Source organism: Chenopodium album, chromosome 23 (assembly GCF_948465745.1).
Source record: "Chenopodium album chromosome 23, dcCheAlbu1.1, whole genome shotgun sequence".
Taxonomy (NCBI): Eukaryota; Viridiplantae; Streptophyta; class Magnoliopsida; order Caryophyllales; family Amaranthaceae; genus Chenopodium; species Chenopodium album.
In genome coordinates this window covers 15621037-15693125 of record NC_137856.1, presented here as the reverse complement: position 1 = coordinate 15693125, position 72089 = coordinate 15621037, and the positions used below count along the sequence as shown (strand labels likewise).

General features: G+C 38.6%; 1 pseudogene; it reads right to left on the bottom strand.

Annotated features, from left to right (window-relative positions):
* Positions 1 to 22049: 22049 nt before the first annotated feature.
* On the bottom strand, positions 22050 to 63602 carry LOC145607085 (uncharacterized; annotated as a pseudogene).
* Positions 63603 to 72089: the final 8487 nt, after the last annotated feature.

Below are 72089 nucleotides of genomic sequence, written 5' to 3'. Positions count from 1 at the left end.
CAACGTCGAAAGCTCAAGCACGAGGCAAAGAGATATATTTGGGATGAACCAATTTTGTTGAAGAGAGGGGTTGATGGGTTGTTGAGGAGATGCGTTCCCGACGATGAGTTTCAAAGTGTTCTCCACATGTGCCACTCCTCTCCTTGTGGTGGGCATATGAGTGCTCAGAAAACCGCCTCAAAAGTTCTCCAATCAATGCTCTTTTGGCCTTCCTTATTCAAGGACTCTAGGATATTTGTCAAGACCTGCGATAGATGTCAAAGGGTGGGGAATATTTCGAGAAGGGATGAAATGCCACAAAACCCCATCCTTGAGCTTGAATTTTTCGATGTGTGGGCGATAGATTTCATGGGGCCTTTTATCTCCTCAAATGGGAACAAATATATTTTGGTTGCCGTTGACTACGTGTCCAAATGGACGGAGGCCGTAGCTTCTCCGACAAATGACTCAAAAGTGGTGGTCAACCTCTTCAAGAAAGTGATTTTCCCATGATTCGGTGTTCCGAGGGCGATTATTAGTGATGGGGGGTCACATTTCAAACACCACACCTTCGTGCGACTACTTGAGAAATATGGGGTATCTCACAAGCGGGGGCTTGCTTATCACCCCCAAACAAGTGGTCAAGCGGAGGTCACAAATAGAGAGCTCAAAGTGATCTTGGAGAAAACAGTTGCCAGAACGAGGAAGGATTGGTCCTCTAAGCTCATTGATTCTCTATGGGCTTATAGGACCGCTTTCAAGACACCAATTGGGACCACCCTTTACAAGCTTGTATATGGGAAGAATTGTCATTTGCCCGTGGAGATGGAGCATCGTGCTCTTTGGGCGATCAAGCAAATCAACTTTGATCTCCATAGTGCGGGGGAGCAAAGGCTTTTAGAGTTGCATGAGCTAGAGGAATTGAGGTTGAGTGCCTATGAGAATGCAAGTATGTATAAGGCAAGATCAAAAGCATGGCACGACGCTCAAATCATCAAGAAAGATTTTGTCAAAGGGCAAAAGGTGCTCCCTTCAATTCAAGGTTGAAACTCTTCTCGGGCAAGCTCCGATCAAGATGGAGTGGGCCATACATTGTTACGGACGTGTTTCCATATGGTGCTTATGAAATTTTCCAAGATGGCCACTCCCCCTTCAAAGTCAACGGCCACCGCCTCAAGCCTTATTTTGAAGGATTCCCAAGTGATGAACCAATTTCAGTTACTCTAATTGATGTGCATCGTCAATTCCACCCTCCTTAATCATCTCGAAGAACGTCGAGCTAACGACGCTAACCAAAAGCGCTTCCGGGAGGCAACCCGAGTTTCTAACCCTCTTCTGATTTCTTCTTTTCATGTTACTTTCATTTTTCAATTTACAACTTTGGATTATTGTGATTTGTGAGTTTTGATTATAATTGCGTCTTTGATAAACGGTGCATCTAGCATGATAAAGGACTATTTTTGCAGGCCGTTTGGTGTTATATTTGGAGCTAAGTTGAGGTTTGGAGACTTGGAAGTGAGTGAGGAGCAATGCACAAGAGGATTTGATGAAGACCCTGTGCGCGGGCGCGCAGGCCTGGGAGAACCCGCGCACAGGGAAGCTCAAATTTCCAGATTCTGGCAGAAACTTTTGCGCGACATCTGCGCGGGCGCGCAGATAAAGGCTGTGCGGGCGCGCAGGCTTAGGAGAACCCGCACAGATCGAAGACAAATTTCCAGATTCTGGCAGTAAGTTTTGCGCGACGTGTGTGCGCCATCTGTGCGGGCGCGCAGTTCACTTGCGCGGGCGCGCAGTATACCTACGCGGGCGCGCAGATCTGGGTTTATCGGGGCTTAAGCTCTCACTTTCCCCGTTTCTTTCATCATTTTCTCAACTCCCACTCACGATTCTCACTCACGATTCTCACTCTCTCTCCTCAAGAACTCAAACCCTAACTTCCCAAATCTCCTCTAATCTCACTTATTTCCTCGAAATCTCAACAAATCCCTTACATTCCCTCAATATCCTCACAAATTCATCACTTTCCCCTCTCAAAATCACCCATTTTTCACCAAATTCGTGGTTGCTCTTTGGTGGTCAAGGTGGTGGTGCGTGAGGGCTCTTGAAGATCTTCAAGCTCTTCAATTGTGGTACAATCCTAATCCTTGAGTACTTTGTGGTTTTGATTCATTAGATAAGATCATGTTTTAGGATTGTTAAGCAAAAATTGAGCTTGTATGGATATTGTGTGATTTTTGGGTAGTTTTGCTTATAATTGTGGAATTTGTCATGAATTTCTTGGTGATTTGTGAGTATTGTCGATGAAATTGTTGTTTTTATGCAATTTGCCTAGCAAATTACTTGATTTGGATATTGAGAATTGTGTGAGTGATCACTAGCTTGATATTGAGCATTGAAAATTGTTAATGCATGTGGAATTGAAAATGTATGTTGTTGAGGGTTTTTGATGCTTGATATTGAATTTTGCTTAGTGACTGCTTCTTTAGTGATTTAGTATTGCAAATTTTGGCACTGAATATTGTTGGTGATAGTTGTTTTCCTCTTATGTTATTTGTATCCTGGAAAGTTGTTGCTCCTAACCCCTTTTCAGATAACAAAATCAAAGGCTTCAATTGTTGTTGTTGTTGTGGGAAAGATTTGTTATTCTTGATTGTGGATCTCTCCTTGGTATTCTCGGTATTTTTGGGTTGTTGAGTAAAGTGGTGAAGATGAGCGGTAGGAGAAGGAGTAGAAAGGAGCCTAGAATGTCAGTTGATGAGCCCCAACCCTCCTCCCAAAATCAAAACCAAACACAATCCTCTCTTCCCACTTTAAAGTTTGTGAACCGACACCATGCACCCTTCCATCAAACACTCCTCAAACGCAAGCTTAACCCCACCCGACACTACTATCAACGCTCAATGCGTGATTTGGGGATAGATGAGGACCTGCGGTCCCTTCTTGACAACCTTGGGATGAGTGAGTTCATCAACCACCAATACCCCATGTAGGGAATATTTCAAGCATTATGATAACCCCAAACTTGAACCCCACTGTGATCATACACTAAAGTACGGTGGCGTTCCAAAGGGAAAGACAAAGAGCAAAAAGAGTCGCCAACAAGTTTTAGGAACTTGTAAACCCAAAAGACAATCCGAAAGGACCATCAACTACTCCATAAGGTCTTGAACCAAACAGGGTCCGGGGATGAGGGTACGAATCCAATCTACAAAAGAAAGGACCCGCCCTATAAAATAGGCCTCTACTTTGTTCTACTCGTATTCATGTGCGCTTTTCGAATAACATACAAACATTATATTAAACCTAACCTGTTTATCTATGTTGGTTGAAATTAATGCACAAATAAAACTATTATTGGCGATCACTTGAATTAAAATCACATTAGCCTAAACCAAATTATTAATTATCTTATTAAGCGTGATTCCAAGTATAAATTCCCTTTAACAATCATAAAAGGTGTGATCAAGCAATAACAATAAAAATATCAAGGAACATAATAATAAACAATAAATAATAACGATAATATCATGATAAGGCATAATACTAACAAGATTAATAACAAATCCTAGCATGTCACTAAGCAATAAAGATCAAAACTTTAAACCTAACATGGTACTAACATGATATTAGAAATAATAAAGGCATAAAAGGCACCCTCAACATGAAACTAGGAAGCACAAATAACATCCTAACATGATACTAGGAATTAAACATCCTAACATGATACTAGGAAGCATAAACAACATCCTAACATGATATTAGGAATTATAAAACAATAATAAACATGCAATCTACATTATGAAAGAAATAGGGAGTAAGCTAATCTACTTACTTTGAAGCCTCGTACCTCTTTCTAATAACAAAATACACAAGTTAGTAAACTTCAATGAAAATAATAAAGAATAATTAAAGAATTAAATTGAAATCAAATTAAATAAAGTTTAGACTAGTTTTGGACCAAACCCTCAGAAATATCGAACCTTTCACGTCTAGGGCGAAGGCAACTTCGAACTTGGCTAGATGACTCTAAGTCGAATGTATGTGGAATATTGTTTGTGAAAACTAGCTTAGAAAAAGAGAGAGAAAGAAAGCATATATTGCTCAAGAGAGAAAAGAGAGAATTAAGCGAGAATTGATGATGATTGATGATTCTGAAAACAGGAGTTCGGACGCTATTTATAATGAAAATAATCCGGAAAATCACAGAATTTGATAAGGAATAAAACTCCACGGTGTCGCCAGGAATTAACTCTGTCGCGACGCGACAATGTCTGTCGCGAGGCGACAGACTTGTCGTTTGGCGACAGCCTGTATTAGCGCATTTTTCTTCACGCGGAATCCGATCTTTAACCAACTTGATCTACGAAATCCGTACAGAAGATAAAATACGTATTTTTAAGATAACAAAACAATATTTTATTCCAAATAAAAATCTTTAAAAGATAATTAATTATTAAACTTATCAATATTAGAATTAAGAGGAACTTTCTAGAAACTTCTAGAAAACTATAATTAATCCTAATAATTTTAGGAATAATAATTAATATCGGGCCCTCCTCTAGATCATTGAGCCGTATTAAAATAAATAACTGGACCCAGTTTAGTATTTTGGCCATAACTTCCTCAATATTAATCGGAATCGGGCTTATAATATATCGTTGGAAAGGTCTCTTCGAGCCCCATCCATCTACACCATTATTGGACCCTTATCATGGACCAAAATGAACTGAAATGGACATTTTCGAATAAATAAAGTCATTTTCAAAACAGAGAGAAAAGAATTTAATTAAAACTAAACCGCAACATTTGACTTTCGAATCACTTTCACCTAATTCGATAATAACACAACGCGCAAGGCATTCATCACTGGGTTTGGTTTTGGGGAGACACAAATGGGTGTCTACAGAAGCCACCACTATGACTGAGTTTGAAGAAACTTATGTTTCGAAAAACGAGAGTCAAAGTATCGATAGGAACGGAGAATGATTCAAAATGTTCTGCAATTCCAAATCATTCTTATAATGCCGATACCTGCAAAACTAATCATTAGTTAAACAGATAAACGAGTTAAGAAACGCGTATCTTGCACCGTCGAGCACACGTCTCTGGAGTAACCGTTTTGTGTTGCTTCAAATGTTGTTTGTGACAACCTCCACTGTGCCTCGTGAACGCCATCGTTGAAGATAACCATATGTCGTCGCCTTCAATATTCTTGGTGACAATCCTCCACAGTATTTCGGGAACATCGTCGAAAATAACTTTATGTCGTCATCTTCTAGGTTGTGGCCATATGTCGCCACCGCAGTATGTCGCTGCTATAGACAATCTCTTCTTTACCTTGAGGGACCGCCGAAGGTGGCCTTGCTTCGCCATCTCCACCATTTGTGACACTACCTCGTCACGACCGTACTTCGCCACTAAACAATTTCCCTTTATGTTGAGACATTCCCAAAGAATCACTTTACCTATTGACCCTTAATACTATTATTCATCATTGCTTTTACATTTGTGCCAGTACTTTGGTGCTTTTGCCTTTGTGAACCATTACTTTGGTGCGTTTATTGAACCAATATTTTGGTGGCTTGAACCATTATTTCGGTGCCTTATTATGAGCCAATACTTAGGCGCTTTAAGGCTCTTCACCTATGATTTACTGATCCATATAATTTTTGCTCAAACTCCTCTCATCTTGGAAGAATCTCATATATCTATATTCGCGGTTTTTCGAAAAAATCCGGGAATATTCTTGCTCGCTGGAATGTACCTGCATCTATATTTCAGACTATAGGACTTTGCTAATCTTTTATTATCTTAGGGTTGACCTAAGGCTTAGTGTTGCTTGACTCATTGATTTGACATGACTTAACTCAAATCGTTTGACACATGTGTTAGCCTCCACTCGATGTGATATGACACAACATGACTCAACGTACATGACTCGAAAATGCAAAAAAAGCAAAAATTTTCCGTCATTTTTGTGAAGGGTACCGACTTTCTCCCGAAAAGGAAAGACGCGAAAAAGAATCAAAGTGCTTGATGGTGCATGTTGAATGAGCTTAATCAAGTATATGCATTTGATACTATCCCTCAAGGTGTAAGGATTAATTCATCCTAAACTATCTTAGTTGACTCGATTATGAAAGTATTTAAGTAACTTAGGCACGGAGGCTAAGTACTTCATACTTTGATACAATGATGATTATAAGTGATGAGTGATGAGTGATATGACAAACCATGCTTCAACGTTATGTTAAGATTTCATGACAAAAGGTTCCTTGTTGGAAGTCTATTTGGTCATGTATCTGTGATGTGTGTGAAAGTGACACTAAAGTTAAGCTGCAAAGGCTAAGTGTATGGAAAAATATTATTTGATAAGAGTCAAATAATGATGACTCTTAGGCTAGGTAGGCTAATGATGTAAGGATCAAGCCCCCAAGTCTAGCTCTAAGTGAATAGGGATGAGCATTGGAAATCTCTTTATATGATCATGGTGTAAGTGTGTGAATGTGAAAATGAATGCATTTTTATTATGGCCGCACCTCAATATGAGGTTGCCTACGTATCCGTTAGGAATAAGGCCAAACGTAGCTCTAGCCGAACCTCGCACAAGTGTATGTATACCTCAAAAAGGTCTTTTAAGGGTTGTAACGTGGTTAGGCTAAAGGTTGAAGAAGAAGGGGATAAAGGCTCAAGACCCTAGATAAGCCCCCAAGGTGTGTAACCTTGCTTTTGAATTTTTTTATTTTTATGCTTGAGGTTTTCTCTCTTTTGAGCTATCTTTTATTTTTTTATTTTTTGCTCTTTTCTTTTTTTTTTTTTTGCTTTTGCATTTTTTTCATATTCGCATTTTTTATAAGTGTGGGCAATCCCGATCATGCGGTCTATCACTCACTTGGCATTCATGTTTCTCAGGCACGGTACCGAGCACTCGATAAGAGACGCAATCTGAGACATGTTCTTATCATAGATATTTTTATATCCAAGACATTGGAACACTTTCCCTTTTATACACTTTTATTTATTTATTTTTTGTATTACTTTTTTTTATCTTGAGATCACTCAAGCTTTTGTGTTTAGAATTTGCATAAGTTACACACTATCCCATCCCAAGGTTAGTAAATGTGGGTTGAAAAATGAAAGGTCTATCGTTAGACGAGGCTCAATGTGGTTTATCAAGAAAAGGATTATATATTTGAAGGGTGAAAGATATGATATGGCTACAAGAGGTGCCTCAAATCATTGATATACCTTGTGCTTAATTCGACCTTGATTTTATCTATTTATTTATTTTTTTTTGACAATGCAATGCAATGATCATATTCAAGGAAATAAAATGCTCATTTTATTAAAAGGGAAAAAAGAAAAAACTTACAAAGTAAATCTAAGGAAAATGCAAGGTGCCTATGCTAGACTTTATTGGGGAAAGTAAAGAAGGAAAAAAAAAGAAATAGAAGAAAGAGGTCACAAAATCTTGTCGTTGAAGCTCGCCTCTTGTCTTGTGCTTTATCATCACCCGGTCTTCTTACCGACTGGAGGTATAGGAAGTTTGTTATTGTCGATCAAATCTTGAATGGCTTCCTTTAGCTTCCAACAGCTCTCAGTAGTATGACCCCTACCTTGATGGTACTTACAATGTGCATCTGGATTCCAACTAGGCAATCTCTTTTCAAGTGCGAGATCTTGAATAGGTCCAATGGGAGTAATGAGCCCTTTAGTATGGAGTCGATCGAAGGCAATATCATAGCTCATCCCAATAGGAGTGAATTCATTCCATAATTCTTTCTTAGATTCTTGGTTATTCGTGGCTAAGACTTCATTGAGGTCTAAGGTACTAACATTGTTACTAGAGTAGGTGTTTTCAGAAGAAGAAGGATTGTCGTTCTTCTTTCCCTTCCAGCCACTGTGGTTACTATTGTTAGTAGCTTTTTGTTTTGCAAGGTCATCTTCAATCTCTATGCCTATGTCGTAGACTGCCTTGAAAGTGTTAAAGTTGTGTTGGTATCTCAAATGTTTCGAATACTTCTCTTGTAGATTCTTGATAAACAACCTCACAGCCTCCTTCTCAGTAGGGACTTCAATCATATTAGCGGAAGTTTCCCTCCACTTGTTGAAAACGGAAGTGAAGCTTTCATTTTCTTTTTGTCTTAGCATCTCAAGCTGTCTATGGTCAGTTTCAACTTGAATGTTACATTTATATCTATTGATGAAAGCATTTTTTATTTCTTCCCAATTGGAGATCTTCTCTTTGTCCAGAGAAAAGTACCATTGTTGACATATAGCTTCTAAAGACAAAGAAAATACATAGTGAAATGCTTTTCTATCTATACCTTTAATGTTCATTATAGTTTCAAAAGCTCTTAAATGAAAATAACACTACTACATAAACGAGCAAATGCAACCCCTAAAAACCGTTACAATAGGGCAAAAAACCGTTGTTATACACCTATTGCAACGGTTAAAGGACCGTAGCATTTGCGGCCATTGCATTAGGTTTAATGCAACGGTTCATTTTACCTAACGCAACGGTCTTATACCATCTACCATGGACCGTTGCATCAGGGCCTAAAGCAACGGTTGATTAAACCTAATGCAACGGTTGTTTAGAAATCCTACAGACCGTTGCAGCAGACCTAATGCAATGGTCTTTTAGTTCTAGTGCAACATCCATTACTTTCTATAGAACCGTTGCATTATTATTATTATTATTATTATTATTATTATTATTAAATTATTATTAAATTATTATTATTATTATTATTATTATTTAATGCTCGTAGTAAATAAAAAAAAATTAATAAAACTACAAAGAACAAATAATGTAACCAAAATTATATAACAACCACTTTATTTTTCCTCTACAAATAATAATAAAATTGTCACAATAATCCCATCACCATTCTTCCTCCTCGATATACATCATGTTATTCATCATCATATCACCATGTACCTATATATATAAAACAAACAACTAAATTACATTAGAGAATAATATCATTTAATCACATCACTCTACATTAAAAAAAAAGTTAGTTTAAATTCTTATTAGATAAATTTGTTAGAAAAGGTAATTATACATATTTGTCATAATACAATGATATGGTAATAATACATATTAAATAGAACCACAAACCCAAAAATAATATTTAAATTTAGAAACACACATAAATAATAATCTAAAAACTAGATGAGCAAATTAAATAAAATCCCCAAGAGAAAATTAATCTAGAAACACAATTAATAGAAGTAGAAGAATTTAATGAAATAATAAGGACTTAAAAAGAACTATATATCATGACCAACATAAATTAACTATAAAATTATTCAATACAACAAGGCATTAGCTAAATAATCATTGATTTGTAATAGCTAATTATAAACAAAAATTAAGTAAAATTGTACTACACACATTAATTAATACTTCATATATGAAAAAATTTAAAGAAATAAAATTCACATAACAAACTTACAAAGAAGATGATAATGAAAAGTATTGAAGCTTGATGTTGGAAGTTTGGAACTTGAAGAGAGAGAGAGAGTGAGAGACAAGATAGATATATAGAGAGAAAGAGAGTAGAGGATAAACATTAAGAGTATGTACATGGTAAGAATTTATTTCAAAAATAATGATGTCCCACCGATTTACAATTTCAAATTTTCGAAAAATTATGGGAGCGGGAAACAAGGCGCGTTTTTGAATTTTCACATTTTAACACCTAGTGCAACGGTCATTTTTGGACCGTTGCAGTAGCCTAAAATTCCGTTGCATTTGATAGGCTGATGCAACGGTTATGTTAGGACCGTTGTAATAGCCTACAAATACGTTGCATTAGTTTTATCCGTTGCTTTGACCCGTTGTATTAATAATCACCATTGCATCAGACCGTTGTACTAGTTTTAACCGTTGCATTTGACCATTGCTTTTGTTCGTTTATGTTGTAGTGTAAGGATTATCCATAGCCTTGAACTTAGGGATGTCATTGGGATTGAACTTTTGTGGAAGAAGGTCCTTATCCACCGAGACCCCTTGGGAGCTAATCTCTTGGAATCTAAAGTCGTTGGACAGCTTGCCCAAGCTTTCCTGGATTAGGTCCATTTGTTTTTGTTTTTCAGAATTACTTATTTGCAGCGATAAGTTTTGCAACATCTCGGCCAAGTTGGCTACCTGTCCCATGACTTCATTAAGTTCTTTTTGACTAGCCATTGCCTTCTTAGGTTTCCTTTTCCTACCGATTGGTTTGTCGAAAAGTAAAACTTGAACAAAAGTGTTGTCCTTGATTAAACGCCCTTCTCTCCTTGACCAAGTACTGTAGAAAGGGAATTTAGGGATAAGTTTTATACCAATTATTTAGACTCAAGTTTTATTCAACATGCAATAGATGGAAAAAGATTATGAAAGAATGAAGGGAATGATGTGTATGGAGAAAGTATGTGGAGTGTAGGAAGAAGATGTGGATAAAGAAATATGGAAGAATTGGAAAAAGAATGGACCCCCAACTCAAATGACGGAAAAAACGACTCATGCATGAACCTAATACATGGTCATGGCGACATGTACAAAGTGTGCGCTAAGACTAATGAGTGTAGGTGACATGTTAGGACTTGTGTCATGACCATGTGGCTAGACTATGTGACTAGACTCAAGTAAAGACTAAGTTAAGACTTCACGTATGTGCATTAAACTGGACAGACTGTGGTATTTTAGTCATAAATTTTAATCTGTGACTCTGATTGGGATGAAACCAACGCCAAATTAAAGATAAAACTCGGGGCTACAGATCCATAGGTTATACGACTCATGGTTCTTCCTAGAACTCCGGATATGACCAAAACAAGTTGACGCATATGCAATATACGGGAATAAAAATCCGGGTTGACTAAAAGGAATTATGACTCGATTTAAGGGAATTTTATTAGTTCAAATTAATTAATTGACTAAACAAAGTCTTTGACTCTTAGTGTATGACCATGGGACTTTTAAACGCCTAAACTCAATTAAAGACTTGAACATGGTTTGAAATATTAACAAACTGATTAATCCGATTAGTAGACTGTTAATTAGACTCGTCGTGGTGACTCAAGCAAGAAAACTGGATTGTCGCTAAAACAACAGGACTGTCGCCACCGTTTAAAGCCTGTCGCCAGACGACAAAATTGTCGCCAGGCGACAGACACACTACAACATAAACGAACAAAAGCAATGGTCAAATGCAACGGTTAAAACTAGTACAACGGTCTGATGCAATGGTGATTATTAATACAACGGGTCAAAGCAACGGATAAAACTAATGCAACGTATTTGTAGGCTATTACAACGGTCCTAACATAACCGTTGCATCAGCCTATCAAATGCAACGGAATTTTAGGCTACTGCAACGGTCCAAAAATGACTGTTGCACTAGGTGTTAAAATGTGAAAATTCAAAAACGCGCCTTGTTTCCCGCTCCCATAATTTTTCGAAAATTTGAAATTGTAAATCGGCGGGACATCATTATTTTTGAAATAAATTCTTACCATGTACATACTCTTAATGTTTATCCTCTACTCTCTTTCTCTCTATATATCTATCTTGTCTCTCACTCTCTCTCTCTTCAAGTTCCAAACTTCCAACATCAAGCTTCAATACTTTTCATTATCATCTTCTTTGTAAGTTTGTTATGTGAATTTTATTTCTTTATATTTTTTCATATATGAAGTATTAATTAATGTGTGTAGTACAATTTTACTTAATTTTTGTTTATAATTAGCTATTACAAATCAATGATTATTTAGCTAATGCCTTGTTGTATTGAATAATTTTATAGTTAATTTATGTTGGTCATGATATATAGTTCTTTTTAAGTCCTTATTATTTCATTAAATTCTTCTACTTCTATTAATTATGTTTCTAGATTATTTTTCTCTTGGGGATTTTATTTAATTTGCTCATCTAGTTTTTAGATTATTATTTATGTGTGTTTCTAAATTTAAATATTATTTTTGGGTTTGTGGTTCTTTTTAATATGTATTATTACCATATCATTGTATTATGACAAATATGTATAATTACCTTTTCTAACAAATTTATCTAATAAGAATTTAAACTAACTTTTTTTTTAATGTAGAGTGATGTGATTAAATGATATTATTCTCTAATGTAATTTAGTTGTTTGTTTTATATATATAGGTACATGGTGATATGATGATGAATAACATGATGTATATCGAGGAGGAAGAATGGTGATGGGATTATTGTGACAATTTTATTATTATTTGTAGAGGAAAAATAAAGTGGTTGTTATATAATTTTGCTTACATTATTTGTTCTTTGTAGTTTTATTAATTTTTTTTTATTTACTACGAGCATTAAATAATAATAATAATAATAATAATTTAATAATAATAATAATAATAATAATAATAATAATAATAATAATAATAATAATAATAATGCAACGATTCTATAGAAAGTAATGGCTGTTGCACTAGAACTAAAAGACCATTGCATTAGGTCTGCTGCAACGGTCTGTAGGATTTCTAAACAACCGTTGCATTAGGTTTAATCAACCGTTTCTTTAGGCCCTGATGCAACGGTCCATGGTTGATGGTATAAGACCGTTGCGTTAGGTAAAATGAATCGTTGCATTAAACCTAATGCAATGGCCGCAAATGCTACGGTCCTTTAACCGTTGCAATAGGTGTATAACAACGGTTTTCTGCCCTATTGTAATGGTTTTTAGGGGTTGCATTTGCTCGTTTATGTAGTAGTGACTCTAGACTGCAGCGCCACAGTCCAAATTCCTGCGCCATTGCTGGAACATTAATCTGGACCGTTTCTAGTAATTTTACTCTAAATGGACATGCCTAAAGTCGTACTAAGTCGAATTGATTAAATTATTAGCCTTTAATTAATTCGAAATTAATTAATTAATCGATTGGACAAAGTCCTTTTAGTCATTGGTCAATTTATTTAGTCTTTAACACAAGTCAAACAAACGGTTAACACACATATAATATATACAAGCAAAGGCACAAGTAGTTCACATAATCACAACATGATGAGTTTGCAACCTAACCATGGCTCTAGTTCTCTAAAGTTCGAGGATATGGGTTAAGTCAAAAAGGTCCATGGTTAAGAATCCATATGCATTGCACACAAGCCTACCGGGAGGGTTGGAGCGAATGGACAAGATTCCGCGAGTTCGTGATGAAATCGAACTCGACGCCACGGTTTGGTGGATTCACAAACATTACACGTATCCAAATCTGAACTTTGCACATGATAGTGGAATATTCCATTGGGCAGGTGAAGCGGGAACCCCCAGAGGGTTTTATCCATATGTAGAACACATATGGGTTCAGAAAAGTGAGAAAATGACTCAATCAATAAGCAAAAGCAAGCCAACAATGCTAGAAATGGTCAAAGCAAGAAGACAGACCCCTGGCTCGGTATTGGAAGAACTTGGCGCCAGACTACAGGGACTGTCGCCGCAAAAAAGCTCCTGTCGCCAGGCGACAGAAACTCTTTACGGGCGACAAGCCCTGTTTTCTAGACGCTAGTTCCTACATGCCTTGGCAAGTTTCTATTTTCTTCGAATTTTCCAGATTTCGCATCATCTTTTCGATTCCAGTCATGAAAGATATTTCTCAAATTTCCTACGTGTAAAATTCCTATGGATTGACTCATGGGGTACTCCCATGAGGACCTTTTAATGCATATGACAATAATGTTAATCAAATCACGCACATGAAATACTTAGAATTTTTCGAGTCTCATCCGCTCATTCTAAATAATTGCCAAAATTAAATAAATTTCAGGAATATAAATAGAAATCCTCCCCAGCGGAGTCGCCAAAAACTGTAGGGAATATTTCAAGCATTATGATAATCCCAAACTTGAACCCCACTGTGATCATACACTAAAGTAGGGTGGCGTTCCAAAGGGAAAGACGAAGAGCAAAAAGAGTCGCCAACAAGTTTTAGGAACTTGTAAACCCAAAAGACAATCCGAAAGGACCATCAACTACTCCATAAGGTCTTGAACCAAACAGGGTCCGGGGATGAGGGTACGAATCCAATCTACAAAAGAAAGGACCCGCCCTATAAAATAGGCCTCTACTTTGTTCTACTCGTATTCATGTGCGCTTTTCGAATAACATACAAACATTATATTAAACCTAACCTGTTTATCTATGTTGGTTGAAATTAATGCACAAATAAAACTATTATTGGCGATCACTTGAATTAAAATCACATTAGCCTAAACCAAATTATTAATTATCTTATTAAGCGTGATTCCAAGTATAAATTCCCTTTAACAATCATAAAAGGTGTGATCAAGCAATAACAATAAAAATATCAAGGAACATAATAATAAACAATAAATAATAACGATAATAGCATGATAAGGCATAATACTAACAAGATTAATAACAAATCCTAGCATGTCACTAAGCAATAAAGATCAAAACTTTAAACCTAACATGGTACTAACATGATATTAGAAATAATAAAGGCATAAAAGGCACCCTCAACATGAAACTAGGAAGCACAAATAACATCCTAACATGATACTAGGAATTAAACATCCTAACATGATACTAGGAAGCATAAACAACATCCTAACATGATATTAGGAATTATAAAACAATAATAAACATGCAATCTACATTATGAAAGAAATAGGGAGTAAGCTAATCTACTTACTTTGAAGCCTCGTACCTCTTTCTAATAACAAAATACACAAGTTAGTAAACTTCAATGAAAATAATAAAGAATAATTAAAGAATTAAATTGAAATCAAATTAAATAAAGTTTAGACTAGTTTTGGACCAAACCCTCAGAAATATCGAACCTTTCACGTCTAGGGCGAAGGCAACTTCGAACTTGGCTAGATGACTCTAAGTCGAATGTATGTGGAATATTGTTTGTGAAAACTAGCTTAGAAAAAGAGAGAGAAAGAAAGCATATATTGCTCAAGAGAGAAAAGAGAGAATTAAGCGAGAATTGATGATGATTGATGATTCTGAAAACAGGAGTTCGGACGCTATTTATAATGAAAATAATCCGGAAAATCACAGAATTTGATAAGGAATAAAACTCCACGGTGTCGCCAGGAATTAACTCTGTCGCGACGCGACAATGTCTGTCGCGAGGCGACAGACTTGTCGTTTGGCGACAGCCTGTATTAGCGCATTTTTCTTCACGCGGAATCCGATCTTTAACCAACTTGATCTACGAAATCCGTACAGAAGATAAAATACGTATTTTTAAGATAACAAAACAATATTTTATTCCAAATAAAAATCTTTAAAAGATAATTAATTATTAAACTTATCAATATTAGAATTAAGAGGAACTTTCTAGAAACTTCTAGAAAACTATAATTAATCCTAATAATTTTAGGAATAATAATTAATATCGGGCCCTCCTCTAGATCATTGAGCCGTATTAAAATAAATAACTGGACCCAGTTTAGTATTTTGGCCATAACTTCCTCAATATTAATCGGAATCGGGCTTATAATATATCGTTGGAAAGGTCTCTTCGAGCCCCATCCATCTACACCATTATTGGACCCTTATCATGGACCAAAATGAACTGAAATGGACATTTTCGAATAAATAAAGTCATTTTCAAAACAGAGAGAAAAGAATTTAATTAAAACTAAAACGCAACATTTGACTTTCGAATCACTTTCACCTAATTCGATAATAACACAACGCGCAAGGCATTCATCACTGGGTTTGGTTTTGGGGAGACACAAATGGGTGTCTACAGAAGCCCCCACTTTGACTGAGTTTGAAGAAACTTATGTTTCGAAAAACGAGAGTCAAAGTATCGATAGGGACGGAGAATGATTCAAAATGTTCTGCAATTCCAAATCATTCTTATAACGCCGATACCTGCAAAACTAATCATTAGTTAAACAGATAAACGAGTTAAGAAACACGTATGATATCAAGGCGTTTGAATAACCAACGTGCACATCCGGTGTGCCTTATGCCCTTTAGAGGAGTGATGGCACCTCGCTTTGGCGTAGCCTACCATCACCATCGTCCGGTTAGTAAGTGTTGTTTTGGAAAGACTAGTTTTACTCAATATTATTAGGGACCTAGGATTTCTATGTTGGTTGATTTAAGTGAACTTAACTAATCATCGCAACATCAAGAAAACCTAAACATGCATCTAACGAATATTTCACACACATATATATAAGCATAGAATATAAAGCGAATTAATAGATGCATATTGGCAACTAGCATGACCCCTTGAAATCTTCATTTCTTCAATAGGTCTTCATTTGCAATTCAAGGCTTTGTCTTGCAAGATACGCCGTCTTTAAGACTTAACCAAACTATGAAAAACTAGTGTCTACAACTTGAAATAATCTAAATATTAAAGTACAAAAATACTTAACGGTGCGTAGACCGTATTTAGATTTACAAAAATACATAACGGCACGTACTCCGTATTTTCTATCCTAGTCGGGTCCCACTAGTTGCCATTTAATAAAACTTGTGAGAGAGAGAATATATATATTCCATTCATCCATTCACTATTTGTGAATGGCCCATGCAATTTACAAAATTAAAACAAGTAAAATGCATTCAAACAACGCGCGCACTATTAACTAATCTAGGTGGTTAATCAGATTAACACGCCTAATTTAAACTAGTCAAAGTTGTTTAACCGATTATATAAATTACGTCATTAATAATTGAAGCTCCCACTAAATTCCGCATTTTCTTAAGTAATCCAATTAATTAAGTTGGTAGCACCCAAACTTGTCAAAATGAAATTTTGACAATATCGCTCAAAAACCAAGGCCTAGCCCCCCAAAATTTTAATTAAAATAAACAAAATTAATTAAAATAAATGAACGGCAAAATAATTAACATCAAGCCAACTACGGCTAGTCACCTCACCGCACCAAGCATATGCACATGCCAAGACCACGAACACACGACCCACGACACACGGCCGCGAGCCGCGAGCCGCTGCCACAGCACAGCCGCGCGTGGCTGCTGCTGCTGCGCGTGAGCTGCTACTGTGCGTGGCTGCTTCCGCGCGTGCGGCCCACAGTCGAGGCGGCACAACCACCATGGCAGCCACATGCGGGCTGCTGTGCAGCCCGGCTCGCTATGGTGGTGCATTGCCTCGTTTTGCGTGCCACTATCTTTGGATTTGATCCCTTCTCCGCGAGACAAAAATAATTAATTCTAAATTAATTTTAGAACTAATTTAGTGAGCAAAATAAAATTTTAAACAAGTCTAACTTAATAAAATTTTCAAAGTCCAATAACTAAAATAATTCCAAGAACCATCTTTAATTAAATTGGTTTAGCTTGGTGCAAAATAAAATTGAGGCAATTTCTCACTTTCAGTTTAATCAATTTCAATTAAACTTGAGAATTTGACAAAGTAAAGGGAAGTTGGAAAAATGTGAACTTTAATGTTCAAATGAAAATTCCAACATCTAAAATTTGTTAATCCTTGAAAATTATATCTTCCAACATGAATATTACCAAATTTCTATCACAAAAATCGAAGCTTTATGTTTCTAATCAACTCAAAATGATTAAAACAACAAAGTTCAATTCAAAATAACATGTAATTTACTGGTTTTCAAAGTTTTAATCACTTATCATAAATAAAGATTGAATCTTTAACACTTAGGAAGCCTCAAAAAATAAAATTTTCACACTAAAAAGCAATTAGTTTGCAATTATGTGAAAATAAAACAACCTTTAAGAATAAAATACTACCAAGTAAGTGTGCTTTAAGGGGACATAAAAGTGCAGAAAATAATGCAAATAATCAACCATATAATCAACAATTTATGCCATTAATTTCAAGGTTAGAAAAGACTTAAAATTTTTCGTCAAAAACGAAAAACCCCTCGAAAAAGGCATTTCTGGTCAGAATTTGGCTAAAATCACAGTCCCAACGGGGTAAAATCCTTTACAGAACACGTTTTCCACCCAAAATTCACTAGTTTTAGGCGAAAATCTGGGTTTTGAGCTAAATTCGACATTAAAAACGGGATTAAATAAACAAAATCGAGCTACTAATCTAATTAGCAACATAAACTAGAAAATAAGCCAAAAATAAACCTTGAAAAACATTATTATAAAAATAAACGAGCTGGGCTCCGATACCGCTGTTGGGGTTTGATGAGTCCCACTCACAGCGGAAACAACCCCCACCCAAGGAACCACTCGAAATAATTAATATCACAAAGCATAAATAAATATTCACAAAGAAAAGATAACGAATCTTACCCTCGAAGCGAGCTTTGCCCAAAACCTGGGGCTCTTACTTGAAAGCTACTAGCACGTTGTAACTGTTGTTGTTGTTGCGAGTGGAAGCAGGGGAGCTGGCTGGTGGATTTGTGGTGTTGGTTGTGCTGCTAGGTGGCTGGTGGTTGGTGGTCAATTGCGTTGCTGTTGTTGGTGCTGCGAGGTGGTGGTAAGGTGGGCTGGTAGTAGGGGAATTGTGGTGGTGATTGCTAGTTGGGTGTAGGAGCAGTTGGTGTTGTTGAGGGGAGCAGGGGAGTGAGTGGTGTAGGATATGGTGTGGTGGGGTGAAGGATATGGGGCTAGCCAATTGAGCAACTCGCTTTGACACATTTGACTCAAACCCGGAATTTCGAACTTGATTTGAACATGAAAATCGAGCATCACCCCGAACACACCTACAACCAAAAACCAACACGAGGGTGAAACAAAATATAAAATAAAATAAAATAAGACAAATATAGTAAAATAAAATACTAAAACTAAAGAAATAATAAGATAAAATGAAATAAAATAAAATAAAATAAAACAAACTAGAAACTAAAATCAAATAAATAAAAAGAGAGGAGACGTAAATTACTAACTAAAACTACAAAAATAAACTAAAAACTAATAAAAAGGGCAAAAATACACAAAATAGTGATTAAAGACGAGAATAATAATATAATAGAAATAAAGGATAAAATGGTGAAATTATTGAAAAATAAGCCGGAATACGACTCAATAAACACCCTAAAAGTGACATAAAAGTCACTTATCGGGGAGAATGCAACCTCCCATTACAACACAACCTATGCCTACTGTTCAACAAGTTCCCATACCAATCATAGAAGACAACAGTGTTGTCAAACAACTAAAAAAGACTAAGGTCGAAATGGATGTATGGAAATTACTAGCCACATCCCGAGAACATAGAGTTGCAGTAATGGATGCCTTGGCTAAGGTAGGCATAGATTCGGATACCACTCCTGAGGGGTTAGCCAATTTCTTAACGAGTGATCTCCCAAGTCCTATTAACTTGATCTCTTATTTCAGACAAGGATTTGCCACCAGAAGGTGACAAGCACAACAAGGCTCTCAACCTCACGGTGAGTGATACGACTGTCGCGTGTCTACCAAATATTAACCTAACTAAAACCTCCTAAAATGTAGTAGGGTAAGTTAGGGTCGATCCCACAGAGAATTGGATTATCAAATTATTACTTGTGTAAGTTAGAAACCCCTGTTTTGAAGAAACAATGATATTATCTAATAAATAAACTACTGACTAAATAACAAACAAAGCACGGAGAAGTAAACTAATAAAAATTAAAATACGATAAGATCAAAAATAATGAAATAGGGAATCGGGAGATGTATTATAGAATTGGAGTATCAATTATTGGTCATCGAATTATACGAATTACATTTATATCTTAATGTTAACCAAGGAACACAAACAAGCATTCATAACTTCCCTTAATTGCAAATATACCAAACAAGCTCTCGGAATATTGTCTAACTAACTAATAATCTAGAACAAGATCTCTAGACTCGATTAATTAGCCGCATTAATAACAAAGAAGTAGTTAACTTAAGCCACGAGTCTCACAAGCTCGGACTTGTGCAACTCAAAGGGTTGATAATCTTAGGTGTGAGACAAGTTTTAGTCACCAATCAAACACCTAATCACTACTAATGGTATTAGCTAGGACAATTACGGATCACAAGCTAAAATTCTAGTCGTCAAACTAACAAATTATACTAAAGATGGCCGGTCTCAAACATAATCAACTAGTTCGTAATTCAAGCGGATTATCAAACCAATTAAGAATATAAACATAATACCCAAGGACTACAACATATCAATTCTCACAATCCAATAATCCAATGCATAATTGATCTCCCTACCCCCCTAATAATTTAGCCTAACATAACAAATATTGAGGTTATCATACTAGAACATATAGAATTCATAGTCAAACTAGTTAACAAAGCAAAATAGAAATAGATACTAGAAATTATATTAAGCAATCAAAGTATAATTCCTAGGAGTAACTGACGCATTCAAGAACAAATTAAGGAAGCACTAACTTTATTATTTCCGTTTTCTAAACAAAACTTCTACTGCTAATCCAAAGTAAAAACAAGTAGCTGACAATTGAATGTAAAAAAAATATAAAATACCAAAAGCTTCCAGTAGATGATCAGAGTAACCATGCACAGAACCAAGCCACCTCTATTCACTCGTCTACCACCTCTGTTCACCGTTGGATGTCGCAACTCTCGGCCGAAATTCAGATTATATTCCCTCAATTTTGCTCCCCAAAATTACGGATCTGATAACACTCAAGAACTTCCCTCCGAAAGATAAGATACTAGTCTTCAATTCTTCTCAGCAGCTCCGGGTATCTTGCTCCAATAATTATCCAATTCCATCTCTATCTTCTCTATTGTTATGATTGATACTCGCACAAATCGCTCCATGGTTTACGAGTGAATGAAACTCTTAGTTTCCCACTCAATTTTCTTTTGCTTTGCTGAGTGAAACCTTGGAGTACCTCAAGGCCCATGTGTCTAGTTGCACTCAAATATTGTTGGGCTTAAATTATGTGACTTAATTTAGTCTTATGAGCTCCGCTTTCTTTTGCTCCAAGTAGTGGCTAAATGCTTTTTGCTACCATACTCTTCTTTCCTACAAACAAATAAATAAAAATAGTAGTATCTCGTATCCGGGAAAGAAAATATTTATAATACTCTTAAATCATCAAATGTCGATATAAAATCAAGAGTTTAATCTATAAAAATAATACACTTTTACGACTCTATCAAACTCCCCCAAGCTTATAATTTTGCTTGCCCTCGAGCAAAAATATGAAATTACAAAGGAGCTAGACTCTTGATGATATAACAATTGGCAACCTGACATGTTCCAATCAATCCACTTTGCTCAATAACAACTTCAAGTCAAGTATATATGCAGGTAGAAAATTAATTTCAAGAATTCATGAACCAACATACGAACTCTTAAAACAATCACAGCCTAGTTTCCATCAACAAGGTAGCTGAATAACTCAAAAGATCATTAGGACTTGATTCACGGAAATGGGGAAAAGGTAAAGTGCGGTTTGCAGAGTAAGAATAGTAGAGCAATAATAATCATCATGTATACAGAATAAATGAGCTTTTTTTTTTTTTTTGCGTTTCATGACTCTTAATGCCATGTATCTGTCAAGCAACCCATGTAATGAGCTTTCAACTAGTGACTCCCGGTCCAGTTGGCCCAAGGCACCAGGTTTTAAGATACCCCTACGGATTTACTAACTCGAGTTACTCAATCATGATACATAAACATCACACGTACATATATGGGCTTTATTTATTTATTTATTCATTTATTTTTTTTTTTAATTTTTTTTTATTATTATTATTATTTTTTTTAAGCCCGTACATTGGTACGCAGAGCCTTCAATATGAAACTTTTTGAATAAATGAACACCACCTGATCAAATCATCATTATAATAGCAACAGTCCACTGCAATCCTTCAATGTGCTCTACTGAACGCAGGGAAAAGATTCATTTTATTTTTCAGAACATGACTCATATAGGTAATCAATAGAGTAGGCTAATACAGTTCAAATCGGTTTTACTAATGGCTCATGTCATTTGTAAGCTTTTCCGGCTAGCTTATGTGGTGCAAAGAGCTTAATGCCTAAATCATTTCTTTCTTATTATAACACCACAATATTGACTTCCATCAGGCTGGTGACTGCTCAAAGAAATCATTTTTTTTTCAAATTTTTTTTTTTTCCTGCATACATACAAGTCTATAAGCCAAAGTTAAGCATTGTAGAGTGGATATGGAATCATATATGCAAAGCATTGTCCAAATACAAACTGCCAGACTCAATACCATACCAAGAAACAAAGCTGAATGCACTCCCCCCAAGCTTAATTCACACATTGCCCTCAATGGGTGACTTAAAGAATATAAGAACAGGATGAATAAAGGGGAGAAATAGATAGAGAGAAGGAAACGAGCTCACCGGATGCAGTTGGCAAACTATGAACATTGATTGTGTAGCTAGCCTGGCCTGATGGTATCCCCCAAGCTTGGTCTGCCCACAGTATCATGCTGCAAACACTTTCGGATATGGACAGGTGTTGTTTCAGCTCAACTTGACTCCACCAGCAGTTGGTTGTGTTCCAGTCAATTTCACTATCATGCAAAAACAAAATCAGAGTAGAATTAGTTTCTAGAATATAAAGGGCTTTAAAAAAAATTAGAAGTTGATGGAAGAAAACAGAAATATAAACTTGAAAATAAAATGACAAAAACAAACAAAATAAATTTGGGCTGCCTCCCAATAGCGCTTTATTTATCGTCGTTAGCTCGACGCCTTTTCTGCATGCTAGTTGTCATAATTTGGAACTTCTAGCTCCATCACTTCAACGTTTTGGACCTGATAACCCTCATAGTACGGCTTGAGTCGATGACCGTTCACCTTGAATTCCTTCCCCGTGTCCTCACTACGAATCTCCACCGCACCATGGTCATACACCTTGGTAACAACAAACGGCCCCACCCATCGAGAACGGAGTTTACCAGGAAAAAGTTTGAGCCGAGAATGGTACAAGAGAACTTTCTGCCCCACTGTAAATGTTTTTCTTGTGATGTGCTCATCATGGAATGCCTTAGTTTTCTCCTTATAAATTCTCGTGTTCTCAAAAGCATCATTTCGGATTTCCTCTAGCTCTTGCAACTGAAGTTTCCTTTGCTCACCAGCTGCATCCATCTCCATATTGCATTGCTTCACAGCCCAACAGGCTTTGTGTTCCAATTCTACTGGAAGATGACAAGGTTTGCCGAACACTAACCTGTAAGGGGACATCCCAATTGGTGTCTTATAAGCTGTTCTATACGCCCACAAAGCATCGTTAAGGCGGAGGCTCCAATCTTTCCTGTTTGGATTCACAGTTTTCTCGAGAATGGACTTGATTTCCCGATTGGAAACCTCTGCCTGTCCATTTGTTTGTGGGTGATACGCAGTGGACACTCGATGAAACACATTATACTTCTTTAACAGAGCTCCTACTGTTTTGTTGCAGAAGTGTGTACCCTTGTCATTGATGATGGCCCTTGGAAATCCGTATCTAGCAAAGATATTTGATTTCAAAAATTCTGCAACAACTTTAGAATCATCAGTACGGGTGGCTATAGCTTCCACCCATTTTGAGACATAGTTTACAGCTAGCAAAATATATTGAAAACCAAAAGAAGAGGGGAAGGGTCCCATGAAATCCATACCCCAAACGTCGAAAATTTCACATATTAAAATGGGGGTTTGGGGCATTTCATTCCTAGGACCTAGTGTACCTGTTCTTTGACAATTATCACAAGTCTTACAAATTTCATATGCATCTTTGAATATAGATGGCCAGTAGAATCCACTCTCTAAAACCTTGCGTGCAGTTCTCTTAGGCCCGAAATGTCCACCACATGCATAAGAATGATAGAAAGTTAGTATCGAAAGAAACTCAGAGTCAGGTACGCACCTTCTGATCAATTGGTCAGCACAATACTTCCAGAGATACGGGTCATCCCATATGTAGTATTTTGCTATGCTTCGCATCCGGTCCTTTTGTGCTTTAATGTAGCTGACGGGAAATTTCCCGGATACAAGAAAATTCACTAAATCAGCATACCACGGAGTTCCTGAGATCAAAGCATGAAGTTGCTCGTCGGGGAACTCTTCATTAATTGGAGCTTTACCTTCATCTTCTACAACAATTAACCTGCTCAAATGATCAGCAACACTATTGTCAGAACCTTTTTTATCTTTTATTTCAACATTAAATTGCTGAAGCAATAAAATCCAACGTATTAGCCTAGGTTTTGATACATCCTTTGACCATAAATATTTTAGCGCTGCATGATCTGTAAACACAACAATTTTAGTACCCAATAAATAAGACCTGAATTTGTCTAAAGCAAAAACTACAGCTAAAAGTTCTTTCTCAGTTGTAGTATAATTAACTTGAGCCGCATCCAAAGTCTTCGAAGCATATTAGATAGCATGGGGAACTTTTCCAACTCGCTGACCTAGCACTGCCCCTACAGCATAGTTAGAAGCATCGCACATCAGCTCGAACGGAAGCTCCCAATTAGGAGGTTGTAGAATAGGAGCAGTGACCAACTTGTCTTTCAGCGTGTCAAATGCTTGCTTACAGGCCTCATCAAAATGGAACTCCACATCCTTTTGGAGTAGTCTGCATAGTGGCTGCGCAATCTTAGAGAATCCTTCAATAAACCTGCGATAGAAACCTGCATGGCCAAGAAAAGAACGAACTTCCCGCACAGAGGCGGGGTAAGGCAGAGAAGAAATAAGGTCTATTTTAGCTTTATCAACTTTTATTCCTTCAGAAGACACAATATGGCCTAAAACTATACCTTGTTGGACCATGAAATGACATTTTTCAGAATTAAGCACAAGGTTTGTTTCAAGACAACGTTTAAGAACTAAAGTGAGATGCTCTAAGCAACTATCAAAAGAATCGCCATGTACAGTGAAATCATCCATGAAAACTTCTATAAAGTTTTCAAGGTAATCTGAAAAAATGCTTACCATACATCTCTGGAAAGTCGCTGGAGCATTACACAATCCAAATGGCATACGACGATACGCAAATGTGCCATACGGGCATGTGAACGTCGTTTTTTCTTGATCCTCCGGAGCTATAGAAACCTGCACATAACCTGAATATCCGTCAAGAAAACAGTAATAAGCATGACCAGCAAGACGTTCTACCATTTGATCAATAAAGGGTAAGGGAAAATGATCTTTTCGAGTCATAGAATTAAGTTTCCTGTAATCTACACAAACTCTCCACCCATTTTGCACTCGAGTAGGAACCATTTCTCCCTTATCATTCTCCACCACCGTAACTCCTGACTTTTTCGGGACCACTTGCAAGGGACTGACCCAAGGGCTATCTGATATAGGATATATCACCCCTACTTCAAGAAGCTTCAATACTTCTTTCTTTACTACTTCCATCATAGGTGGATTAAGTCGTCGCTGCACTTGTCTCACAGGTTTAGCTCCCTCTTCTAATAAAATTCTATGTTGGCACATAGAAGGGCTAATCCCTTTAATATCCGCAACTGTCCACCCTAAAGCTGTTTTGTGCTCCTTGAGAACTTGCACCAGCTTTTGCTCTTGAGTCGGAGTTAGGTTACTCGCGATTATGACTGGAAGAGTGTCATTCTCTCCCAAAAATGCATACTTCAAGTGGTCAGGCAGAGGTTTTAACTCCACTTCAGGTGGCTGTACAACAGAAGGTAAAAGTCTGTTAGATGTGACAGGCAATTTCATAAATTTATCTGCATACCTTCCTTGCTTATTTGGAAGCACTTCCAAGGAGGATAAAGCTTCCTTGACATCATTTTCAAGCTCAAAATGTTCCTGCAGGTTAGTGTATTGCACTTTTTCCACAGGTTCAGTCAAAACAACATCTAATGCATCATGACCAGAGAGAAAAAATACTTGCTCAGTTAGTGTATCAATAACATCTATACTAGAAACAGATTCACAATCAGAGGGGTATCTCATGGCATCAAATAAATTAAATCGGATAACCTCCCTATCAAATTCCATGGTCAAAATCCCACTATGAACATCAATCTTGGTTCTAGATGTTTTTAGAAAAGGTCTCCCTAATAAGATTGGCGTTGCATTAGAGGATTCATCATTTGGCATATTTAACACATTAAAATCAGCAGGAAACACAAGTTCATTTACTTGTACTAAGACATCCTCAATCACTCCTAAGGGATAAGTATTAGAACGGTCAGCAAGTTGAATAATCACACGAGTATCTTTTAAAGGTCCTAAGTTCAGAGCTTTATAAATAGATAAAGGCATCACATTAATAGAAGCTCCTAAGTCTAACATGCATCTCTCATATCTCGTGTTACCTATTCTACAAGGTATAGTAAAAATACTTGGATCCTTGCACTTGGGAGGAATTTTCCTCTGTAAAACTGCAGATACATTCTCACTTACACTGACCTTCTCATCTCCATTCAGTTTTCGCTTGTTAGTGCACAAATCCTTCAGAAACTTTGCATAACGCGGCACTTGTCTAATGGCTTCCAGTAAAGGTATGTTCACCTCTACCTTGCGAAATACATCTAGCACCTCCTTTTCCATCTCTTTCTTCTTATCCTTAGAAGTTAACCTGCTAGGGAAAGGAACAGAAGAAGAAAAATGGTCAGTTTTGGATGAAACAACATCACTTACCTTAGAGGGCTGCTCATTTTTTTCTGGAACAACAGTCTCCTGTTCCTCTTGGTGTTCTGCTAGCGTTTCACTCCTGCTTTTTTCTGGAACCTCCAGCTGCTTGCCACTTCTAAGTGATATGGTGCTTGCATTCTCCTTCGGATTTCTCTCTGGTTGGCTAGGCAACTTGTTAGAATTCTGAGCTTGGAGTTTTCCCACTGTGTTAGCTAACTGAGAAACTTGGTTCTCTAAGTTCTTTAGTCCACTTCTTGTTTCTTGCTAAAAATTCAAAGTGTTGTCAGCCATTGCCTTCACGATTTCTTCTAGAGACATGCTACCAGATTGTGGCTGGGAAACTAGCTGATTTTGAGGTCGCGGCTGATATTGCGGTTGTTGGTGAAAACCAGGTGGAGGATTAGATGCTTGTTGTTGCTGGAAAGCTGGTTGTCTGAGGTTGGAGTTGCTTGCCTGCTGCTGAACATTGCCATATCTCAGGTTTTGATGATCTCTCCACCCTGGATTATAAGTCTGGGAGAACGGATCATAACGTCTTTGTTGCCCCTGAACACCACCAACAGAATTCACTTGTTCTTCTTGCATAGTAGGGCACATATCAGTTGGGTGCCCTACTGTCGAACATATGCCACAAACTTTTTCTTGCCCTTTCTCAATCATCACTCGCTCCACTAAGGAAGTGAGTTTAGCTAATTGTTGCTCGAGGGTAGAATTCACCACTTCATTAACTTGACGGACAGAACTGGACTTGATATTTCGACCTCCATGATACTGAGAGTTTGCTGCCATGTTTGCTATCAGTGTCTTCGCCTCCGCGGGTGTCTTATCAACCAATGCTCCGCCACTTGCAGCATCAATTAGGTTCCGATCTGATTCCGTGAGCCCTTCATAAAAGTATTGCACTAACAACTGCTCACTAATCTGATGGTTAGGACAGCTGTCACATAGCTTTTTGAACCTCTCCCAATACTCATGAAGTGTCTCTGCATCTTCTTGTCGAATCCCACATATTTCTTTTCTAATGTTTGCTGCTAAAGATGCCGGAAAATATTTTTCTATGAATTTTTCTTGCATTTGAGCCCAGGTTGTGATGGTTCCTGCAGGCAGTCCGAACAGCCACTCCTTGGCAGCATCAGACAAGGCAAAAGGAAATGCCTTTAACTTGAGCTGATCGAGGGTTACACCGGCAGGTTTCATCCCCGCACATGCTATGTGAAATTCCTTCAAGAATCTGTTCGCTTCATTCATGTAAACTGAACCCAAGGAGCTAGTATTGCGGAAGCCTGAAAATGTAGGTAATGCTCTGATCAGTCCAGGCTTGATCTCACATTCTGTCTCGCCATCTAATATGCATAGCAAATTAGGATCAAACGTAGGTACAGCAAGCTGCTTTAAGGTACGGTCACCCATCTCAAAAATCTCTTCACTTTCCTCGTCTGAGGACGAGCTTTCGCTTAGAGGCAACAGAATGTGACAAGCTTGCTCCAGTATTTGAGCACGAGTCCTTTTAGCTACTGGAAGAGTAGAAAAAGGATAAATTATCAGTCCCTGATTCCTTGCTGCAAAGTTTCTTAATCTTTGATGCTTCAAGTTTCTGTCACACATACAAAAAACAAAAAACTAGGTGACAAGTTAGTAGGAAAAGTTAGAAAAGAAAAAAAAAACACAAGAAATAATGAAATAAAACGCCAAATCCCCGGCAACGGCGCCAAAATTTGATACGACTGTCGCGTGTCTACCAAATATAAACCTAACTAAAACCTCCTAAAATGTAGTAGGGTAAGCTAGGGTCGATCCCACAAAGAATTGGATTATCAAATTATTACTTGTGTAAGTTAGAAACCCCTGTTTTGAAGAAACAATGATATTATCTAATAAATAAACTACTGACTAAATAACAAATAAAGCACGGAGAAGTAAACTAATAAAAATTAAAATACGATAAGATCAAAAATAATGAAATAGGGAATCGGGAGATGTATTATAGAATTGGAGTATCAATTATTGGTCATCGAATTATACGAATTACATTTATATCTTAATGTTAACCAAGGAACACAAACAAGCATTCATAACTTCCCTTAATTGCAAATATACCAAACAAGCTCTCGGAATATTGTCTAACTAACTAATAATCTAGAACAAGATCTCTAGACTCGATTAATTAGCCGCATTAATAACAAAGAAGTAGTTAACTTAAGCCACGAGTCTCACAAGCTCGGACTTGTGCAACTCAAAGGGTTGATAATCATAGGTGTGAGACAAGTTTTAGTCACCAATCAAACACCTAATCACTACTAATGGTATTAGCTAGGACAATTACGGATCACAAGCTAAAATTCTAGTCGTCAAACTAACAAATTATACTAAAGATGGCCGGTCTCAAACATAATCAACTAGTTCGTAATTCAAGCGGATTATCAAACCAATTAAGAATATACATAATACCCAAGGACTACAACATATCAATTCTCACAATCCAATAATCCAATGCATAATTGATCTCCCTACCCCCCTAATAATTTATCCTAACATAACAAATATTGAGGTTATCATACTAGAACATATAGAATTCATAGTCAAACTAGTTAACAAAGCAAAATAGAAATAGATACTAGAAATTATATTAAGCAATCAAAGTATAATTCCTAGGAGTAACTGATGCATTCAAGAACAAATTAAGGAAGCACTAACTTTATTATTTCCGTTTTCTAAACAAAACTTCTACTGCTAATCCAAAGTAAAAACAAGTAGCTGACAAGTGAATGTAAAAAAAATATAAAATACCAAAAGCTTCCAGTAGATGATCAGAGTAACCATGCACAGAACCAAGCCACCTCTGTTCACTCGTCTACCACCTCTGTTCACCGTTGGATGTCGCAACTCTCGGCCGAAATTCAGATTATATTCCCTCAATTTTGCTCCCCAAAATTACGGATCTGATAACACTCAAGAACTTCCCTCCGAAAGATAAGATACTAGTCTTCAATTCTTCTCAGCAGCTCCGGGTATCTTGCTCCAATAATTATCCAATTCCATCTCTATCTTCTCTATTGTTATGATTGATACTCGCACAAATCGCTCCATGGTTTACGAGTGAATGAAACTCTTAGTTTCCCACTCAATTTTCTTTTGCTTTGCTGAGTGAAACCTTGGAGTACCTCAAGGCCCATGTGTCTAGTTGCACTCAAATATTGTTGGGCTTAAATTATGTGACTTAATTTAGTCTTATGAGCTCCGCTTCTTTTGCTCCAAGTAGTGGCTAAATGCTTTTTGCTACCATACTCTTCTTTCCTACAAACAAATAAATAAAAATAGTAGTATCTCGTATCCGGGAAAGAAAATATTTATAATACTCTTAAATCATCAAATGTCGATATAAAATCAAGAGTTTAATCTATAAAAATAATACACTTTTACGACTCTATCAGTGAGATGTAAAAGAATGAATGTTCCTATGACCCTTGTAGATAACGGATCGGCAATCAATGTTTGCCCACTTAAAACTGCAAGGATGTTAGGCATAAGAGATGAGCATTTATCCCCATCAACACAAGGAATAAGAGCCTACGATAACTCACGCCGTCAAGCATTAGGTACAATTACCATGAACATAACGGCGGGAGAAATCGAGCATGCTACCACATTTCAAGTAGTAGATATTAAAGCATCCTTTAACTTACTATTGGGACGCCCTTGGCTTCATGACCTAAAGGTCGTCCCTTCATCTCTTCATCAACAGGTGAAAGCCATAATTGGAGGAATACCAATTACCATCGATGCTTCACCTATATGAATTAAAACAGTGGAAAACCCACTAGTAAATGTGGAACATGATGAAGACGATGAAGACTTGTGGGGCTTTAACGAAGAGGTCTCCTTGATAGAGGAAGATGAAAGGACCCCTCTTCACTACGACTTCCACTCAAACATGGTGACTAATGCTATCTTAAGAAAGCAAGGACATTTTTTTGGAATGACTCTAGGAAAGAATAAAGAGATAGCTAAGCACATGAGATTACCTGGCCTCCCTAAGTTGGACACTTTCAGACTTTGTTTTGAAGCAACTCTCGAAGACCTTAAGCGAGCCCAGGAAAAATCAAAAGCATGTATGAATGCTCGCACACAAAAGAAAGAAATACCAATGGATCAATAACCTCTCACCCTAAATGGACAATTCATAAGAGAAGGAGAGGATTATCCATGTTATGAATTTCCTGAAACCTTTGTTGTAAATGGCATAAGACAATTAGGGTTTGAAATATTTCTGGACTGTTACTTTCTAGATGAGATACCAACTCCTAACCATAAGGAGAAATCACCCCCTTGCTTTGAATTTAATGTCATGGGACTCTTCTTTGGGCGAGAAAAGAATGAGCCAAGATACGTGGGGGACAACTCTTCACTCATTCAGACAGTCCTACAAAGTAAAAACTTTGATCCATCAAAGTTCATTACTCCAATAGAAGACCAAGAGCGAGGATGGCACAAAACGGTAAAGGTGACCACTACAAGTGGAAGGAAGATCTCCGTAACCACAGGACAAGGGCCAATGTTTGAATAATCGTCTGAGTCAGGGTCCGAGTCAGAGTCTTCCCCTATTGAGTCTTCCAAATCTCTAGTTGTAGCACCTCCATGTTCAATTTCTACTCCTAGGATAGTCAATAGTTAAGTCTCAACGGACATCTCTTTATTCGATGTAATGATTTCTGAATTTAATAACATGTCTTCTTCCCCTTACTCGTGTTTTTATGTTGAGGTTTGGTGAGTCCGACTCACCGCGGAAACAAACCCAAAACCAAGACCGCACTCGCAATAAATAAAACCATAAACATAATTAAATTAATCACAAGATTAAGATAAGCTAATTACCCTTGACGCGTGCTTCGCTCCAAATGAGCTCTTACTTGAAAGCTTCAAGTCCCGCTCGCACGGAGACCTCCAACGAAGTCCACCCGCACCAACAAAACCGACTAGGTCCAATGTCTTGGGGTTAGCAAGACCCGACCAACAAAACCCGAGTAATTATATTGAGTTCAAAGGTTTTCACTAATTGTGATGCCTTTTCCAACTCTTACTCAAGCATCTTTCCCAATGCCCATACTTGGGTATTTATAGGAAATGATGGGAGTATCATTTACTCTCCCATCAATGTGGGATAGAATGATTTTTCCATTTTATTTTAAAGCTAAAATAAAATCAATAATCAAGCTAGTAATAAATCAACAAGTGGCAAGCTCATGTGAGTGGTTAGGTGAGGACCACTTGGAGAAGGGGGGGACCAAACTTGCTCCCCACTCCCTCTCCCATAACCGGCCACCTCACTCCCCACACACTCAAGGACCACAAGCCACATGGCACCCACCCTTGGGCACCAAGGCAGCCAAGGTGGGCTGCCATGTGTTGCTGTCCGTGGCAGCCACGCCCAGCAAGCCCAGCAAGCCCAGCACTCGCATGCGGGCTGCCAGCCGCTGCTGGCCAGCACGCCCAGCATGCTTGTGCGGGCTGCTGCTGCTGGCCTTGTGCCTTGGCCAGCGCTGCTAGGCATCAAGCAATGGCCTAGCCATGCTGCTGCTAGCTGTGGCGAGCTGGCGCGCCTAGCGTGCTAGCTCCAGCAGCTTGTTGCGGCATGGCTTGCTAGCCATTGCGCGCACAAGGCTGCGCCTAGCATGCTAGCACGCACTAGGCAGCGCCTAGCCTTGCGATGCTAGCATGAGTGCGCTAGCACGCACCAGCCAGCCTAGGCTCGGCTTGGTGCGCATGCTAGCCACCATGCTAGGCTATACGCCCTTAGCACTCGGTTTGCTTGGGCATTCCGATGCTAGGGGTATTTTGGTCTTTTGTTGATTTATTACTATTTCTCGTCTCGTCTTTCACTATTTTTTTGACTCGACTTCCGACGCTCGGTTTCGACGCTCTAAGCTCGAATTTCCGACGTCTAAATAAATATTACTCGGTCGACTCATTAATTCCTTCCGAATTAATTCGTCGTTTCGGTTTGTTGAATGCTTGGGTGTGACCCGAAGGGTTCAGTCAAGATTAAGCTGTAACATTAATTATCCATTAATATTACTAATCGGAAGCGGCCTCCACCCAGGCATTCCGATCACTTGACCTTACTGAATATATTAGCTTTCTAATAATTCTGAACCCGCTAACGGAATAGTACACTTGTTTGAAGGACACCATTCCTTTCAATCTCCCACTTGTCCTTCCGGACAAGTGCTCATTTTGTGTACAGCCTTTTCCTATGTCGCTTAATGTCTCTTCATGAACTATAAGGTAAGATTTATTTTTGTCATCCTTATTACGTCCAGAAGTGTTTCCCGATTCCGAGTCTGACTGTCAATAAACAGATGATTTCTAAAATCCATCCGAGCACGGCCATGCATTTTACAGTCTCGCTCTACGAGAGGCCTTGTATACAACAAAGACATCTTCCCTATTTTACTAGGGGGACATTCCCAGTCTTGTAATGTAGCTCCTCTTACTGAGAGGACCTAGCCGCCCGAGTGTTGCCGTTATAATCCCCTATTACGGCAGACGTTTGACAACATCAAAGCGAACTAGTACTCAAACAAGAGAACTCACACTACTCATGGTCAAGGAAATAGGTTCCGATAGCCATAATGAGAAGTATACTTATGACAAATTTTTAATTTCTTAAAGTATTCTCATAGGTCGATCCAGTATGGTTCTAAACCAATACCTGTGCAAATGATTTATGACACTCATGTCCTCGTAGCACATGAAACGGTGCTATAAATCAGACTACACACTAATCTCAATTGGTCATTAATCGTCCATCGTTTAAATGACCTTGATTAGGGATAATTTTCGATTATAATATTCAATGTTCACTTAATAGGTGTTTCCTTACCAAGACTGGTCTTGATACCCTATTTTGAATATTCTCAGAATCGAATGGACTCATTATTTAATCCTAAACCACAATTAAATAGCATGACGGAGTAAAAAAATGTTGCATGAAATTTTATATTACTCCAAAACATGAATGGTTTTCCTTAGTGTCTTACATTAACTTTTCTCAAAATTAACTAAAACACTAAACAAGGAAATCAAAGCCAGTCTCCTACATGCTTGATTCCCATTGCCTCAACGTGCTTGTTGTGCTTCACTTGAGGCAAAGGTTTAGTAAGTGGATCGGCTACATTGTCATCCGTTCCAACTTTGCAAATTCCGATTTCACCCTCTGATTTCCATTCTCGAATCATGTGAAATCGTCGCTTGACATGTTTGACCTTCTGATGTTCCCTAGGCTCTCTGGCCTGAGCAATAGCTCCATTGTTGTCACAATAGAGGGCTATTGGACCCTTTATAGAGGGTACAACATCAAGTTCGCCAACGAACTTACGAATCCAAACAGCCTCCTTAGCTGCTTCAGCAGCTGCCAAGTATTCGGCTTCAGTTGTAGAATCTGCAGTTGTACTCTGCTTTGCGCTCTTCCAACTAAACGCCCCTCCATTCAAACAGAACACATATCCAGATTGCGATTTGAAATCGTCTCTGTCTGTCTGGAAGCTTGCGTCGGTATAACCTTCCACAACTAAATCCTTTGTACCACCATACACCAGGAATTTATCCTTGTTCCTTTTCAGGTACTTTAGGATATTTTTGGCCGCAGTCCAATGCGCCTCTCCTGGGTCTGATTGGTAACGGCTCGTAGCACTTAAGGCATACGACACATCTGGCCTAGTACATATCATGGCATACATGATAGATCCAATAAGCGAAGCATATGGAATCTGATTCATTCTTACCCGCTCATCAGGTGTCTGTGGACACTGCTTCTTGCTTAGGGTTATGCCATGTGACATTGGCAGGTGACCTCTTTTGGCCCCCTCCATGCCAAATCGAGCTAGTACCTTATCAATATAAGTACTTTGACTCAATCCAATCATCCTTTTCGATCTATCCCTATAGATCTTGATGCCTAGTATGTACTGAGCCTCTCCCAAGTCTTTCATTGAGAAGAACTTTCCAAGCCAGGCCTTTACAGACTCTAACAACGGAATGCTGTTTCCAATGAGCAATATGTCATCGACATATAAGACTAGGGAGGCGATGTCACTCCCACTGACCTTCTTGTAAACACAAGATTCATCTGGATTCTTGATAAAACCAAACTTACTGATGGCTTCATCGAAACGCAGATTCAAACTTCTGCTTGCTTGCTCTAATCCATAAATGGACTTCTTAAGCTTACAAACTTTCCCAGCATTGTTTTGGTCGACAAAACCTTCAGGCTGTGTCATATACACAGTTTCTTCCAAATAACCATTAAGGAAGGCGGTTTTGACGTCCATCTGCCATATTTCATAGTCGTAATATGCAGCAATCGCTAGGAGGATCCGAACGGATTTAAGCATTGCGACTGGTGATAAGGTTTCATCATAATCAATACCATGAACTTGTCTGTAACCTTTTGCCACCAATCTAGCTTTGTAAATGAATACATTTCCATCTCTGTCGGTTTTCAACTTGAAAATCCACTTACATCCGATCGGTGTATAACCTTCGGGTAAGTCAACCAAGTCCCAGACTTGATTTTCAAACATGGAATCCATTTCAGATCTCATGGCCTCTTGCCATTTAGCAGAGTCGGTGCTTGCCATCGCTTGCTTGTAGGTTGCTGGTTCATCTCCATCCATAATCAGGATGTCCTGATTCTCGGTTAATACTAAACCAAGATATCTATCAGGTTGAGATCTCGGCCTCAGAGACCTACGTAGGGTAATGGATTGAGCATTTGCATTGTCGGTTCGACTTTGCACATTTTGATCATTTTGACCTGCGTCAACAGATGCTGTTTGAGCACTTTGACTGTCATAATGATTTTGTTGCTCATCCTTACGAACTTCGTCGAGTTCGATTTTCCTCCCACTTGTCATTTTGGAAAGGTGCTCCTTCTCCAAAAAGACACCATCGCGAGCAACAAACACTTTGTTCTCCGATTTGTTGTAGAAGTAATACCCTTTGGTTTCTTTTGGGTAGCCCACAAAGTAAACCTTGTCAGATTTGGGATGAAGTTTGTCAGAGATCAATTTCTTGACATATGCTTCGCATCCCCATATCTTTAGAAAAGATAACCTAGGAGGTTTCTTCGTCCATAATTCATATGGAGTCTTTTCTACAGCTTTTGATGGAGCACGGTTCAGTGTTAGTGCCGCAGTTAGAAGTGCGTGTCCCCAGAAAGAGATAGGAAGATCACTAAGACCCATTGTTGATCGTACCATGTCTAACAAGGTCCGATTTCTCCTTTCGGATACTCCGTTCCATTGTGGAGTTCCTGGAGGTGTCAATTCTGAAAGTATACCCTTTTCTTTCAGATGGTCATCGAATTCTTGGCTCAAGTATTCACCTCCTCGATCCGATCGAAGGGCTTTGATTTTCTTGCCAAGCTGATTTTCAACTTCACTCTGAAATTCTTTTAACTTTTCAAATGATTCAGATTTGTGCGACATGAGGTAGACATAGCCATATCTACTATAGTCGTCTGTGAAAGTGATGAAATATCGATGTCCATTTCTTGTGGTTGAGCTCATTGGTCCACATACATCGGTATGTATAAGACCTAATAAGTCACTTGCCCTTTCTCCCAACTTGGAGAATGGCTGTTTAATCATCTTGCCTAATAGACATCCTTCGCAATTCTCAAACGATTCTAAATCGAAAGAGTCAAGAACACCTTCTTGAAGAAGTTTCTTGATGCGTTTGATGTTAATGTGGCCAAGACGACAATGCCACAAGTAAGTCTGATTTGACTCCATGGTCTTAGCTCTTTTGGTATCATTATAAACAATTTGTCCAAAGATACAAACGTGTCATTCCATAAATATAAACAAGATGATATGTCTTGTGATCAAGTTTACAATGACGTCCAACGCCACAAGATCAAAATATGGCAGATAAAACTAAACAAGTTTTAAATCTAGACAAAATATGAGATTACAAGCTTTCTTTGAAAGATTATCTTCTTCTTCCACTTGTACTCATATCCACTTGAAAAGCACCGCTCACTTTGTTCCTGAAATAGGAGCATATAGTGAGCCAATTTTCCGGTATCTAATACCTCATAAATTGCTTATGTTCAAGTGTAAATATGATACTTGAGATCGAGGTTACTTTTCCTTTCGCCTCATCTGCTAGATACATGCTACATTCTCTTTTGTAGTGTCCGGGTCTACTACAATAGAAGCAGCGCATCTTAGCTTTGTTCTTGAATTACTTCTTCTTTGGTCTCAGTGCAACCTTAGCCTTCTTGCAAGAATAGGTTTTCTGGAGCTCTTGAACAACTTCCATCAAGGAAAGTTTGTTCCGCTTGGCCGTAAGTTGCATCTTTAATGCAACATACCCCGAGTGGAGTGAGCTTAGTAGCATGAGAGCAGCTTGCTCATCTTCCACTGGTTTGCCAATTAGCTCCAGATGGGTGAATAGCCTTGTCATGTTGAGCACATGAGCTTGAAGTGGCATCCCGGGTCTAAGTCTTGCATTATAGACCTTAGCCCATACTTCTTGTCTCTCTTTGGTGAGACATCCATCTTGCGGTGGCTTGATCCTCATGTTCGAGAGTGACCTAGTCACATCTTCCACAAGTCCATCATAGTTGCCTCTGGTACTCTTGGTGACTCTCAAATTGACTACGTCTTCTAGAGCTTTGAGCATCATGTCCGGAAAATAGTTGGAGAACTTCCCCTTCCATTGTACCGGGATGGAGTTTGCCATGAGTCTGGAAACTCTTTTGCAATCCTCACTCCATTCCTCATGTGCCCCATCACTCATAATCCCCTTTGAGTATAAACTCGGGATTTGAGTGTCCAGAATGTGCTCTAGGTAGCAATTTCGGAGGGTCTTTCGGAGTTCCTCTTCCCATTCCTTAAAGTTTACCAAGTTCAGAGAAATTGGCAACTTTTTGGGCAATTCCGGGAGCATAAGGTCGTTGTCATTAGTTGAAGACATGATTCTACAATTGGAAAAATTTGTAATGAAAAACCATTCATTATACTTAAATAAGATTGAAATCATGCATTTTAATCAAACTTATTTAAAACGACTTATTCACACATTAAAGATTGTCCCCAATTTTGGTGAGAATAAGTCGATTCCAAGATCCAAAGAAACAAAGAGTGGTTAAGCATGCTTTGGCTTGTCTTAACACTCAATCTCCTAAGGTAAGCAACGCTTTGCTAATGGCTCCAAGCCATTCTTGGTTGAATAAATCGTCGCATCCAATGCTCTCTAAACAATTTATTCACTTTGCCACGACATGTTAGGACTCCATCACTCATATCGTTGAGTATAACCAAAACCACTTGCATACCCAGTATGCCTTACGTTCCTTGGAGAAGTAGTGATGCCTCGCTTTGGCGTAGCCCACCACTACCCTCGTTCGGTTGGTAAGTGTGTTTTGGAATGACAAGTTTTACTCAATTTTAAGGGACCTAGGGTTTCTATGTTGGTTGATTTAAGTGAACTTAATTAAAAATCTCAACATTCGAAATCCTAACCATGCATCTAACATATAATAAACATAAATATACATCGAAAACATAAAAAGAGATGCATTTGGCAACTAGCATGACCCCTTGAGATCTTCAAGTCTTCAAAAGGTCTTCATTTTCAACTTCATGGCTTCGTCTTCTAAGAACCCCGTCTTCAAGACTTGACCAAATAATATAATTGCTAATATCTACGATTAGGACTAATCTAAATATTAAGGTACAAAAATACTCAACGGTTCGCAGACCATATTTAGATTTACAAAAATACATCACGGATCACAGTCCGTATTTTCTATCCTAATCGGGCCCCACTAGTTGCCATTTCATAAAACCTGTGAGAGAATTTTACATTCGATTCATCCATTCACTATCTGTGAATGGCCCATGCATTTTACAACGATCAAACAAGTAACAATGCATAAAACCGCGCGAGAACTAGTAATTAATCTAGGTGGTTAATCCAATTAACACGCCTAATTAAACTAGTCAAAGTTGTTTTAACCGGTTATGGTAATAACTAAGAGACGCTCCCACTAAATTCCGCATCCAATTTTAACTAATCCAATTAATTAAGTCGGTGAACCCAAATATTTGTCAAAATTAATTTTGCAAATGTCGCTCAAAAACCCGAGGCCTAGCCTCCAAAATTTTAATTAAATTAACAAAATAATTAAAATAATTAAAACGACAATCTAAGCAAAATTACGTATTCCATAATGTCTAAGTGCCTAGCACTAAGACTTGGAACCCAAAATTACCCTTATTTACATATTAAGCAACTCTAAAATTAACTTTAAAATAGCATCGCCTTAATAACCCGGGGTTATTGTGCCAATTATGGGATCGTACGCACCGTACAACAAGCTCGTAACATACCCATTCGCACCCCCGCAACACCAAGCATGCCCATGGGCTGCTTGTGCTCGCACACGCCACGCCCAGCCGAGCCAAGCGTAGCAGCACGCACAGCGCGCACAGCACTATGCTGCTGCTGCCTGCTGCTGGCTGGTGCGCTATGTTGCTGGCCGCGAGCAGCAGCCCATGCCCTTCCTCGCACACACAGACGCACAGCACCGCGCACCTAATAACGAAACATCCAGCAGCCTCGGCAGCCACATATGGGTTGCGTGAGCAGCCCAGCTGGCCGAGAGCTAGCTCGGGGCTCTTAGGCCTCGTGTTGCGTGCTAATGCTTCGAAAATTATCGAATTTTGTGTGTGACATTATAAATCAATTCTAAATTAATTTTAGAATCAATTTTGAGGAAAAATGAAAAATAACAAGTCCAACTTAAATAATTCATCCAAAGCAATTAACCAAATTTATTACCAAGAATCATTCTTTAATAAAATTGGTTTAACTTGGTGTAATAAAATAAATTAGGGCATTTCTCACTATTAATTTAATCACTTTAAATTAATCTTGAGATTTTGACAAAATAAAAGGGAGTTTGAAAAATGAACATAAGTTCAATAAAGACTCCAACTTTAATACTTGTGACTCCATGAAAAATTATATCTTCCAATATGAAGATAAACCAATTTCTATCACAAGTTTTAAACTTTATGATTCCAATCAACTAAAAAATGATTAAATCAACAAAGTTTAATCAAAATTCATGGAATTTAGTAACTCAAAGTTTCAATCACTTATCATAAGTAAAGATTGAATCTTTAATACTTGGAAGCAACAAAGAACAACTATTTCATACTTAATGCAATTAATTTGCAATTATGTGAAAAATAAAACCAAACTTTCAAGCACCAATTACTACCAAGTAAGCATGCTTAAAGTGGTCTAAAATTGCATATAAAATAAGGAAAGAACCATTTACATAACCACCATAAATATGCAATCAATTTTCAAGGTTAGAAAGACTTAAAATTTTTCGTCAAAACGAAAAATCCCTCGAAAAATGCATTTCTTGTCGTTTTCTGGCTAAAAACCGAGCCAGCCTAGGCTCGGCTTGGTGCGCATGCTAGCCACCATGCTAGGCTATACGCCCTTAGCACTCGGTTTGCTTGGGCATTCCGATGCTAGGGGTATTTTGGTCTTTTGTTGATTTATTACTATTTCTCGTCTCGTCTTTCACTATTTTTTTGACTCGACTTCCGACGCTCGGTTTCGACGCTCTAAGCTCGAATTTCCGACGTCTAAATAAATATTACTCGGTCGACTCATTAATTCCTTCCGAATTAATTCGTCGTTTCGGTTTGTTGAATGCTTGGGTGTGACCCGAAGGGTTCAGTCAAGATTAAGCTGTAACATTAATTATCCATTAATATTACTAATCGGAAGCGGCCTCCACCCAGGCATTCCGATCACTTGACCTTACTGAATATATTAGCTTTCTAATAATTCTGAACCCGCTAACGGAATAGTACACTTGTTTGAAGGACACCATTCCTTTCAATCTCCCACTTGTCCTTCCGGACAAGTGCTCATTTTGTGTACAGCCTTTTCCTATGTCGCTTAATGTCTCTTCATGAACTATAAGGTAAGATTTATTTTTGTCATCCTTATTACGTCCAGAAGTGTTTCCCGATTCCGAGTCCGACTGTCAATAAACAGATGATTTCTAAAATCCATCCGAGCACGGCCATGCATTTTACAGTCTCGCTCTACGAGAGGCCTTGTATACAACAAAGACATCTTCCCTATTTTACTAGGGGGACATTCCCAGTCTTGTAATGTAGCTCCTCTTACTGAGAGGACCTAGCCGCCCGAGTGTTGCCGTTATAATCCCCTATTACGGCAGACGTTTGACAACATCAAAGCGAACTAGTACTCAAACAAGAGAACTCACACTACTCATGGTCGAGGAAATAGGTTCCGATAGCCATAATGAGAAGTATACTTATGACAAATTTTTAATTTCTTAAAGTATTCTCATAGGTCGATCCAGTATGGTTCTAAACCAATACCTGTGCAAATGATTTATGACACTCATGTCCTCGTAGCACATGAAACGGTGCTATAAATCAGACTACACACTAATCTCAATTGGTCATTAATCGTCCATCGTTTAAATGACCTTGATTAGGGATAATTTTCGATTATAATATTCAATGTTCACTTAATAGGTGTTTCCTTACCAAGACTGGTCTTGATACCCTATTTTGAATATTCTCAGAATCGAATGGACTCATTATTTAATCCTAAACCACAATTAAATAGCATGACGGAGTAATAAAATGTTGCATGAAATTTTATATTACTCCAAAACATGAATGGTTTTCCTTAGTGTCTTACATTAACTTTTCTCAAAATTAACTAAAACACTAAACAAGGAAATCAAAGCCAGTCTCCTACATGCTTGATTCCCATTGCCTCAACGTGCTTGTTGTGCTTCACTTGAGGCAAAGGTTTAGTAAGTGGATCGGCTACATTGTCATCCGTTCCAACTTTGCAAATTCCGATTTCACCCTCTGATTTCCATTCTCGAATCATGTGAAATCGCCGCTTGACATGTTTGACCTTCTGATGTTCCCTAGGCTCTCTGGCCTCAGCAATAGCTCCATTGTTGTCACAATAGAGGGCTATTGGACCCTTTATAGAGGGTACAACATCGTTCGCCAACGAACTTACGAATCCAAACAGCCTCCTTAGCTGCTTCAGCAGCTGCCAAGTATTCGGCTTCAGTTGTAGAATCTGCAGTTGTACTCTGCTTTGCGCTCTTCCAACTAAACGCCCCTCCATTCAGACAGAACACATATCCAGATTGCGATTTGAAATCGTCTCTGTCTGTCTGGAAGCTTGCGTCGGTATAACCTTCCACAACTAAATCCTTTGTACCACCATACACCAGGAATTTATCCTTGTTCCTTTTCAGGTACTTTAGGATATTTTTGGCCGCAGTCCAATGCGCCTCTCCTGGGTCTGATTGGTAACGGCTCGTAGCACTCAAGGCATACGACACATCTGGCCTAGTACATATCATGGCATACATGATAGATCCAATAAGCGAAGCATATGGAATCTGATTCATTCTTACCCGCTCATCAGGTGTCTGTGGACACTGCTTCTTGCTTAGGGTTATGCCATGTGACATTGGCAGGTGACCTCTTTTGGCCCCCTCCATGCCAAATCGAGCTAGTACCTTATCAATATAAGTACTTTGACTCAATCCAATCATCCTTTTTGATCTATCCCTATAGATCTTGATGCCTAGTATGTACTGAGCCTCTCCCAAGTCTTTCATTGAGAAGCACTTTCCAAGCCAGGCCTTTACAGACTCTAACAACGGAATGCTGTTTCCAATGAGCAATATGTCATCGACATATAAGACTAGGGAGGCGATGTCACTCCCACTGACCTTCTTGTAAACACAAGATTCATCTGGATTCTTGATAAAACCAAACTTACTGATGGCTTCATCGAAACGCAGATTCCAACTTCTGCTTGCTTGCTCTAATCCATAAATGGACTTCTTAAGCTTACAAACTTTCCCAGCATTGTTTTGGTCGACAAAACCTTCAGGCTGTGTCATATACACAATTTCTTCCAAATAACCATTAAGGAAGGCGGTTTTGACGTCCATCTGCCATATTTCATAGTCGTAATATGCAGCAATCGCTAGGAGGATCCGAACGGATTTAAGCATTGCGACTAGTGAAAAGGTTTCATCGTAATCAATACCATGAACTTGTCTGTAACCTTTTGCCACCAATCTAGCTTTGTAAATGAATACATTTCCATCTCTGTCGGTTTTCAACTTGAAAATCCACTTACATCCGATCGGTGTATAACCTTCGGGTAAGTCAACCAAGTCCCAGACTTGATTTTCAAACATGGAATCCATTTCAGATCTCATGGCCTCTTGCCATTTAGCAGAGTCGGTGCTTGCCATCGCTTGCTTGTAGGTTGCTGGTTCATCTCCATCCATAATCAGGATGTCCTGATTCTCGGTTAATACTAAACCAAGATATCTATCAGGTTGAGATCTCGGCCTCAGAGACCTACGTAGGGTAATGGATTGAGCATTTGCATTGTCGGTTCGACTTTGCACATTTTGATCATTTTGACCTGCGTCAACAGATGCTGTTTGAGCACTTTGACTGTCATAATGATTTTGTTGCTCATCCTTACGAACTTCGTCGAGTTCGATTTTCCTCCCACTTGTCATTTTGGAAAGGTGTTCCTTCTCCAAAAAGACACCATCGCGAGCAACAAACACTTTGTTCTCCGATTTGTTGTAGAAGTAATACCCTTTGGTTTCTTTTGGGTAGCCCACAAAGTAAACCTTGTCAGATTTGGGATGAAGTTTGTCAGAGATCAATTTCTTGACATATGCTTCGCATCCCCATATCTTTAGAAAAGATAACCTAGGAGGTTTCTTCGTCCATAATTCATATGGAGTCTTTTCTACAGCTTTTGATGGAGCACGGTTCAGTGTTAGTGCCGCAGTTAGAAGTGCGTGTCCCCAGAAAGAGATAGGAAGATCACTAAGACCCATTGTTGATCGTACCATGTCTAACAAGGTCCGATTTCTCCTTTCGGATACTCCGTTCCATTGTGGAGTTCCTGGAGGTGTCAATTCTGAAAGTATACCCTTTTCTTTCAGATGGTCATCGAATTCTTGGCTCAAGTATTCACCTCCTCGATCCGATCGAAGGGCTTTGATTTTCTTGCCAAGCTGATTTTCAACTTCACTCTGAAATTCTTTGAACTTTTCAAATGATTCAGATTTGTGCGACATGAGGTAGACATAGCCATATCTACTATAGTCGTCTGTGAAAGTGATGAAATATTGATGTCCATTTCTTGTGGTTGAGCTCATTGGTCCACATACATCGGTATGTATAAGACCCAATAAGTCACTTGCCCTTTCTCCCAACTTGGAGAATGGCTGTTTAATCATCTTGCCTAATAGACATCCTTCGCAATTCTCAAACGATTCTAAATCGAAAGAGTCAAGAACACCTTCTTGAAGAAGTTTCTTGATGCGTTTGATGTTAATGTGGCCAAGACGACAATGCCACAAGAAAGTCTGATTTGACTCCATGGTCTTAGCTTTTTTGGTATCATTATAAACAATTTGTCCAAAGATACAAACGTGTCATTCCATAAATATAAACAAGATGATATGTCTTGTGATCAAGTTTACAATGACGTCCAACGCCACAAGATCAAAATATGGTAGATAAAACTAAACAAGTTTTAAATCTAGACAAAATATGAGATTACAAGCTTTCTTTGAAAGATTATCTTCTTCTTCCACTTGTACTCATATCCACTTGAAAAGCACCGCTCACTTTGTTCCTGAAATAGGAGCATATAGTGAGCCAATTTTCCGGTATCTAATACCTCATAAATTGCTTATGTTCAAGTGTAAATATGATACTTGAGATCGAGGTTACTTTTCCTTTGGCCTCATCTGCTAGATACATGCTACATTCTCTTTTGTAGTGTCCGGGTCTACTACAATAGAAGCAGCGCATCTTAGCTTTGTTCTTGAATTACTTCTGCTTTGGTCTCAGTGCAACCTTAGCCTTCTTGCAAGAATAGGTTTTCTGGAGCTCTTGAACAACTTCCATCAAGGAAAGTTTGTTCCGCTTGGCCGTAAGTTGCATCTTTAATGCAACATACCCCGAGTGGAGTGAGCTTAGTAGCATGAGAGCTGCTTGCTCATCTTCCACTGGTTTGCCAATTAGCTCCAGATGGGTGAATAGCCTTGTCATGTTGAGCACATGAGCTTGAAGTGGCATCCCGGGTCTAAGTCTTGCATTATAGACCTTAGCCCATACTTCTTGTCTCTCTTTGGTGAGACATCCATCTTGCGGTGGCTTGATCCTCATGTTCGAGAGTGACCTAGTCACATCTTCCACAAGTCCATCATAGTTGCCTCTGGTACTCTTGGTGACTCTCAAATTGACTACGTCTTCTAGAGCTTTGAGCATCATGTCCGGAAAATAGTTGGAGAACTTCCCCTTCCATTGTACCGGGATGGAGTTTGCCATGAGTCTGGAAACTCTTTTGCAATCCTCACTCCATTCCTCATGTGCCCCATCACTCATAATCCCCTTTGAGTAGAAACTCGGGATTTGAGTGTCCAGAATGTGCTCTAGGTAGCAATTTCGGAGGGTCTTTCGGAGTTCCTCTTCCCATTCCTTAAAGTTTACCAAGTTCAGAGAAATTGGCAACTTTTTGGGCAATTCCGGGAGCATAAGGTCGTTGTCATTAGTTGAAGACATGATTCTACAATTGGAAAAATTTGTAATGAAAAACCATTCATTATACTTAAATAAGATTGAAATCATGCATTTTAATCAAACTTATTTAAAACGTCTTATTCACACATTAAAGATTGTCCCCAATTTTGGTGAGAATAAGTCGATTCCAAGATCCAAAGAAACAAAGAGTGGTTAAGCATGCTTTGGCTTGTCTTAACACTCAATCTCCTAAGGTAAGCAACGCTTTGCTAATGGCTCCAAGCCATTCTTGGTTGAATAAATCGTCGCATCCAATGCTCTCTAAACAATTTATTCACTTTGCCACGACATGTTAGGACTCCATCACTCATATCGTTGAGTATAACCAAAACCACTTGCATACCCAGTATGCCTTACGTTCCTTGGAGAAGTAGTGATGCCTCGCTTTGGCGTAGCCCACCACTACCCTCGTTCGGTTGGTAAGTGTGTTTTGGAATGGCAAGTTTTACTCAATTTTAAGGGACCTAGGGTTTCTATGTTGGTTGATTTAAGTGAACTTAATTAAACATCTCAACATTCGAAATCCTAACCATGCATCTAACATATAATAAACATAAATATATATCGAAAACATAAATAGAGATGCATTTGGCAACTAGCATGACCCCTTGAGATCTTCAAGTCTTCAAAAGGTCTTCATTTGCAACTTCATGGCTTCGTCTTCTAAGAACCCCGTCTTCAAGACATGACCAAATAATATAATTGCTAATATCTACGATTAGGACTAATCTAAATATTAAGGTACAAAAATACTCAACGGTTCGCAGACCATATTTAGATTTACAAAAATACATCACGGATCACAGTCCGTATTTTCTATCCTAATCGGGCCCCACTAGTTGCCATTTCATAAAACCTGTGAGAGAATTTTACATTCGATTCATCCATTCACTATCTGTGAATGGCCCATGCATTTTACAACGATCAAACAAGTAACAATGCATAAAACCGCGCGAGAACTAGTAATTAATCTAGGTGGTTAATCCAATTAACACGCCTAATTAAACTAGTCAAAGTTGTTTTAACCGGTTATGGTAATAACTAAGAGACGCTCCCACTAAATTCCGCATCCAATTTTAACTAATCCAATTAATTAAGTCGGTGAACCCAAATATTTGTCAAAATTAATTTTGCAAATGTCGCTCAAAAACCCGAGGCCTAGCCTCCAAAATTTTAATTAAATAAACAAAATAATTAAAATAATTAAAACGACAATCTAAGCAAAATTACGTATTCCATAATGTCTAAGTGCCTAGCACTAAGACTTGGAACCCAAAATTACCCTTATTTACATATTAAGCAACTCTAAAATTAACTTTAAAATAGCATCGCCTTAATAACCCGGGGTTATTGTGCCAATTATGGGATCGTACGCACCGTACAACAAGCTCGTAACATACCCATTCGCACCCCCGCAACACCAAGCATGCCCATGGGCTGCTTGTGCTCGCACACGCCACGCCCAGCCGAGCCAAGCGTAGCAGCACGCACAGCGCGCACAGCACTATGCTGCTGCTGCCTGCTGCTGGCTGGTGCGCTATGTTGCTGGCCGCGAGCAGCAGCCCATGCCCTTCCTCGCACACACAGACGCACAGCACCGCGCACCTAAGAACGAAACACCCAGCAGCCTCGGCAGCCACATATGGGTTGCGTGAGCAGCCCAGCTGGCCGAGAGCTAGCTCGGGGCTCTTAGGCCTCGTGTTGCGTGCTAATGCTTCGAAAATTATCGAATTTTGTGTGTGACATTATAAATCAATTCTAAATTAATTTTAGAATCAATTTTGAGGAAAAATGAAAAATAACAAGTCCAACTTAAATAATTCATCCAAAGCAATTAACCAAATTTATTACCAAGAATCATTCTTTAATAAAATTGGTTTAACTTGGTGTAATAAAATAAATTAGGGCATTTCTCACTATTAATTTAATCACTTTAAATTAATCTTGAGATTTTGACAAAATAAAAGGGAGTTTGAAAAATGAACATAAGTTCAATAAAGACTCCAACTTTAATACTTGTGACTCCATGAAAAATTATATCTTCCAATATGAAGATAAACCAATTTCTATCACAAGTTTTAAACTTTATGATTCCAATCAACTAAAAAATGATTAAATCAACAAAGTTTAATCAAAATTCATGGAATTTAGTAACTCAAAGTTTCAATCACTTATCATAAGTAAAGATTGAATCTTTAATACTTGGAAGCAACAAAGAACAACTATTTCATACTTAATGCAATTAATTTGCAATTATGTGAAAAATAAAACCAAACTTTCAAGCACCAATTACTACCAAGTAAGCATGCTTAAAGTGGTCTAAAATTGCATATAAAATAAGGAAAGAACCATTTACATAACCACCATAAATATGCAATCAATTTTCAAGGTTAGAAAGACTTAAAATTTTTCGTCAAAACGAAAAATCCCTCGAAAAATGCATTTCTTGTCGTTTTCTGGCTAAAAACCGAGCCAGCCTAGGCTCGGCTTGGTGCGCATGCTAGCCACCATGCTAGGCTATACGCCCTTAGCACTCGGTTTGCTTGGGCATTCCGATGCTAGGGGTATTTTGGTCTTTTGTTGATTTATTACTATTTCTCGTCTCGTCTTTCACTATTTTTTTGACTCGACTTCCGACGCTCGGTTTCGACGCTCTAAGCTCGAATTTCCGACGTCTAAATAAATATTACTCGGTCGACTCATTAATTCCTTCCGAATTAATTCGTCGTTTCGGTTTGTTGAATGCTTGGGTGTGACCCGAAGGGTTCAGTCAAGATTAAGCTGTAACATTAATTATCCATTAATATTACTAATCGGAAGCGGCCTCCACCCAGGCATTCCGATCACTTGACCTTACTGAATATATTAGCTTTCTAATAATTCTGAACCCGCTAACGGAATAGTACACTTGTTTGAAGGACACCATTCCTTTCAATCTCCCACTTGTCCTTCCGGACAAGTGCTCATTTTGTGTACAGCCTTTTCCTATGTCGCTTAATGTCTCTTCATGAACTATAAGGTAAGATTTATTTTTGTCATCCTTATTACGTCCAGAAGTGTTTCCCGATTCCGAGTCCGACTGTCAATAAACAGATGATTTCTAAAATCCATCCGAGCACGGCCATGCATTTTACAGTCTCGCTCTACGAGAGGCCTTGTATACAACAAAGACATCTTCCCTATTTTACTAGGGGGACATTCCCAGTCTTGTAATGTAGCTCCTCTTACTGAGAGGACCTAGCCGCCCGAGTGTTGCCGTTATAATCCCCTATTACGGCAGACGTTTGACAACATCAAAGCGAACTAGTACTCAAACAAGAGAACTCACACTACTCATGGTCGAGGAAATAGGTTCCGATAGCCATAATGAGAAGTATACTTATGACAAATTTTTAATTTCTTAAAGTATTCTCATAGGTCGATCCAGTATGGTTCTAAACCAATACCTGTGCAAATGATTTATGACACTCATGTCCTCGTAGCACATGAAACGGTGCTATAAATCAGACTACACACTAATCTCAATTGGTCATTAATCGTCCATCGTTTAAATGACCTTGATTAGGGATAATTTTCGATTATAATATTCAATGTTCACTTAATAGGTGTTTCCTTACCAAGACTGGTCTTGATACCCTATTTTGAATATTCTCAGAATCGAATGGACTCATTATTTAATCCTAAACCACAATTAAATAGCATGACGGAGTAATAAAATGTTGCATGAAATTTTATATTACTCCAAAACATGAATGGTTTTCCTTAGTGTCTTACATTAACTTTTCTCAAAATTAACTAAAACACTAAACAAGGAAATCAAAGCCAGTCTCCTACATGCTTGATTCCCATTGCCTCAACGTGCTTGTTGTGCTTCACTTGAGGCAAAGGTTTAGTAAGTGGATCGGCTACATTGTCATCCGTTCCAACTTTGCAAATTCCGATTTCACCCTCTGATTTCCATTCTCGAATCATGTGAAATCGCCGCTTGACATGTTTGACCTTCTGATGTTCCCTAGGCTCTCTGGCCTCAGCAATAGCTCCATTGTTGTCACAATAGAGGGCTATTGGACCCTTTATAGAGGGTACAACATCGTTCGCCAACGAACTTACGAATCCAAACAGCCTCCTTAGCTGCTTCAGCAGCTGCCAAGTATTCGGCTTCAGTTGTAGAATCTGCAGTTGTACTCTGCTTTGCGCTCTTCCAACTAAACGCCCCTCCATTCAGACAGAACACATATCCAGATTGCGATTTGAAATCGTCTCTGTCTGTCTGGAAGCTTGCGTCGGTATAACCTTCCACAACTAAATCCTTTGTACCACCATACACCAGGAATTTATCCTTGTTCCTTTTCAGGTACTTTAGGATATTTTTGGCCGCAGTCCAATGCGCCTCTCCTGGGTCTGATTGGTAACGGCTCGTAGCACTCAAGGCATACGACACATCTGGCCTAGTACATATCATGGCATACATGATAGATCCAATAAGCGAAGCATATGGAATCTGATTCATTCTTACCCGCTCATCAGGTGTCTGTGGACACTGCTTCTTGCTTAGGGTTATGCCATGTGACATTGGCAGGTGACCTCTTTTGGCCCCCTCCATGCCAAATCGAGCTAGTACCTTATCAATATAAGTACTTTGACTCAATCCAATCATCCTTTTTGATCTATCCCTATAGATCTTGATGCCTAGTATGTACTGAGCCTCTCCCAAGTCTTTCATTGAGAAGCACTTTCCAAGCCAGGCCTTTACAGACTCTAACAACGGAATGCTGTTTCCAATGAGCAATATGTCATCGACATATAAGACTAGGGAGGCGATGTCACTCCCACTGACCTTCTTGTAAACACAAGATTCATCTGGATTCTTGATAAAACCAAACTTACTGATGGCTTCATCGAAACGCAGATTCCAACTTCTGCTTGCTTGCTCTAATCCATAAATGGACTTCTTAAGCTTACAAACTTTCCCAGCATTGTTTTGGTCGACAAAACCTTCAGGCTGTGTCATATACACAATTTCTTCCAAATAACCATTAAGGAAGGCGGTTTTGACGTCCATCTGCCATATTTCATAGTCGTAATATGCAGCAATCGCTAGGAGGATCCGAACGGATTTAAGCATTGCGACTAGTGAAAAGGTTTCATCGTAATCAATACCATGAACTTGTCTATAACCTTTTGCCACCAATCTAGCTTTGTAAATGAATACATTTCCATCTCTGTCGGTTTTCAACTTGAAAATCCACTTACATCCGATCGGTGTATAACCTTCGGGTAAGTCAACCAAGTCCCAGACTTGATTTTCAAACATGGAATCCATTTCAGATCTCATGGCCTCTTGCCATTTAGCAGAGTCGGTGCTTGCCATCGCTTGCTTGTAGGTTGCTGGTTCATCTCCATCCATAATCAGGATGTCCTGATTCTCGGTTAATACTAAACCAAGATATCTATCAGGTTGAGATCTCGGCCTCAGAGACCTACGTAGGGTAATGGATTGAGCATTTGCATTGTCGGTTCGACTTTGCACATTTTGATCATTTTGACCTGCGTCAACAGATGCTGTTTGAGCACTTTGACTGTCATAATGATTTTGTTGCTCATCCTTACGAACTTCGTCGAGTTCGATTTTCCTCCCACTTGTCATTTTGGAAAGGTGTTCCTTCTCCAAAAAGACACCATCGCGAGCAACAAACACTTTGTTCTCCGATTTGTTGTAGAAGTAATACCCTTTGGTTTCTTTTGGGTAGCCCACAAAGTAAACCTTGTCAGATTTGGGATGAAGTTTGTCAGAGATCAATTTCTTGACATATGCTTCGCATCCCCATATCTTTAGAAAAGATAACCTAGGAGGTTTCTTCGTCCATAATTCATATGGAGTCTTTTCTACAGCTTTTGATGGAGCACGGTTCAGTGTTAGTGCCGCAGTTAGAAGTGCGTGTCCCCAGAAAGAGATAGGAAGATCACTAAGACCCATTGTTGATCGTACCATGTCTAACAAGGTCCGATTTCTCCTTTCGGATACTCCGTTCCATTGTGGAGTTCCTGGAGGTGTCAATTCTGAAAGTATACCCTTTTCTTTCAGATGGTCATCGAATTCTTGGCTCAAGTATTCACCTCCTCGATCCGATCGAAGGGCTTTGATTTTCTTGCCAAGCTGATTTTCAACTTCACTCTGAAATTCTTTGAACTTTTCAAATGATTCAGATTTGTGCGACATGAGGTAGACATAGCCATATCTACTATAGTCGTCTGTGAAAGTGATGAAATATTGATGTCCATTTCTTGTGGTTGAGCTCATTGGTCCACATACATCGGTATGTATAAGACCCAATAAGTCACTTGCCCTTTCTCCCAACTTGGAGAATGGCTGTTTAATCATCTTGCCTAATAGACATCCTTCGCAATTCTCAAACGATTCTAAATCGAAAGAGTCAAGAACACCTTCTTGAAGAAGTTTCTTGATGCGTTTGATGTTAATGTGGCCAAGACGACAATGCCACAAGAAAGTCTGATTTGACTCCATGGTCTTAGCTCTTTTGGTATCATTATAAACAATTTGTCCAAAGATACAAACGTGTCATTCCATAAATATAAACAAGATGATATGTCTTGTGATCAAGTTTACAATGACGTCCAACGCCACAAGATCAAAATATGGTAGATAAAACTAAACAAGTTTTAAATCTAGACAAAATATGAGATTACAAGCTTTCTTTGAAAGATTATCTTCTTCTTCCACTTGTACTCATATCCACTTGAATAGCACCGCTCACTTTGTTCCTGAAATAGGAGCATATAGTGAGCCAATTTTCCGGTATCTAATACCTCATAAATTGCTTATGTTCAAGTGTAAATATGATACTTGAGATCGAGGTTACTTTTCCTTTCGCCTCATCTGCTAGATACATGCTACATTCTCTTTTGTAGTGTCCGGGTCTACTACAATAGAAGCAGCGCATCTTAGCTTTGTTCTTGAATTACTTCTGCTTTGGTCTCAGTGCAACCTTAGCCTTCTTGCAAGAATAGGTTTTCTGGAGCTCTTGAACAACTTCCATCAAGGAAAGTTTGTTCCGCTTGGCCGTAAGTTGCATCTTTAATGCAACATACCCCGAGTGGAGTGAGCTTAGTAGCATGAGAGCTGCTTGCTCATCTTCCACTGGTTTGCCAATTAGCTCCAGATGGGTGAATAGCCTTGTCATGTTGAGCACATGAGCTTGAAGTGGCATCCCGGGTCTAAGTCTTGCATTATAGACCTTAGCCCATACTTCTTGTCTCTCTTTGGTGAGACATCCATCTTGCGGTGGCTTGATCCTCATGTTCGAGAGTGACCTAGTCACATCTTCCACAAGTCCATCATAGTTGCCTCTGGTACTCTTGGTGACTCTCAAATTGACTACGTCTTCTAGAGCTTTGAGCATCATGTCCGGAAAATAGTTGGAGAACTTCCCCTTCCATTGTACCGGGATGGAGTTTGCCATGAGTCTGGAAACTCTTTTGCAATCCTCACTCCATTCCTCATGTGCCCCATCACTCATAATCCCCTTTGAGTAGAAACTCGGGATTTGAGTGTCCAGAATGTGCTCTAGGTAGCAATTTCGGAGGGTCTTTCGGAGTTCCTCTTCCCATTCCTTAAAGTTTACCAAGTTCAGAGAAATTGGCAACTTTTTGGGCAATTCCGGGAGCATAAGGTCGTTGTCATTAGTTGAAGACATGATTCTACAATTGGAAAAATTTGTAATGAAAAACCATTCATTATACTTAAATAAGATTGAAATCATGCATTTTAATCAAACTTATTTAAAACGTCTTATTCACACATTAAAGATTGTCCCCAATTTTGGTGAGAATAAGTCGATTCCAAGATCCAAAGAAACAAAGAGTGGTTAAGCATGCTTTGGCTTGTCTTAACACTCAATCTCCTAAGGTAAGCAACGCTTTGCTAATGGCTCCAAGCCATTCTTGGTTGAATAAATCGTCGCATCCAATGCTCTCTAAACAATTTATTCACTTTGCCACGACATGTTAGGACTCCATCACTCATATCGTTGAGTATAACCAAAACCACTTGCATACCCAGTATGCCTTACGTTCCTTGGAGAAGTAGTGATGCCTCGCTTTGGCGTAGCCCACCACTACCCTCGTTCGGTTGGTAAGTGTGTTTTGGAATGGCAAGTTTTACTCAATTTTAAGGGACCTAGGGTTTCTATGTTGGTTGATTTAAGTGAACTTAATTAAACATCTCAACATTCGAAATCCTAACCATGCATCTAACATATAATAAACATAAATATATATCGAAAACATAAATAGAGATGCATTTGGCAACTAGCATGACCCCTTGAGATCTTCAAGTCTTCAAAAGGTCTTCATTTGCAACTTCATGGCTTCGTCTTCTAAGAACCCCGTCTTCAAGACATGACCAAATAATATAATTGCTAATATCTACGATTAGGACTAATCTAAATATTAAGGTACAAAAATACTCAAACGGTTCGCAGACCATATTTAGATTTACAAAAATACATCACGGATCACAGTCCGTATTTTCTATCCTAATCGGGCCCCACTAGTTGCCATTTCATAAAACCTGTGAGAGAATTTTACATTCGATTCATCCATTCACTATCTGTGAATGGCCCATGCATTTTACAACGATCAAACAAGTAACAATGCATAAAACCGCGCGAGAACTAGTAATTAATCTAGGTGGTTAATCCAATTAACACGCCTAATTAAACTAGTCAAAGTTGTTTTAACCGGTTATGGTAATAACTAAGAGACGCTCCCACTAAATTCCGCATCCAATTTTAACTAATCCAATTAATTAAGTCGGTGAACCCAAATATTTGTCAAAATTAATTTTGCAAATGTCGCTCAAAAACCCGAGGCCTAGCCTCCAAAATTTTAATTAAATAAACAAAATAATTAAAATAATTAAAACGACAATCTAAGCAAAATTACGTATTCCATAATGTCTAAGTGCCTAGCACTAAGACTTGGAACCCAAAATTACCCTTATTTACATATTAAGCAACTCTAAAATTAACTTTAAAATAGCATCGCCTTAATAACCCGGGGTTATTGTGCCAATTATGGGATCGTACGCACCGTACAACAAGCTCGTAACATACCCATTCGCACCCCCGCAACACCAAGCATGCCCATGGGCTGCTTGTGCTCGCACACGCCACGCCCAGCCGAGCCAAGCGTAGCAGCACGCACAGCGCGCACAGCACTATGCTGCTGCTGCCTGCTGCTGGCTGGTGCGCTATGTTGCTGGCCGCGAGCAGCAGCCCATGCCCTTCCTCGCACACACAGACGCACAGCACCGCGCACCTAAGAACGAAACACCCAGCAGCCTCGGCAGCCACATATGGGTTGCGTGAGCAGCCCAGCTGGCCGAGAGCTAGCTCGGGGCTCTTAGGCCTCGTGTTGCGTGCTAATGCTTCGAAAATTATCGAATTTTGTGTGTGACATTATAAATCAATTCTAAATTAATTTTAGAATCAATTTTGAGGAAAAATGAAAAATAACAAGTCCAACTTAAATAATTCATCCAAAGCAATTAACCAAATTTATTACCAAGAATCATTCTTTAATAAAATTGGTTTAACTTGGTGTAATAAAATAAATTAGGGCATTTCTCACTATTAATTTAATCACTTTAAATTAATCTTGAGATTTTGACAAAATAAAAGGGAGTTTGAAAAATGAACATAAGTTCAATAAAGACTCCAACTTTAATACTTGTGACTCCATGAAAAATTATATCTTCCAATATGAAGATAAACCAATTTCTATCACAAGTTTTAAACTTTATGATTCCAATCAACTAAAAAATGATTAAATCAACAAAGTTTAATCAAAATTCATGGAATTTAGTAACTCAAAGTTTCAATCACTTATCATAAGTAAAGATTGAATCTTTAATACTTGGAAGCAACAAAGAACAACTATTTCATACTTAATGCAATTTATTTGCAATTATGTGAAAAATAAAACCAAACTTTCAAGCACCAATTACTACCAAGTAAGCATGCTTAAAGTGGTCTAAAATTGCATATAAAATAAGGAAAGAACCATTTACATAACCACCATAAATATGCAATCAATTTTCAAGGTTAGAAAGACTTAAAATTTTTCGTCAAAACGAAAAATCCCTCGAAAAATGCATTTCTTGTCGTTTTCTGGCAAAAAACCGAGCCAGCCTAGGCTCGGCTTGGTGCGCATGCTAGCCACCATGCTAGGCTATACGCCCTTAGCACTCGGTTTGCTTGGGCATTCCGATGCTAGGGGTATTTTGGTCTTTTGTTGATTTATAACTATTTCTCGTCTCGTCTTTCACTATTTTTTTGACTCGACTTCCGACGCTCGGTTTCGACGCTCTAAGCTCGAATTTCCGACGTCTAAATAAATATTACTCGGTCGACTCATTAATTCCTTCCGAATTAATTCGTCGTTTCGGTTTGTTGAATGCTTGGGTGTGACCCGAAGGGTTCAGTCAAGATTAAGCTGTAACATTAATTATCCATTAATATTACTGATCGGAAGCGGCCTCCACCCAGGCATTCCGATCACTTGACCTTACTGAATATATTAGCTTTCTAATAATTCTGAACCCGCTAACGGAATAGTACACTTGTTCGAAGGACACCATTCCTTTCATTTTATTTAACCAAAGATGACGAGCATTGCTTAACTAATGATGAAAATGACAAAGAAACTATTAAAACAATGGAAACACTTGAAAATAAAACACCAATAATTGAAGTTACAGAAATGGTTGATATCTCAAAAGATCCAACCATTAAAAGAGATGTAAAAATCGGAATTAAACTGAGCAAAGATGAATGAACCGATCTAATAAATCTATTTAAAGAATTTATCGATGTATTTGCTTGGTCATATGAAGATATGCCAGGCATTAATAGACAAATAGCTCAACATAAAATACCATTAATTACAGGAATGAAACCTGTAAAACAAAAGTTACGTCGAATGAAACCCGACATAGCTCCTAAACTAAAAGAAGAAGTTCAAAAACAAATAACTGCAGGTTTTATTGGGGTATACAAATACCCCGAATGGGTCGCAAATGTGGTCCCAGTTCCGAAAAAAGATGGTAGGGTTTGAATGTGTGTCGACTATCGAGATCTAAACAAGGCAACTCCAAAGGACGACTTCCCTATACCACACATCGATATTTTGGTGGATAATATAGCAAATCACGCACTTCTCTCGTTTATGGATGGATACGCAGGGTACAACCAAATTGTCATGGCCGAAGAAGACATGGAGGAAACCACATTCTTAACACCTTGGGGTACTTACTGTTACACGGTAATGGCATTCGGGTTGAAAAACGTGGGTGCTACTTACCAACGAGCAGCGACTGCCCTACTCCATGACATGATGCACAAAGAAGTGGAGGTCTATGTAGATGACATGATTGTAAAATCTAAGGACCGTCAAGGACATCAAGTAGCCTTAAGAAAATCCTTCGAAAGTTTAAGAAAATACAACATGAGGTTGAACCCCTCCAAATGTGCTTTTGGAGTAATCTCAGGAAAACTCTTGAGATATGTCATTAGCTCTAGAGGAATAGAGATAGACCTAACCACGATTAAAGAAATCATGTCCATGCCACCGCCCAAAATGGAAAAGCAAATTCGAGGATTCATTGGCCGGTTGCAATACATAAGTAGGTTCATATCCAAGTCAACCACAATATGTGAACCAATATTCAAAAAATTCAAGAAGAATGTGCCAGTCATATGGGACGATGAGTGTCAAAAAGCCTTTGATCAGCCTATCTTGCAAATCCTCCTATATTAGCTCCAGCACTTCTAGGGATACCTCCAAGGTTATATTTGACAATTACTAAAGAAACAGTGGGAGCTATGCTTGGGCAAGAGGTAGAAGACAAAGAAAATGCTATCTACTACCTAAGTAAATGGATACTCGAATATGAAACAAGCTATACACCCCTTGAGAAGTTGTGCCTCACATTGGTTTGGGCCACAACCAAGTTAAGACACTACATGCTCGTACACACTGTTTATGTAGTGTCACGAATGGATCCTCTCAAGTATTTATTCAAGAGATCAACACTTAATGGACACATTTCAAGGTGGAAAGTTTACTTAGCCTAGTTTGATATAAGGTTCATGCCTCAAAAGGCAATCAAAGGATCAGCGGTCTCGGATTTTCTAGCAGACTTCCCAATGGAAGATTTGACGCCAATAGAAGATAACAAATTTCCAGACGAGGATTTAATGATGACAGAAGATGATACATGGACCCTATACTTTAACGGAGCCTTAAACCAAAAGGGATGTGGCGTAGGAGTCCTATTAGTATCACCCAAAGAGGGACACGTTCCTCTCTCCATAAAGTTAGATTTCGACGTTACCAACAACACGGCTGAATATGAAGCATGTGTGGTAGGCCACGAAACGGCTCTATCCTTAGGTGTAAAGAAACTCCGAATTTTTGGAGATTCCTCTTTAATCATCAATCAAATCTCTAAAAGACGGAAGGTTAGGAGCGAAAGCTTAGCTCCTTACCAAACATACTTGGAGGTACTCCAAGAGGAAGAACAAGAAGAAGAAGAACCATGGTACACCGATATACTTAATTATGTCACCAAAGGAGAGTACCCTCCTCATGCTGACAAAAGGGCCTTAAGACTTTTGGCTTCCCAGTTTGTGCTAATAGGAAATGAGTTACACAAAAGGGTACCTAAAGGTCGAGCTTTATTATGTGTAGGCAAAAAGGATGCTCAAAGAGCTATGATAGTTGTCCATGAAGGAATATGTGGAACACATGTTAATGGCAAGATTCTAGTCCAAAAGATAATGCGAGTAGGATACTATTGGCCTACCTTGAATAGGGACTGTCATAAATATGTAAAAAGATGTCCTAAATGACAAATGTATGCAAATTTGCAACATGTTCCTCCATCTCTACTCTACACATACACTTTAACATGGCCTTTCTCAACATGGGGGATTGACATAATTCGAAAAATTACACCTCCCGAGACAGGTGGTCATGAATACATTTTAGTCGTAATAGATTACTTCACAAAGTGGGTTGAAGCACAATCATATGCTAAACTCACTACAAAACATGTAGCACTCTTTATTGAAAGAAACACAATTTTTCGATACGGAGTCCCGCATGAAATGATAAGTGACAATGGAACTCACTTTCAAGCCGAATGTGAAGAATTGCTACAAAAGTATGGTATTCAACATCACCATTCTTCTCCTTATAGACCTGAAGCAAATGGAGCAGTTGAGGCCGCCAATAAGAATTTAAAGACTACTATCGAAAAATTGAATGAGAATTCCAAAGATTAGCCTGACAAACTCCACTTTGCACTGTGGGGTTATCGCACCTCAATCCGAACATTAATAGGGAATACGCCATTCAACTTGGTGTATGTTAGGATGCCGTACAACCTGTGGAATTAGAAATACCTTCTCTACGCATCGTGTTAGAAAGTAAACTTGATGAAGTTGAATGGACTAGAGCACGGTATGAAGAGCTAATTCTACTTGATGAAAAACGACTAGAAGCTCTACATTATACCCAATGCTACCAGACTCGTATGGCTAGAAACTTCAACAAAAAGGTTAAGACTAGAAGTATCAAAGTTGGGGATTTGGTATTAAAGGCACTAAGAAAAAATGTTTTGGATCAAAGAGGCATGTTCAGGCCTAATTGGTCTTGACCATACATTGTCAAAACAATTCTGTCAGGAGGCGCAGCTAAAGTAACTGACATGGATGGCAATGAGTATTCAAAAATGACAAATCTTGACCAACTTAAAAAGTACAACCCATAATTACTTGAGTAAAAAACTAAAGAGAGCTACGTTTGGCCTGATTCCTTAGCAAAGGATACGTAGGCAACCTTTAAAAGGGTGCGGCCACTTTAATTTTTCAAATTCTCGCATTCCAAAATTGAAATATTTATGACTGCAAAGAAACAACACTGGCGCCAAAAAAAGCCTCTGTCGATAGGCGACATGAAGAAAATTTCGGCGACAGAATCAAAACCTGAAGCGCTAACTTTCTGCGAGTATTTGGACAAATTTGGTGCATTTGGGAAATTTTTTCGAATTCCGTACTCGAAGAAATCTTCCGAAAATAAATATTTTTAATTGTTTTCATTGCTTTAAATGTAAAGTTAATTTAAATAATAAGCTGAAATTGTATTGATCAATTAAAAATTACATTACTGATGAAATAAAGCTTAAAGAAATTAACTTAAAACAAATTCAAATTGTCTAATAAATCAAAAGAAAGGCAATGCTCTAATCTTTCTTTTCTTTCTTAATCATTTTCCAATTTTTATCCGCATCTTCTTCTTCCTCATCCACCATCATTGCTTGAAAACACCCATTAGAAGATCTACATTCTATTTTGGTAGTCTCTCCCTCCTCATGCTTCTTCTCCACCCAAACTTTCTTCTCTGTAGAGTTAACTTTTCTTTTCCCTTTGTCCTTTTTAGAACTCTTCTTTTTAAGCATAATAGGAGTCTTAAACTCACCTAGGAGTTCCTTAATAGGAGCTTTCTTGTCTCCTAGACGAGTCTTCACATTGGTCTTCTCAATTTTGACTTGGTCCTTCTCAGATCTTCCATCAAGCCATTGCTTCACACTATTGGACAAAGAGGGTGGAACCTTATGGGTAATCACTTCCCATAAAGGCCTAAGGCACCAATATCTATCAAAGCGCTCAACTTCTTGTGAAACAGGGAATTCATAAGGACGGCGGAAATCTCCCGTAGGGATGGTTTGTGCGATGCTATATTGTCTCTTAACTCTGTAGGGATAACAAAAGGTTAATTTTGATAAACTAGGGAAACGGCAAAAAGGTTGGTTATTACAACCGATCATCTTCTCAATCATCCACCATGGGACGACCCATTTTATGGAAAAATCACCAGCAGCAAACACCTTGCCCCACTCACGGCGGCCCATCTTTAAAGAAAAATGTTTCTTTCGCCGAACTAAGCAGTTGGGAGTGTACTTGTCAATATCATCAGGAGGACTAATTAATCCTAGTCTCTCCATAAGCCATACCTGTAATAAAGCACTTGATTAGTATTACAATACAAAAATAATTTTTTAATTTCTGTAATTAAGGATATTATCTTTCTACCTGTAATAAAACCGGAGAACCTCGAAGGGGTGCTTTTGGATTCTTTTTCAATTCATCTAGACCCAGCATTGTCTCTCCAACAATTAATGGCATTGGATTTCTCCCTACTTCAATTTGTTCTAAGACAGACATAATTATTGCTTGGCCCTCATTATTTTTACCACTAGTAAGGAGATATTGGCTAAGCATACAAAAGAGGAAGGCTCTTCTTATATAAACATGAAAAGATTCGGAGCGTGGTCTATCAAAATAAAAACGTGCAAATTCCTTTAAATCAATAACATTACCATGCACTATGTTTTCTTAGATCTTTACCCCTTAGATCAAAGAAACGCTCATAATCTTTATAATAATACTCAATTATCCTAGGCATTACCGCAAGATTTGTGGAGGGGAAGCCTAGAATGGCTCCAAATTCTTCCGGTAAAGGGAAAATCTCATCATAAAATAATTTAAAACAGTGAGAATTAGCATCCCAATATTCTAAGGCGGTATGAATAAAATCTATGTCAAGATGTACCCCCTTTATGCCATAAATACCCCCCATGTGAAAAAAGTCTAGCTCTTTTCTCTCTTTAGCAGTTAAAGAACGACACCACTCACGTGTGAAATCACAATTGTTTTTCTTAATTAAGGACATGATTAATTGTTAATTTGTTTAATTATTAATCAGTTCGAATTATGCAGAAAACTTCGGATCTGAGGGCTATTTATAAGTTTTTTCTTTTCAGAATTCAATTTCTGAAAGGATTCGGAAAATCAACGCTGTCGCCAAGCGACAAGTTTGTCGCGTGGCGACAAGTCTGTCGCGTGGCGATAGACTTAAACACGTGGCGCCAGTTTATTTTTAGCAGCGACAGCCACGCGCTTCGTAAACCGCGTTTTTCCTAACTCAAATTCGACTTTGATTTGACTAATCAAACCCACGTTTTTTCATCTCTATTCTTTTTTCTCTTGATTAAATTAAGTTTATTAGATTTTAGGCTTATTTTTAGTCGAGATATTTTACTTCATTTTATTTTTTCATTTTTTCCTTTTTGGGGGAGAAAGTCAGTACCCTCCATTAATAATAAAAATGATGGAATTTTTTGCGCAAAAATCACAATTATTTCACACATGTACACGCACATAAATAAAGTGAAAAATAAAATGCAAGGTATTTAATGAGTTTAATATTAATATATATACAAGTGTCTAATAGATGAGTTATATAATACAAGATACACAAAGTCCTACAAAGTCAAAATAAAAAATAAGCACATTTACAACTACGGTGCGGGAGGCCGCAAATCATGGGGTACACCCATCGCATCAAAAACGCCGTAGTACGGGGAGTGTGTCCCTCACCATCTCCCGAGCCGCCAACCGGTGGAAATCGCAACTCAGGGCCTGCCGAACTCGGCTCACCCTGATATCCAATAGATAGTGGCTGAGGCTGCAAGGGCTGCTGCGACGACGAGCCAACCTTGTACGTCCCACCACCCACGAAAGGAGCCCCTGTCATCCCTCCTCGACTAGTCGGCCCGACCGGAGCATCCTTAGGAGATGAGGTTGAATCCTCTATAGGGGCGGCCTCAGAACGACCACCTCGACCATTCAAAGTAGTCCGGGGACGCCTTGAGTCGGACCTAGTAGTCTTCCTCCTAGACTCGGGTCTCGACCGAACGCGTGGAGAAGGAATAGGCAGTCCCTGCAAGAGTAAATCAAATCAGAAAGCAAGTAAAGATAAAATAGAGAAATAATGCTAAAAATCAAAGTAATACCTCCTCAGCATCGTTGCTACGACAGGTAGCACGGTTCCGCAACCTCACGAGCTGGCTGCGAAAGGCGTCTATGCACCTCGCCATAGCTGTCACCACCTCGCGAGAAAACTGTCAAAACAACAAAGTAAGTAGCAGTATATGATCAAATACAAAAGTTAAATGTACAAACATGCTTACCTAAGTTTGGTGACGGGGAATGGAGCGCTCCACGAACCGCTCCTCCTCTGGAGCTGGCGGAATCAGCTCATCGATCGGCCCCACATTTCCTGATAGCGTATGGACATCCTCGGGGGAATGAACTCCCTAGGTTCGGCCTGATAGAGGTAAAGACAAATGGTCAGAAATCACATGGGGGCTACCTAGTAGAAAGCAAATAAGACAAAGTAAAAAGCATATTGTTGCCTCCTCCGAAAGAACAGGAGCCTGCGCTAGCAACGGCAGCAGATCATCCTCGTAGCTCTACTCGAGGAGAATGTAGGATATCCAAGCAGTACCCCAGACGATCCGCTCGCTCGGTCCCGCTGCAAGGCATCATGGAACATGTGCCGAGGTGGAGGAGTGGTGACGACGAAAATATCTGAGGAGTGCTGAATGGCCACCCTCTCTCCTAGGCAGACCACTACGTCGTATGTCCCCAGAAAATACCGACGCTCAGCAGTATATTGTACAGCTAGCACAGGTACAGTGAAGTTGGCCCAAGGTCGATAGACCGGACCAGGCTCCTACAAAACAACTATGTAAGACAAAAGCTAACTCAAGAAATGATAAATAAAAAGTAGTGTTTACGAAAACCTACTGAAAGGATCATCTCTTGAATACGGAGCACCTCAGGCGGACCTCTACGGCCTCCCCAACTAGCAGCAACAGGGAGCACGCGAGGCAAAGGTTTCGCAGGCACAAGTGAGGGGAAGTACTCGTAGAACCAGATCTACATAAATGGCAAAGGTCAGTAAAGTTTTATACTAAATCTAGAGCTAAATCTCAAAAGAGGAAAGAGATGTACCTCTACGACCCTCTAGAAGCTGGAAAGCCCAACCTCTCCAGACAAGGCCCTGTGGCGGCAAGAACGTCGCAGGCTCAATAGAAAGTCCGCATAGGCCAAGCTGGCCCATCATATGTCCCGACCAAGTGAAGGTCGCGAACAGGATCAGCACAAAGATGCGCAACCGCTGCTCGCGAGTGGTAGCATCATCCTTGAAAGCCGCAACCATTGTGCTGCGGCGAATGTATTGGGAGCTCATCTGTCCAAACTGATCCTCAGCTTGGGCCCGAATAGCGATCGGACCCAACAGCTCCAAAACGAGCGGTGAATAGACCGTAATATCGCTGTCGAATGGCAGAGGAGCATAGTGAAACTCTAGCGCCCTGATGAGACTGAAGTCAGCTAGAGTTACTGTCATGTCACCCCAGGGAAAGTGAAAACTGTTGGTGGTGTCCCAAAAGCACTCCACCAAAGCTTGGACGACGAGGTTACCCCCATCGTATGAAAGCATGGCCCGGGTGGCCAGAAGAAGAGGAGTGAACCCACATTACTCCCAAAGCTGCCGTAAACCCTCATCTCTACTGATGAAGGTGTCTTAGAGCATGCCGATGGTTGAGTTACCCGAGCCGTGGCTACAGGTCCTCCCACTCGCAAGACCGCGTCGGACTCGCTCCGACAAATGGTGCACTGGTGGATGGAACAAAGTGCGCTCGTCCCAATCTGGAAGAAGTCCAAGTCTGAACATAGACGGAGCATCCTTGCTCTCGCTGGCAGGCTCGTCCTCCCGGCGCGGGTCTCTGGATCGAGAACCAGAACCACGTCCTCTAGCCATGTTAAATTATGTAAAAATAGTTAAATTTAAGGCTGCATAGTATCTAAGGTTGGCCTAAGCCGCATGATACTATGTTCGCAAAAAAACAGAGTACGTAGTACTAAAACAGAACAAGAATTCAACTAAGCATAATTAGCATTTTCAAGCAAACAAACAATTTATTGCAATAATATAGCAAATATTGTGAGAAATTGTACAAGAAAAGACGAAAAGACACAAATAACGAGTCACATTGTTCTTCATGACCTTAAGAGGTCCAACAATGGTTAATTGCTCGTTTCTTCACCAAATTGAGTCAAACAAGTCTCAAAATGCTCCCAAGGCAATATACAAATATAATCTAGTAAATTCAAGGCATAAAATTTAACAAACAAGGCAAATTAAGCATGAACATATTCGAATTTTTCAAAAATTCGTGAACAAGAATATGAAAATCATCAAAAACCGAGTTGATTTTGAGTAAAACTTACATAGATCGGGAAATTAGATGAGATTTGCAACAAGTTTGAGAGAATTCGGACAAGAAATGAGCAAGAATGGATGATTTGAAGTTTTTGCGAAAATGAACGAAGCAGAGCAGCAGCGAAATGAAGAAGAATACGGGTATTTAAAAAATTCGATTCTGTCGCCAAAAGACAGGTTTGTCGCGAGGCGACAGACTCAGTCGCTTGGCGACAGACGCAAATGCTGGCGACAGCTGTTTCTGGCTGGCGTTGGAGCGGTGACAACATGTTGGGCCCTATATTATAGTTATGTGGACCTAGTGCAGCAGTTTGGGTTCCTTGGTATGCCAGTTAGCCCCTCTAAGCAAATTGACATGATTTAGTAATCAGCTCGATTACAATCACATTAATTAATCGACCTGATAAAAGATTGTCTCACTTAGCTTTAGGCGCCTAAGTATTGGCTCATAACAAGGCACCGAAATAATGGTTCATAAGCAATAAAAGCACCAGCGTAATGGTTCACAAAACAGTAGAAGCACCGACGTATTGGTATATGAGTAATATTAAAGATCAATAGATAGAGTGATCTTCGACGATGTCCCAACGTAGAGAGGAAGTTGTTTAGTGGCGAGATACTGCCATGGCGAGATAATGTCACAAATTCTGAAGATGACAAGATATGGTAACCTTCGACGGTACCTCAAGATAAAGAAGAGATTGTCTATAGCGGCGACGCACTTTCGTGGCGACGTACGACCACAACCCTGAAGATAACAATGTACAGTTATTTTCGATGATATTCCCGAGATACCATGGATGATTGTCACCAAGAGATGTTGAAGATGACGACGCAATGTTACCTTCAAAGATGGTGTTTTATAGCTTGTAGAAGGTCGTCAAGATAAAATGCAACAACAAATCGGTTACCTCTAGAGACGTGTGCTCGACGGTGCAAGATAAGTTGCGCGCGACATCCTCGCGCAACTCAATTACTTGAGCGCACCCATTGTACGAGTCAGTTTTGATTTTGCAAAAAATAAGTTGATTTGTTAAAACGATATCTTTATTCAAGAATTATTGGGGGCCATGTTATCCGCTCGAATATATCTTGCGTCATTTTTTTTCTTTATCTTTTCCTTCTTCCCCTTCTAAGCAAGCATATTGGTTTACTCATCCTTTCGTACTTCTTTAGGGCCGATTTCCAATCTTGGGAAAGAAGAACCCCGGGAGCTCGCCTTCTACGTTTACTACCTAAAGATCCAATCCTTTCAAACCATTCTCCTTCGACAACTAGTCCTAGTCCAATAATGATGTCTACCATTGAAGAACTTCAAGATGAGATTGATGAGTGACATTTATGGCACTCATTTGGTCCCTTTTTGGATGAATTTCATTCCATTTTATTACTCCTTTCTTTAGTTTTCCTTTGTTTTATTCTTGTTTTCTTCATTTTATGCTTTTTGTAGTTAGTTTCTCTATTTTATGCCTTTTCTAGTTTACTTGTTATTTTTCTACTTTACTTGCTTTTTATCCTTTGTTTGTAGGTTGTGATTGATTGTCCAAGAATTCCCGAGCTTCCTCTCCATGAACTTTCATTGTTTTCATGCCTAAAGCTTGTGCAAGAAGTTTCAAGTCAAAGGGGGGATCCAAGGGGCATGCTTCAAGGCCTTGTATATGCCTTTCTCATGGCTCATTTTCTTCAAGATTTCCAAGGAAGTTTCTGCCTACTTTGTCCTCCATCATCATCATCTAGGATGTGTGCACCCCATGAGCTAGGACGAAGAGAAGAAGAGGAGGTTGCCAGATATGTGCGGGCGCACTCGGGGAGTGTGCGGCCGCACATGGGGTGTGTGCGGGCGCACCTTTCTGGGTGTGTCCCGTGCGTACTTCTCTCTCTCCTCCAAGCGCCCGCACCTGCGTGGGTCTATTCTTGGGCGTCAAAACCGACCTTCTCCTTTGTATATATAGTTATTTCCTTCTATTTTTGTAGTAGGAAGTTTTCATAATAGAATTAGATCATATTCTTAGCTTAGTTGAGAGCTTCTCTCTCTAGATTTAGGGGTTAGTTTTAGGAGTAGATTTTAAAGAGAGAAAGTGAAGAATTTCAATGGTGATTGAGAGATTGAAGATTCAATGGTGACAATTGTATTTGAGATCTACTCTATTGTCAATGAGCTTTTCTAAACTCTATCTCATTTATTGTTTTGCTTAGTATTCATGTTTGGATTGTTTGATTTTGATTAGATTTTGATGATTTGATGATTGATGTTTGATTAGAGTAATTGTTCTTCTTTGATTGTTGATTCTTTGATTGTAGATTGTTGATTTCTTAGTTGTTTGTTGAATTGATGATGTTGCTAGAGTAGTTGTTTAATTAGGGATTTGGTGAAGCTTATACTATGTAATGGATTGATGTAGATTGGGGATTTTGATGGAGTTGATGATGTGATTAAATTGGTTAATTGATTATGTGCATGTGTGTGTTTGATTTAGGCTTGATCACCCTAGTTATTCACACTAGATTGCATTGTAAGTTCACATTGATACGGACCATTGATTTGTGGCTTGCATTTACATGACTGAGGTGTCTTGTGATGTTTCCTAGCTAGAGTTTATCGTAGTTGACGCTAATTAGACCTCTAGGATAATAGCTTGATATGCTCTTTTGGTTGCATAATTGATCTTCCCTCACATTGCTTGACTTAGTCAACTTCCTAAACCAATTTGCATTGTTCATTGATATTATAAGTGAATCCTAATCCCTAGCATTTTACTTGTTTTGTTTCTTTGTCTTAGTAGTTGTTAGTGTCCTCTTTTACCCTTTGTCTTCGACCTAGCTTAAGCACATAATTGGAAGCACTTAGACATTACCGTTTCTTTGGGTTCAACCCTTGACTTACCTCTATACTTGTATTTAGGTTTGTTGAGTGTTTATAAATTTTGTTTGGCTTAGGAGGATTAGTCCAACGACCTAATTTTCCCACGTCAAAATGGCGCCGTTGCCGGGTAACGGTGTCTTTGTTTGATTGTTTTTTATTGTTTGAGTCTAGGTCTTTTTGTATAATTTTTCTTTTATTTGTTTTTGTTTTCTTTGTAAAAATGGCATGTCTATCTTTTTCTCAACATGATGATGAGCCTTTTTGTGAATATTCCAATAGACTTAAGGAATTTCTTGACTATAATTGTTGTAGTCTTTGGGAAGCTTGTGAGATTTGTTATCATGGTTTGAATGAGCAAACTAGGGATATAGTTGAAGGAATCCACAATGGTGATTTTAGAGCATTTTATATTGAGGATGCTTGGAAATTTTATGTTTGGTTTGCTTGGGAAGTCTATAATAAGGGTAAACGTGCTTCCATTTTTGATGTGCAATGTGTAAATTCTTTCAATGCTAGCATGATTTACCATGATGTGTCACATGACCCCATAGTTGAACCTAGAACAAATGCTTCCAATTCTATTTCCTCATTTGTTCATGATAATGTGTTGCATGTTCAAGCTCACAAATCTCATACATTTGAAAATGCTCCCAACCCCCTATTTGATGAACGTGCTCATGTTTGTAATGATGATGATCCCACCTTTGATTGTACTTCTTCTTCTCTTGTTGAGCCTCAATCTCCTACCCCTTTTGAATCTCTTATTGCTACCTTGGAAACTCAAATTAGGCATGTTGAGCTTCGTGATGATCTTGGGCCTAACAAAGAGTCGACTCTTAATTGTTTAAGAAGTCAATTGGAGATGATGAGAAAGAGTGAGGAGCGTCTCAAGGAGGGAAGAAGGAGAAATGAAGAGCTAGGTAGCCAATTGTCATCCTTGATGGTTGTGTGTGAAAGTTACAAATCCAATGTGTGTGTTGAGGGTGATGATGGTTATTTCGAGCAACCAGGAATGTGTGAGGATCCTATTGTTGAGCATAAGAGTGAAGGAGAGAGAGTCGAGAGTGATGATGAGTTTGATGAAATTTTAAGTTTAGAAATCTCTTCCTTTGTTGATTGTGATGAGTCCCAAGTGTGTGAATGTGACTCTTCTATCCATGAGTATTTGGACTCGTTTGAGGTTATGTAAAATGTGTTTGTTTAGTGCATAAGGAATAGCCATAGCCTTTTAAGCAAGTTCATTGATGATGCTTCATGGGAGAGAGATGATTTTGAGTTATATTTGCCTCCATTCATGCATGGTTTTGAGACTCTAGGCTTTAAGGAAGTTGAGGGAGCTATTGTTCATGAAGGTAATGGAGGAGATTATATGGTTCCTCTTGGGAGTTGGATGTTTGAGGGAGATTGTTATCATGAGCGTTCTTCTTTTGAGGATTCTATGATTGATTTTCATGCCCTCATTGGCGATGTGAGACCTTGTGTTGAGGGAGTAGCTAACCCTTTGCCTTTTTCTCATACCCGTTTCTCTCAAAAGTTTAATCACATCCCTTATTGCCCTATTTTTCTCCCTTCCTTTGTTGGTAAGCCTATTAGGGACCCCTATGTCTATGAAGATTTGAATGTGGCTCATTTGTCTCCAATTTGGGAAAAGGGTGATGTAGCCACCCAAAAAATATTTTGAGGAGAGTTTGCCTTCGTTTTCCTTTTCTTCTTCTTTTTCTTTTTCTTCTTATTTTGTCGAGTCTTCTTTTGATTCTTCTTCCTTCTCTTGGCTTATCTCTCCTCATAGATGTCTACTATGCTTGTTGCATGCCTTATTTTTGTCATGTGCACACTTACTTTCTTATGAATTGTGTAGTAGTGCATTTGACAAGCTCTTGCGATCGTTGCAATATTATTTTACTAGAGCGGTCAAGCTTGGACCTTAAGCAAGCCTTTCTCGGGAAGTAACCCGTGTTTTAGATTAGATTTTTCTTTTCTTTTTAGATTAGATTTTTCTCACATGGAAATGTTTGTGTGCCTTTTGCTAGGTACATGACTTGATATACTTTGGTGCTACGATTTGGATCAAGAATCAAGGAAGGTTGACTCCTATCTTTGCGAGCATATGGAGACAAGGTTCAATTCTTGAGAAATTAGCTTTGAAAGGTTTAATTTGGTCATTTACGGGTATTTCCACCCACCTCAAATCCGTTAATATCTTTCCTTGCTCTTTCTCTAGTGGATGATGCCATGTTGGACATATATTGGTTTGTTGGATTGATCTCCTTGTTTTCCCCTACCATGGATTATATGATTTATGTTTGAGTGTATTGTCTCATTCAAGCTTGGGGGAGGGTATCCTATCATGTTTGGTGGGATGTTGATCCTTATGTGTTATGCACCTTTGTATATGCTTTTCCATGTTTCCTATATTTTGATAAACTCCAAAAAAGATTTTTGTTTCTATCAAGGCAAATTTGCAATGTGTTTTGTTTTGTTCTTGTTTTGGACATAATTACATTTGGACTTGTATAATTGAATGCTTTTCTTCCTAAATGGTAGTGGTGTGCACGGTTTGAGATTACGCTTGGTTGATTCTAGGATAAAGCATTCTAAGATAGTTGGTTAGAACTAGTGGGAACATGAAGCCGGATTCTACTTGTTTGTGGCATGTTTGGTAGTTACTTCCTATAGTCGATTTGACGCTAATAGTGTGTTTTTGCTACAACCATGTGAGTTCTATGTTTTTCAAGCCTTCTACCTTACTTGTATGAGCGGCATGGATCCTTGACTTCTTGCAAACCTAATCTTGGAACTTGACTCATAGATCTTGAATCCGAGACCGAACCGTTTAGGGAGGACTAAGCCACCTTTTTCGGGATGGTATTTTTCTATTTTTAGGATAGTTTGTTTTATTCTTGTTATTTTTGGGTTTACATTTTCCTTCTTGCAACCATTTGAGCCTTACACCTTCTGTTCAAGCCACATCTTTAGATCTTTGGCCTTTTGTTTCGTTTTCTTTCTTTTCTTGGTTTTTGTGAAGCAATTGATCATACTTGATGGAGTTTGTGGTGGAGAAGTTAAAATGTTTGGTTCTTATAAAAGCAAGATTGTGTTATGTTTTCTTTTTGAATAATGGCAAATGAGTATGAGTAAAAGCCGTCCTTCATTATAAAAGGCATGGACAAATAAGTGCAAAAGTTTAAAAAGCCGTCCAAAGTTAAAAGAGGCGAGGACATAAAAAAGGGAAAAAAAAGTGAAAAATGAAAAAATTCAAAAATATTTTGATGTGAGTTTTCTCCCTTTTTGAGAATTGAGGACAATGCTCCATTTAAGCTTGGGGGGAAGCGTTCTCACGCTTTTTGTGAATATGTTTGTGATTTATAGCTTTGAATAAGCTTGGGGGTGTTAGTTTGTTTTTTTTGGTGACTACTTGATTGTGATCCTAAGAATTGGCCGTTCTTTGCTTCACTATTAGGATAGTGATGGGCGTTAGAACGGTCGCTCATTCCACACTCAATCAAACACATTTATTAACAAACACCTTACAAACCAAGCATAATGACAAGTAAGAGTTCGGTCCACAAGGAACGGGAAATGGTTGCTAAAGATCTTAACGCTTAAGCTAATTCGAAGTCAATGGTGAATTGGGTTTCGTCAAGTAGACAAACAAACTATGGTTCTAAATCAATGGATTAAAGACACTAGGGAATGGGATCCACTCAACCAAGGCAATTAGGCAAACAGGGAGTAAAAGAGCTTTAAAAGAGCTTTCCAACGATATATTATAAGCCCAAATCCGAGTTATAACGAATAAGTTATGACCAAAACACTAAATTGGATCTAAACCGAACCTAAGCCCACCTTACCTACGACCCAATAATCATGTGGAGGGTCCAAAAGCTTAAATCCCATTCCTAATCCAATTAGGATTAATTGAAAGCTTCTATAAGCTTATAAAAGATCTTGATTATCCTTTTTGAAAAGATAAGATTAAAGAGTTTGAAATTGAATAAAACTTTTCTTTTTGAAAGTCCTAATTCTATTCGAATTGAAAGACGTTCAAAGATTGTCAGATATTATTTTATTTTCGTGCTTCATAGTTTTTATCTGTTTCTTATATGGCTTGATAGATCTTGAAATTATCTTTCCAATGATATATTATAATATTAATTCCGAGCTATAACGAAAATGATATAAAAGAAATACGAAACTCTATCCAAAACTGACACCGTCCCACTATTTCGGCCATATATTTTATTCTACAAAATATTTTAATCTCATTCTAATTGGGTTAAAAATTAGACTTCAAGATCTTTCCAACAATATCTTATTCATCTTATTCCGATTCTTGGATCAAAAGAGATGATAAAAACAAAAACCGTAAAAACTGCTGTCTATCGCAAGAGTTTTATCCGATTCAAATTTTTATCTTGTCTTGATTCGACCCCTCTTTTTTACCTATAAACAGAGGTCATATCTCCCGTTTTTCAATCATCAACAAGCTTGATCGCCAAATCGTTCTCTCTTCCTCTCTTCTACACCAAAAATCATTCTCTTTCCCTACACCAAAATTCATTCTCTTGCTCTAGCCTAAATTCTAGCCACCCTATTCTCTCATTTTATATCCCTTAAGCAATCTAAGTAGTCCATGCGATACCTGAAGTTCTATACTTAAACCAAGGTGTAAAAGGTAGAATTAAATGAGGGTTTGGATTTGGGGAGACATTTTTAGGTGTCTACACATACATCATCAATAGGGCGAG